The sequence below is a fragment of the Typopeltis vanoorti genome, chromosome 12 (genome assembly GCF_054136105.1).
Source record: "Typopeltis vanoorti isolate ZY-2024b chromosome 12, IOZ_Tvanoo_1.0, whole genome shotgun sequence".
NCBI classification, from domain to species: Eukaryota; Metazoa; Arthropoda; class Arachnida; order Uropygi; family Thelyphonidae; genus Typopeltis; species Typopeltis vanoorti.
Window position 1 is genome coordinate 44,580,099 of NC_143560.1, and position 72,089 is coordinate 44,652,187.

A 72,089-nucleotide genomic window follows, 5' to 3' on the forward strand; every position below is an offset into this window, starting at 1 on the left:
ATGATAATTTTGTTCTTATCTACAGTTGTGTTGATCAAGTCTGCACATTCCTCAAGAACAAAGTTTCTCCGTTATTCTTATGTAAACCTTATTATTATTATTATTATTATTATTATTATTATTATTATTATTATTATTATTATTATTATTATTATTATTATTGGGATGATACAATTTTTTTTTGTTGAGAAATACTCTGTAGGTGATAAATTATTTTTTTTGCATTTATTTGTTTGGGTTAATTTATGATATCTCAAAGATATCATATGATATCTTTTGATAAACTTATGATAACGTAGCTATAGAAATAAGTTACGCTTAAAAAAAAAATAATAATAATAAAAAAAATATATATATATATATATTATAATTATGTGGTGCTAATCAAATGTTCTGGAGATTTGGGCTCTCCCTTAAAATTGTTTACCCTAACTTCTAGTTTCTACTGACGTCTTCGAAGTAATCCCCTTGAACATGCATATTGCATTCCTAGCGGTTTTTCCATGATTCCACGTATCTCTGGAGGTCTTCAAATGTGACTCTGTTGAGTACCTCCTGTGATTCCGCCTGAATCTCCTCAGTCATGTGAAAACGACGCCCTTTCAGCGGAAATGTCATCTTGGGGAAACAGAATAAAGTAACAGGGAACGTAGGTCAGCATATAGAGGGATGGGAAATGACTGTCGTGTTTTTGGAAGCCAGGAACTTTCGAACGAGTCATGATGGAGAACGCAGTCGTAGCTCTTCCATTTGTCTGTAACTTTGCTTCGACTGCTATCCCTTAGCATTCTGCTTTAGCTTGCCGGCTGCTGGCATACAGATTCACAATGCCTCTTATAGTGGCGGAAGGCTGTACTACGACTGATTCTCACGCGCTATTCAAATATCCGAACTTTAGGGCAGTATCTGGTATTTGATAATATGCTTTGCACATATGAACTTCACAGTCTGAAGATTGCTCATCCACAGAAACAACAAATGTATTGAGTTGAGAGCATCAGCCACAGTGCATTGCAGTTATTCAGTCATGTTGAAATTCATAGAAGCAGGCATGGAGAACGAGCTTCTTGTTCTTCCAATAAAGTGCTGATCCACAGCTATTATTCAGGATTAAAAAGGGGCCTACTATCTTAAAATGCGAATGTCGTATTACTGGAATAGCGTACAATACTGTAATGTGTGTTTACGATTATGAGATAACAGTGATGAAGAAATATAATTTTTTTGTATTTTCTTCAAATAGATATAAAACGACTTCCGTAACTTATTTCTTACTTTGAAAAGAAAAAAAAACTTAATTGAAAGACTGCATTACTTCCTGGCTACACAATGACATGGATGAAATATTAATATCCTTTTCCCCCCTTGTTTTCTAACTTCAAAACTAAAATAGAAAACTTTTAATCACTTGCCTGTGGTGTGCTTGTACATCGAGCGCTCCCTCTGCCGGCCACATATTCCTGATATTGAGATATAACACATAATAAACAGTAAACCTACAGGAATAAAAATAAATCATAAAATATTTCAATCATATGATCAAAAGTACTTATAACTGTTACTTGTTTATTCCGCTTGTACTAAAATAAATTAATTATGCGTACTCGAATATAAGAAGCGTGACAAACAAATGAGAAATATTCGCTACCGGAAACACTAATTACATTTTATAAGTTGAGTGTTCGATCCGAAGTTCGAGTCTTACAGATATAGCAGAATTTAGTTGTCTGTTTTTAAATTTAATCGGTTTGCGCATGCGTGATAACAATGACTACAAAAAAAATGAAGAGATTTTCAGTTGACTATTCTAGCATTACGACCCATACCAATCAATATTAAATATCTCCGTTACACAGGAATGAAACACAATAAAATCTCTCGTTATACTAATCACGTGATGAACCATAAAGAGCTTTAATTGCAAGATCGTTTTTTTTCTTCCTCATTTCCTCACATCGTTGATAAAAGAGCATGAACAAACATAGCGTTGGATTTTCTTCTCATCAATACTTCAAAAGCAGATTTTTTTAAATAAATATTAATGGGTAAATCGTGTGCATTTTCTCCTTAAAATAGTAATTTAAGCAGACTCTTCTTAATAGAAAAAAGCTACTTGACGATTTATAATTTACTATCCAAATGTTTGTTTTAATTAAAAAAAAAAAAAAAGAAAGAAAGAAAGAAAGAAAGCGTACGTATTCAGTTGCGACTTACTTTTTCTCGTAAAGGCATTAATGACTCTAAAGAAAGGAACAATGAATATAAAGAAAGAACCATTCCAAGAAACAATGGAAAGATTCCTTCATTATTATTTCTTGTCTTTGATTCAAACGAACTTTGTACGTTCAAATAAAAAAAAAAAAAAAGAATTTGTTCGTTATGAAATTAAAGATTTATACGTTCACAAAAGAATGTAAGATGCTTCGTTTGTCGTATAGGATATCAAATATCCATTTTTATTGCATCCAAATACCAGCATACCATCACACCACCGCCACCTTCGAATTTCATACTTAGGGTTATGCACTCTGCATTGAAACTACGAAATTTCGAATAAGTCTAGAAGGCTTATGGAATGTCTAATTTTCGGCAAGGGAGTATTGCATGCTACTCATAAGACAGGAAACTGTGTTCAGAAATGCGCATATTCATCTTTTGTTATTCGTTTCATAAAGATTTCACTGTCCTCTATCTTGCGTCTGATGAGAAACCAAATGATTTGAAACAGCTATTAGTCAGTGAAATTTTCATCAAAGGAACAAAAGACGATTATATACCGGCTTCTGGGCAAGGCAGATGTCTTTTAAGTGGTGTGTAAATAACTACGCAACTCCAATGCCGAAGTTTATCCTCTGATAAACTCCCTGCCATTTTTCAAACTTTATAGTTTCAATATATTTGTCGAAAAAGAATGGATAAAAAGAAAATAATGGATAAATCTTTTCTTTAAATAAAGATTTATAATTTTACTTACATATTAATGTATTTGTCAAATTCTTTTATTGTTATTTCCACCCGAAAATGTTTGTGTGTTTCTATTATTTTCCGAAAGGACTAATTTTCTTCGCGGAATCATTTCCTATGTACATAATACTGTACTTATAATAACTTCCAGCATTGGTACGGCAGATGTCGTATTGATTCGATTCTATTTACCCATGAAATGTGATGTTTTTTTCCAGCTGATTGCGTGTTTTTGTCTAGTTTTTGTCTAACTTTGACGCAGATTTAAAAAAAAAAAAAAAACATGAAGCGACTCAGATTTCTTTCGGAATACGAATTCAGTAAAATCGACCGTGTTGTTAGTAGGAGTTAGTTGAGTCCCAAAACCCTAATACTGGGATTTTTATTATACTAGTAGTCCCAAATCGTCCCGATTAAATCCATGAAAGTTTTCACAGCAAATGAAAAAAAAAAGTAAAACAACAATCTTAGCTCAAGTTTACTTTATCAAAATAAAGCGGTCAGTAATGTAAATAAATAATATAAAGAGGTCAAAAGATTTTGTGTTCTATGTGTTTCAAAAATGTAGTCTAAAATTTTTGCGCAGCTTTCCCTTTGGGTTGTATCAATTATATCAAAGCAAAAATATTCCTTTTTGAGGACCCAGTTACAGAAGGACAAAAAAGTCTTAAAAAGATTCCAACTTCACTATATTTTATTTTGATAAATGGTTGGATAAAGCAAGTTGTTGAATCTTCTGTCACTAGCTTTGCTCTAATGATATCCGCTTACAAAAATAGAAAGTCAGGCTGTATTTACATCAAATGGAAGGTAATCTCGAAATATGCGTACGCGGTTTACTGTGATAACTGATATCTTTATGTACCATTTGTTTAATTGACAAATGGTACATAGAGAAATGCATTTGTGTACGCCTTTGGTTTCTTGTTTGGTAATAAAAGACTAATACGGTATCATTTTTCATGTGGGGCGAATGGTAAAAACATACGTGAACAGCTTATGGCAACTGCAGAAAGTACCGTAGTCAAAAATAGTTCTAAAAAGAACTACTGGTAGAGAAGGGATAATTCTAGACCTAGCAACCTAATTTTTTTTCTTACAAAATTAATTTTATGTGAAATAAGCATTGAACGGTTTGACATATACCTCATCCATGGGTTTTCTTTTTTTTTTTTAATTTCTTTCGCCTTTTTCTGTCGAATCAAAGAACGCCTTTGCATTTTTCATAGTTGTTGTCCAAGGAACTATTGATCACTTTATCAATGTTATCCAGTTTTTTTTTTTAATTGCTACTATTCGACATTATTGTTCAGCAGTTTGTGAAACCTCAACAAATGCTTACTTAAACCATAATATTCGGACTCAAGTGTCCTATTTACATTTCACGTTCCTCAAATGCATTTACTTCCACATTGGACTTAATTCGCATATTTCTTAGGCCTCAACTGTTTTATTTAGATAATTTTTCCAAGCAGGTATAACAGAACTCAACTGTACTCCCTCCAAGTTAACTAATACGGTATCCCTTAATTAATAATACTAACAAAAGGTTAAGAACACGATGTGGCATTAACTGTTTATTGTGTTCTTAGGTCATTTTAGTCTATTGACGCTAATTCTAGAGATGACCTAGGTGAAGATGGTTGACCAGCGATTTCCGAAGACCTAAGGTTAATGAATACCTCGCACTCACTATGGAGAACAAATGAATGTAAAAGACTAATTAATATACTTATTAGTTACAATCGTACCCTTTTTAGTCAACGCCTTAATCACTTATTCGATATATTTTATCTATTCATCTTTCTGCACTCATTTATAGATTAGCTCTGAACATACTGCATTTCGAAGGAATTTCTTTTTTAGATCTTTAATCAGATTTGTTGAGTCGATGTTTTCTAACCGATTTAAATCGATTATTTTCTTGTGAGTTTGAAAAAAATATTCAAGATTATATATTTCAATAAACTATAGAACAAAATTCAAATACGACTCTTCGTTGTGTTACTGTGATACTAAATGTCATCAGCATACCAAGTTGCTATTGCGAAATAACTTTTTATTAATCATTGCTTCCATCTGTAATAATGATGGTAGGAAGTAAATGCTGAAATGAGCTAAAATTTAGTTGAGTGTTCATTTATTTCTTGGAACAACGAATTCTCGTAATTGCTTTCTGGCACTGGCGATCTTTTCCTCATCGGTAATCCTTCTACTGTAGACGCTGTTTGTCCTTGAGGTAATCGGAATCACAATATAGCGTTGATTTCTTCTGTGGGGGTACCAATAAACAGAGCGAGTTCGTGTGATAAATGAAGATAAATGTCTTGCTCTTCGTAACTTTTCTTCTTTCTCATAAAGAATTTACCAGTTCTGTCATTTATAAGAGACCCTCTGTCTCTTAAACTAATCTTATTAGCTCAGGTGGAATCTTTTTTATGATTAGGAGAATCTTAATAAGGTGAAATCTTCCGAGGTACTTCTTCGGTTGCTCCCCAAACACTTTTCCATGTTGTCTTCCGATATATCATAAAAAACAATGAAAAATTTTGCTTTCCGCTTAGTACCTTGTTGTGGTATGTATTTTAGATTGTATGGTATTCCTTTGTATGTATCGTTATTCCTTTTTTTAATGTGACCATTCCGTGTAGTTCTTTTTTATCTTCATTGGTCTGTTTCAGATAGTAGTCGCTTTCCTTTCATACTCCTTATAGACTATGATGAATTTTTCCCCAACTAACTCTAACGTCTCGATTAATGAAGAAACAGGGAAGTTTTAGACATTTATTTTCTCCTTGTATGAATGATTGAACTTTCAACAGCTATAAATCATGTCTATTTTTTCAACGATTCAAGCACTTTATTTCTTCTATCTAACAAACGTTTCCCAACACAAAAAAGTAAGACAAACTTTTAACTATCTACGTATATTCAGCTAATTAAATCGCAAATGAGGGAAAATAGAGTAATTAATTTAATGACAATAACATTTAATCCTTTTTCCCTTGAAAAGTCCGTTTATCTTCATTAACCCACAGATCCCTGGAGAATATCCTCACAATACCGTTAATCTCCAACTTTTCCTGGCTTAGCTACATCAAACGTGTATGCATCTGAAAAGCTAATAGCACTTCTCTTGGCATTATTTTCCTTCTGAGCAATTAAATCTTATTTATTTTTATCCTAGAACACTATTCCTCCGTCTCGAATAGCAGCTTTAAAAATTCAAATAGGCTCATTCGAAGAACGTACTGGCAATTAACTCCATCAACTATTCTTAATCGCATGTCTTAGTGAATTATGTTGCTACTTTATTATTTTTATTAAGCACTAGTTTGTTTTGACGATTGGAGCATATCTATAGCTTTAAATGATTCGTAAATACTGTGGTATTTACGAATTTGTAAATACTGTGGTATTTGTGGTATTTACGAATATAAGAATCAGCTGAAAAATGTTTTAACCACATTTTTCAGCTGATTCTTTGAATAAATTTAATGATATTTTTCGTGGTTCAGAAATTAGTGTTGAATGGAGTTTGTCTAGGATGTTTTTTTTCTTTTTCAGCCTATATCCATCCACTTGTTGATATAGGCCTCCCCTTAATTTTCCATTTCGTTTTATCTTTATTCAATGTCCAGTCAAACCTTTATAAATCATTCCTCCATGTTATTCTTTGATATCTACTTGGTATCTACTCAGTGCTTAAAGTTTCGTATTTTAAATCGGTTACTTTTTATCCTATGAGATTAGTGGATGGGCTATATATTACAACATCTACAAAGGGATAGCCAGTTTCAGGATATTGAACATAATATTTGCTTTAAGAAATATGAATATAATGTGGCACATGTACCAAACAAAAAAGAAGTGAAATGTTAACCAATCATCAATCTTTAATGATGAAAGAATTTTTAATATCTTCTTTGTAACGAATTCATAATTTTCGAAATTTTCTACGAATCTTGCAGTATATCTTAAGAGCGTTTGATAAAAAAGATTTATTTTTTAGCCAAGTAAAAAGATAAGGATATTTTTTCTCCACTGTAGAAGGAGGTTTTCTGTGTATCACTCGCTTCTTGGTATTGTTTGCGAAGTTTCAAATGGGAGAATCGTCTAACAGACCAGATTCATCGGTGCAAAATTATGTTGGTCCTTTTTCTCTGACTGAAAATAAAAATATATTTTACACAACGTACCTAAAATATGTCCGGTATAATATTAAGCTTTCAACGTGAAGCCTTGAAATGGTTTCATTTTTCACATTTCTTATATTATCTCTAAATCCATCACATGCTTCTTCCAAGACGTGCGCATTTCTTCTGTGTGGTTGTATTTTTCTTCTTAGGAAAGCATTTCTGTATCAAATAATTTTTCCATTTAGTATAATAAGGTTTCTGTTTCATATGACAATTCTTACCTAAGACTCTATTTAGCATATAACCTAAATTCGTTTTAGAATATTTCGGTTTACATTAGTAAAACATTTAAATCGAAATTTTACTGACTTTTAAAATATTTCAATTTTCCCAACGAATATTTCTTTTTGAAGCTTATTGGTATTCTAGGGTTGTTTATTTTTCCATTTCTATTTACATTTTAATGCCCATAAACCATATTTTTTAACCTCAGTTTGTTGTTTTTATTAATTTCTTGTTTTCTGATTTTAAAAGAAAATAGAAAAATCAATTTTAATTACTGTGTAAATAAGTATGTGAATATCGGAGATTGCTTTTTGTTAATTTACAAGAAACACTAAAGGTATTAAGCAGAAAAAGTTAACCTTGTAGGTTGATTCTGCAAAATCAATCAAAGAGCTGAATGTTTATAATTTATATTTGCAGCTGGTTTCGTTTCCTTAAAGAAAAAACAATTAAATAAGTGGACTGCACAGATCCGCGTTTCGAAAAATTCCATTTGGGTCTTTGTTTGCTATTGGTAGAATGAATGGGTTTAATCTACTTTAATTTGAGGTTCATAAAATGCATTTTGAAATTTGCATCCAATTTACTACTTTGTATTTATTACAGTTTTGTTGCTTTTTAACTTTTTTTTTTTTTGAAACAATCAAGTGAAGTGACGTCAGTTTTTATAAATGCTATTCCCAAAATTTATAAAGCGTCAACAGAAATCTCGGCATATTTAAGTGGTGATTTTAGTTTTATGAAATAACCTTTTTCATTTTATTTGCATTGTTGGTCGAACCAACTCTTCAAGTAATTTATTCATTACTTCTTTAGTGATTCAACTGTTCTTCTATTTGGTGATTTTCGTTATTACTACCTTCTCCGATAATTCCACGAGTTAAATAATAACAAGTAAGCTTCCGGTTGAAAAGAGATGGATTTAAATCTGGTTATGATTACGAGAAACCGAATGCGAGTTAATCTATAAAAAAATAAAAAATAAAATAAAATAATTAGTTGACGCTTTTTGTTCCCGGATAGAGCTAAACGGCCTCGCCGTTTAGCCCTATCTAACTTTTCGAGACTGAGTGAGCAGTTCAATCTTTACTGGTAGCCAATCAGAGACAGCTGACCCAAGGCTATCACTAATTAAACGGCACGCAGTGAAAAGGTGGTTCAACAATGCAGCCATCTCGTGGTCCTTAACCCTAACCCAATATTTTTTAATGTCTGAAAATAGTGTGGGTTCTACGGTCGATTTTCTTGAGTTTACGGAACGAAAAACCCCAGTTTACGGAACGAAAAACCCCAGTTTCCGGAACGAAAAACCCCAGTTTCCGGTAGAAAAAACCTGCTGGCCCGTGCCAGAGATCGACTAACTCGGGAACCGGTCGAAAAAACGCTTAGAAAAATTTCCTCTAGTTGCCGACTACGTTCGAAAGCAAGTCTTCCTTCGTGCGGTCAAGCGCCGTGGATTGCGAACGTCACATCCACTGAGCTACACAGGCTCTATTCCAAAGAGAGTGATGTGTTTTCCTTCTGGCTAACCTGGAAATTTGGTGTGAAAACGCACCAGTCACACGACATTATCAAAGAAATCCGCAACCCAACCCATTAATTGGTATTTCAAATTATGCCAGTTCTTTTGAAAATATGCATTACTGCCTTTTCTCATTCTTTAAGCATCATATCCTAGATCATAATGTATATACATTTATTTTGCCTCTCTATAGATATGTTTTCTTTATTTATTTTTCGAATAAGCTACTGATTTGCAAACTATTACTTAAAAACATAAAGTAAATAACGTTTTACGATTTCTATTTATGTTCAATCTACAAGTAGCAATATTTTAAATAAACATTTATTTTTCAATTGAACTTAAACCTTTTTCCATCACGAGGAAGTCGTTTTGCATCCATGTTCCTACTTATAGAGAAAAATTTAAATAGATTTAAGATAATTGAAATACACCCTACTTACGTTTAATGCACATACTAAGAGATCTAAAATGAACGACACAATTCTTATACCATCTATCTCCTGTAAGGAAATAAGAAAAAAAATATTTAGTTTGCATGAACGTCCATATCCTGAGACAATTTATTGTGTACACAATATATTTTTCAACAAATCGTTATTATTGAGGTGATTACCACAAAACATCGCACAGATAATTACTGTAATGGACAGGATAATATGGATTAAGAAATAATGAATGTAGAAAAGGGAAATCGATTTTTAGAACCAAACATTTTATATATAAAAACATAAGTAAAATAAAGTAGATTGTTTACGAACGTTTCGATAGTGGAAGTGTTTGAAATAAATTAAATTTTCAATGCTTTAGTTGGGAAACTGCACTACAGAACCAAAGAAAATATTTTAGTGAAAACAAAATTTAGCTTTCTTCCAGAAATGGCAACGTTTAATTAAAAACTAAATAGTAATGTAATAAATTTAACAGGAGCATATTGTATTAAACAAATTCAATTTAGTTTTTTGTGGTGTTGCATGCAGCAGAAATTATGACTCTTGGTATTTTCGTAAGTAATTTTATTGTGGGAAGTCTGACGCCCTTTAATGGTTTTATTTTATTGGTGTGAAGGCTGCGGGCTTCATCTGTAAAAATTCATTGCCGATTGTGCCTAACTACTGTTAGTTCGCAATCCGACTCATTAATTGAGAAAGAAGTAATATTTATTTGTTAATAAATGCATGCATTTATAAGCATTCCATTTAGGCTTTTATTTTTATAGACAGAAGATGTTTTAAGCTTGGGCGGCAATAATTGCGCTGTGCGTTGTGTATCGAAGGCCGACGCTAGTCAAGCTACCTTGGCTTGCTCGGTTGTGGTAGCATCCAGGGTCTCGCTTCAGCACTGTGATTTAATTGCGCGCGCATAGCCATTTCCGCTCCTTTCCCGTCGTCTTTAAACACAGGCTATACGCAGTCAAAGTAGCTTTAGCCAGTGAGCTTCAGCCAGCCTTTACAAGTGTGCGTGTTGCTTGGGAAAATTAAGTTACAACCAACTTTTTATGACGATGTTATTGACCAGTTCATAAAGAAGAAGCGTAGGGCAGAAGAATTTGTATTCAAGTAGCTAAATTGAAAAAGATAGAATATCATTTGTAAAATAAATGTTGTATCTGTATGATTAAATGTACATAAATTTCTAAACACAAGTAACCCTCGTATAACGCGGTACTTATACAACGCGGTTTCGATATAACAAATTGTAGTTATCCTTTATCTTTTCATATGTTTTTAACCGCGCGACTTAAAAATCAAATTTTATCTTCGTTAAATTTGTGTCTGCCTGTATTCCGCATGTAATTATAAGTAGCGAATTTATATTAGTGGAAATATCCTTTAGCACGCATGTGCCTCAATTGTTTACCGTATAAAACGTTGATTGCTGAAAATTGTCCTCGTTTCTGCCAGGAAAGTGCATTAAAAATCATAAGTGTGTTCATCTCAAGCTGAGCACTTTATTTTCTGGTGAGTTGCATACAATATGTAATGTTTGCTTTTTTGTGTAAAAAATTATTTTTATAGTAATGACAACGAAAGGGAAAAACCAACATTGAAAACAAAATTAATTTCTCTCGAAGAAAAATATTCAAAATTTTGGATCGGTTGAAAAATGGAGAAAAACCAGGAGTTTTCGCAGGGACTTTGAATTTAAATGCTTTGAATGAACAATGCGAACAATCAAACACAATGAACATAAAATCCGAGAAAGTGTTTATTGCTGGGTCAACGATAAGTGCAAAGTGCGTTGCTCGTGTACGCGATGTTCTAATTGAAAAATGGAGAAATCTCTAATGATTTCGATAGAAGATTGCACCTCAAAAGAAAATTCCTATGGATGGAAATCTTATTAAACAAAAAACTCTCAAAGTTTATAAACATTTATAGCGCAGACCAGGTGTTCAATGCGGATGAATCCGGGTTATATTGGAAAAAAGTGCAAAAACGCACCTATATTTCGAAAAATGAAAGATCAGCTCCTGGATTCAAAGTTTCCAAAGATAGAATTACTGTACTGTTTTGTAGTAATGAATCAGGTGATTACATGACAAAACCAGTGTTTATTAACCAATCCTCAAATCCTCGTGCTATGAAGATTAAAATATGCACTATTTTATTTTGCCTAAAACACTTATGCATTATGTGCAATGAAGTTTAAGTACAATTTGTAATTTTTATACTTTTATACTATGTATTTGTTTCATAGTTAATATGTTTTCTTAACTTGCATGAATTACCAGAATTAAATAAAAATATTTTTTTGTTGGATATGTCATTGTTGTTTATTGTATAATTTAAAAAAAAAACGATTTCGGAACATAACCCTACTTTTTCTATGTGGCCTGAGAATCGCATAACGCGATTTATATAACGCGGCATTTCTGCGGAACCTAACATCCGCGTTATACGAGGGTTACCTGTACATAGTTTTAAATGGTCAGTAATTCATTATTCCGCTAATCAGACTTCAATCACACCTCTCATTCCCTGAATGATAACAAGAGCAAGCGCGAATTTCAAGACCAGCATTCGCCCTTGTTGGTTTGAAGTCTTCATCACCCAGGGGCACATTTTCAGAATTAACCTGTTATTTTCAAGTTGGATAGATTCGTTCTAGAGAATTGTGAAACTCTTAGACGGAATCGGCTATTTTCTGTCGTTGTAGATAACTGCATCCGTGCTACATTTCAAAGTGAATATTTATTTGAAATATCATTACTATTCTACGATCAAACTGAAACTTCTCTCCAAGCAAGAATCTATGTATAATTAATAAACTATAATAAACCTTCTTCTTCTACTACTGGAAAGCTATTTTGCGTTCAACATTCTTGTACCAATCCTCCTATCAGGCATCCTTGAAAGATAATGCGAGTTTATTTCTTAGCTTATTTTTGCAATGTTTTGAAAGGTTGGAAAGATTTGTATGCTATTCCGTTTGCTCTTATTCTCAAGCTTTCTTAGCTTCTTTTGTCAAGATTTGTTTCGGGTTCTCCATTCCTCTTTTATACGTTTTTATTTTTTTATTTTTTGTCATCGGTGCATCAAAATCAGTTAAGTTAGCGTTAATTAAAAGATTTCAAATCTAACCAATGGCAAATCAAGAAGAGGAGTCCTGAATATTCCGCGTAACGACTCCTATTCTTGTTACAATGAATTTGTACATTGAAGTTCCACATTTACAACTAGAATTTAAGATTCATATCTTTACAGATGACTGATGTTCCAGTTGATTCCGTTTAGCTGGAATATGGTGAGTATGATAAGTAAAATAATTTCTCTCTAATGAAAATCATATCGCGAAGAGCAATAGATGTCTTACTACCTTTTATGATTTTGTAATATAAATTCCATCAATGAAAGGTGGATGCCTATCACTTTTTCTAGCAAAAGGCTTCACTCCCAAAACCTTATGAGGAACGGGAGTGACCATACGACGTCTACGGATGTCAAATGTGAATAACTAACTAACTCCACCTATAATACTATTGTACAATAAATCATGAACTTTTTTTTTAATGGAATGCACAAACAAAATTAGTTTTTGGGGTTATTTCACACTTGTCCTTGTTCATCGTGTATTTTTAATATGTCATAATTAATCATTACAAATTAATTTTTTCAACTTTACTTACTCAGATTTCTCGAAGTTACTTACTTCATTATTTTCGCTAATAATATAGAAAGATAATGTGAGATCTAAAGGGATGGTAATCGATACAATGGTGATCCATGGCAACAGCATCAGTCTGTTGTCCTGTAAAGAGCATAATAAAGTCTATCAAGAAACACGTAAATGATCGGGAAAATAAAATCTCCCACTTTACTCAGCATATAGTTTCATCAGAAAGCATAATATTTTAAATTAACGTTGGCTAATTTTACAAAGTATGCCACAATTTATAATAATAGACAATAAGTAAAACCCAGTACGTTAACAAGAATCGTTTTTTGATGTAAGTACAGAAATATGAAGCATATACAACCTGCCTTATTGTACTTATCGTACACTAAAGAATGGAATGAGGGTTGGGAAGAAAGAAATCGCAAATTAGATGCCAACACATTAAATTTAAAATTTTATCTGGATAGTTTGAAATTTGAAGGGAAGGATTATAAGCAAGAAATGAACGTAGTCAAAAGAATAAATTCTTAAAATTCAAAATAAATTTATGATTGAATGGAAAAGGGTAATCCGTGGCAATGGATTACCTTTGGATTACTTTTTTGCATCATATTAAGGAACACAAAATATTCTATTCCTTAATATTATTGTATACTAAATAGTGTGTGTGCACAATGATTAAGGGACAGAATATTTTTTTCATAATACTGTTAATTTAGGAAGAAATTACATGATTTTAAACACTTATGGAATAATTATGCTTTAAAGACAGCAATAATTTCCTGGCCTTCTACCTTCACAATTATTCTATTGCATATTAAAGAACTTATTCTGTTGCACACGTAAAAAACCAAACGGACTACTTAAAATGTCAAAATTCAAATTTTGCTTGAATGATATTCAGTTTTTAAGCATTATTTTTGGAAAGAAAATTTGTAAAATTCATTCACCTGAAGAAAATTTTAAAAGTGCCAGATTTCATTATGTTATCTACGTGGAGATTGAAATCACCAAATTGGCATTCAGTTCTGTTTATTTATAGTAAATACGATTTGGCTCGTTGCCTAATGGAATGCATCTCAAAGAACCATGCAATCTTAAAGAGCCATTCATAACAGCGTGTGGTGAATTCGTTCACGGTTTTCACAAAATGTAAAGAGAGTAAAGAGAAGAAATTTGTTTTGCTAATGTTGAGAACATTCGGATAAAAATCGATTCTTGATCTGTCTTCAGCGTTCATTCTGTAGGACGAATCGTAGAGATGAATAAGGAAAAGAAATTCTCCATCCTTTACGACAGTTGTTTTTGCAATCAGAAGGTGAAAAATACTCCTTGAAAGATCGATGAATGTTATTTGAAAGGAGTTTCGATTTTATCCTCGCTAAGGTGAAAGAACGCGAAAACAGAACTTCAATAAAGCGGGGGGGGGGGGGAACAGAATAACATGCATCATTTTTATTCAAGTGAATTTTCTCTCGAATAAATTTTGCCTAAAATAAAAACAGTTTTGGAAATATTAGACTGTGCATTACCACGCTAACTAATACGTTCCGATTGTACACACACACACACACACACATGTATTCTGAATATATTAATTAACTTGGATACACAATTTAATATTTCCAAACCTGTTTTTAGAGAAAATTTTAGTTTTCTCTTGAATACACACCCACAACCAACCATCCCCCCTCACATCTTTAACACTTGCATTGTAATAAAAACAGTTGGTCTATATCGTATATTTTAACCCAGAGATTTATGTCAGCATGATTAATAAATCATAAATACCTAAAAATTCGCCAGTGTCTTTTATCCACATTGGCTGTAAGCAAAGCCATTTAACCCTATTTAACTTTTACAGCCAGAGGGCAGCCAAAAACCCCGTCAGCCAATCATAGATTACTGACCCAAGACAATCACCAATTTTAAACGGCTTCCGGTGCAAAGACGACAGACAAGTGTCACCATCTCGTGGTCCCTAATCCTGACACAATATATCCCTGTATGAAATAGTTTGGGTTCTACAGTCGATTTTCATCCGAGTTTTCCGGGCAGCAAAAACTTACTTGCCAGTTATAGTGATCGACTAAGAAAGGCTTAGTTCTAAGTTCGACAACTAGAATCGAACTTAGAACGTCTTTCTTCACGTGACCTAGCGCTATGGGTGCAAACATCACTTCTACAGCGTTACACATAAATAGTTCAGTATCCTTAATAAAAATCGGACAAATATCTCAAAGTTAAACAAGATATTTTCTTCCTGGGCCTGGTAGTCATAAAATATGGTCTGTGAAACATAAACGAAGAAATAATATATATGAAAATTACTTTTATTTGGCGTCACGGTATAATTTTAATGTGTAATGCTGAAATTTTCCTTTTCATCAAAACGTAAGTGATACAAATGACAGCTATAAATTTCCAATGCCAAAGTTCGCCTTTTTTGCCATAAACTTCTTTCTTTTGTTTGGAAGAAGTTAAGAAGTATATTGGATCACTTCTATCAAGGTCACACACACACACACACACACACACACACACACACACACACACACACACACACACACACACACACACACACACACACACACACACACACACACACGTGCATACATAAGGCATGCAAGAACTCAAACATCGCATTACGATACCATATGACCCTCGCATATGTGCTCTCGCTTCACTGTCTAATAAGATTGCTTCATTCACATGATATAAGCACTCAACCATGAAGAACTCTGCAAACAGATATATGCCATTCTAACGTGCCTAATTTGGCACCATATTTAAAATTTGTTTTTCTCTTTTCCAGCATTGTGCCCTTAAAATGTCTTTATGAAGCATACTTTAGTAGAGTTACTCACTTGTTGCTGCCCAAAGGACGGGCTATCCCATTTTAATCGGAGTTTAAAGTTATTGATGCACCATGCCCTGCACGTATATGAATAGTACGTTATGGGGGGATGGCAAAAACATCACATTGATACGTACGTGATAAGTTGTGCATGGTGATTAAAAGGATGGTTAAAAGGCACTTCATTGATGTCGTTTTCTGCTCTGTTGGCATGGATGGAATCTGAATACCAGGTAAATGAGCACTACTTCTCTTTAACAGACATCTATCGCTTTTCAGCAAACTCGAAATACCCCAATAAAATAAAATACCGAAACTTACAATCAGTGATTGAGACTGATGCCAAATAATAATACATTTCTAAACCATCTAATTAAGGGACTGTGGATGAACATAATTCTGCTGATGGATCGGAAAATGCAGCATCATCATGTTCTCGAGAACCGGATGCAGATTTTTATCCCCCTAGTATTGAGGATACCTTATTTGATAACTGAAGCAGAATTTAATGATCATCTTAAAGAGATCTAAATCTTAGCAAGTCACGAGCTTCATCTAATGAACTAAGCGGTTTTGAACCTCCAAACTCTTGTTCATTGTTATCTACTATTAATAATAAAAATTGAATAAATATCAGAATTTAACTAATGAACATTTAAATCTACCTCCAAAATGCAAGTAGTTTATTAATAAATCTATGTATGAAAGTTATCTTTAGTACAGGTTGTCTATAGGTTTTATATTCTACATACTTTCCCCCTGTGCTATACACATCCTTCTTATGATTTTCAATTTAATGCAAAGATGCAAATACCATAAGTTATTTATAAAGAGCACAGTATTATACTTACCACACAAAGACCAACTAAAAGAAGAATGGACGAAATGATGCAGAGACCGGCAAATATCATCACCAGAAGAATGACACTGAGAAATGCTAAAATTTAGAAACTGACATTGTTAATGCATCATCTGTCACATAAAAAACATGCGTATTTATTATTCATTATTTATTTCAAAGAAAAGTATTATACTGGATAAAATCACAGGCTGGAATTGTTACTAAACTAGCTTTCCATAATCTGCCTTATTTGCATAAACTAGCGAATACATAATTGTTCCGTCTACTACGATATATATATAAGAATGCCAATTATGTGTTTTACGTCTTAAATCAAATCTTACAGGATTTGTTTTATTATTTATGAGTTTTAAAACTAACAGAATTTTAATTCCCAAATGTGAGTAACCGATTTTGTAGTTTTAATTAATTCATCCAAGTGATCCTCGCTGTTGCTCTTGACATAATTATGATTTCAACCAACATGTGCTAACCTGTCTCCATACAAATGAGTTTGAATGTAAAGCAGCGCCATCTACTAGCACATTTAAGAACTACGGGCCAGGAGCGGATTAAGCCGGGTGGGGGATCTCTGTTGGTAAAATTTACTGGGCCCCTAAAACAGTGTTTATATATATGTACAAAGACCACTAAGGCTTCACTATAACAAAATAATAAACACACATAATATGTGACTTAATACTTTTATTTCAAAACATTGCAATAAATTTTTCTTTATAATAAATCATCCATAAAATATATGAAAAACATAAAAATTAAAATTACAACAAAATAATCAAATATTTTACGAAAAAGAAAGAAAGAAATATATTTAATTTTGAGTAAAAAGTTAAATAATTTTTTCCTTGATTTTTCTCTAGCAAATTCTCCAATTATTTTCGAAGGATCGAAAGCTCTGGACCCCTGGCGGTCGCCAGGTCGAATACCCTCTTAATCCACCTCTACTACGGACTACCTATATTGCTGAAGAAACGAGAAAGTCGTAAGGCTGCAAAAAATCACCAGGTTGGCTGCTTAAAATGCGACCTTCACAAACGCTTCATATACTTCAGAATATTCAGTTTCTTTAGCGTAGAGAAACTGAGTATTTACAAAAGTCTCTTGAAGATTAAACAGCAAACTTTAATAAGGCAAACAGTCGCCTATTGATTTAGGGAAATTATCACAGAGGATAGTTGCATTAGAATAGTATGTTCTACTCAAACATCCGCCTAATATTAGCGACAGTAAAGACTCATTGTGGGAATGTCCATATTTGACTTCCTTTAATATGATATTCCTGCCTAGAAGGGAGGATAAGTAATATACGTTACCAAACACCGATCAAATAGGCAATCCTCAATAATCCGAAGGGCTGACAGTTTACTATCAACACTACGTCAAGAGCGACAGCCAGTGATTAATTGGAGAGAATAATGCACATAAAACTCGCGACTTACAGAATCTATTCATGTGTGTTACGACAACAATTCATCATGAAGTGCAAAAATGGGTTATTATTATTATTTTTACATTGAAGCTAATATTATTTTTTTTTCCATTCAAGTGTTGCTGGATAATGATATCCAGCAACACTTGGTATAAAAACATAGTCTGCATTATATCTTTGTATTAAAATACAAATGCAGACTATGTTTTTATATTAAAATATAATGCAGACTATGCTTCACACTTTGCTATTTTTCTCTCTCCTGATTTTATAAACAAAAAAGAAGACATGGAAAAGAGCATATTTACTTCTTGAAGATTTAGTTAATGTCTTAACTCAGAACAAAGTTGCAGCCTGGTTGCTACAGTGGATAGCATCTTCATTTTCCAACGGATAGGCTGTGAATTCGAATCTCATTGGGTCATCGATGTTTGTGAAACTCTTTAGATGCTGTTTATAGCTTAATATGTGATCATCATCCTGCATGATGGAGACCTGAAGTGGCTTAAAACACCATCGTGTCTGTCCCTCTAGGATTTCGGGATTATCCAATTTTTAGTTCAGCAAGAATATACTAATATTATATTGCCAGCCTGGCTGGCCGATTAGTAGTGGTGGTCGGCGGTAGATGGCGTTTATGTAGTTGCGGTCAGTTGGTGGACTTTGAATGGTGGAAGCACAGTTGTAGAGTGGATGCCCTCCCTCGATGAGTCTTTGGACTCCATGGAGGTGACAAATAATAATAATAATAGCTTTAAATCATTTTTATTGTTTTTGGCACATGCAAGAAGTCTGAAGAATATTCTTAATTAATGACCATGGTTTTATGTTTCTAAAAATAAATTTCGAAAATTTTAAATCGATTTAAATTTTTCAAAATTTAAATCGATTGTTGTTTCAACCCGAGAAATACACCGACAAACTTAATTTTTTCAATGCTTTCAAAACTGACCCGTGAAAATTACTTTGTGCTTAATTAAATAAAATATAAAATTTATTACAATCAATAAACGTATCCCACAATCGTGTTTATATTTGGAAGCTTTGAGAAACCTTTGTACGGTTTACTAATGGAATTATCAGTCGATGTTCTTTTTAAAACATCCTGCGCAATGTTAACTTCTGACAATTATCTAAAAGAAATTTCTCGGCATAAGAGAAGGAGCAGATAAGTGCAGGAGTAATAAAGAAATCAGAGGAGATAGGAAAAAAATCAAAAAATGAAAAAAAAAATGGAATAAACGATTTTTGAAGTAAAAACCGTCCTAGGAAGAAAAGAAAGTTAATTAGAACATGGCTTAATTAAAAGAATGGCATAGGTGTACGTGATGGGGGGAGGGAATACTGCGAAAGAAAGGTGATGGCAATGAGTGAAGTTACGAAAGAGAAAAATTGAAGCCTAATTAAGCCCAGTTAACAGTTGGGAAGGGCTGTCATTAGTCCCTAATCTAGCATGTGCTGACTGTTGGAAAAGTCCCGCATCATAAACGATTCCCAAAGTGCTTTCCAATATTTCTCTCTGGAGTTTCTCGTGATAGGAAGTCATTTAGTAGTAGTCAGGCTGTTTAAAAATGAATATTGATGTTTTATTCAGCGGGGTTCGTTGCATCATTAACTTACAGCTGATATAACTGACGAAAATGGAAGGTATCTGGAATGCACAGTATATATAAAATATCAAGATTATGGTCATCTCAGATAACACAGAAATATCACAAATACCGGGTAATTTACAACTGTATCAGAATGCAAATAGGGAAGCCTCGAAATCAATGGGCTGTTCCCGTTGTTTCAATATGTGAGTTTGTATCAATCATATTGCTCGTTTTCATTGCTGATCTTTAAAAGACCTCCTAGTGACACTTGGCGGATTAAATAAATATATAGTTTCCTTTTGTCGTTAACCCATTTTTATTAATTAAGATAATGATATCGTAGGTGTAAAACAAGGTGATTTTCAATAATAACTAAATTAAAAATAATGACATTAAATTAACTCCGTTGTAGGCTCGATAACCCCAGCGGCGCAGACTAGGCGACAAGTCGGTTGGGAGTGGTATTAACAAGAAGTCGCATCTAAGTAAGTAACACGCGGACCCTGCAGGAAGCGAGAATAACGCGTAGTAAAAGAAGTGAAAGAAGAAGATTGGCTCAATAAATTTTATATATTATTATTATTAAGTACGAATATTTCCCGTAAGCATCAAACTGATTTAAAACACCATGAGCCTGCATGGCATATTCAACTAAATATAATTATGCTTGCCTTCTAATTTATGATTTGTCTTTACTGCATCGTTACGTTAATTCTGTCATTTCTATCATTCAATGTTTATATTAGTGCTACCGGAAACACATTTTGGAGCGACTTTAACGTACTTGATTTTTATCTGTATGATTTGATTCTACGACAACGAAATGGGAATTTTAATTGCTTTATAGTCATGTACTGCTTACTGTAACTCGTAGAATGGTCATAACAAAATTAAATTTATTAAATAAGAAGCACGTTTTATTTTTATATATCTATATATTTAAGAAAATGTATTATAATATCCAAACACTTAATTATAATACCCATTTTTCATGATTTGCCATTTAGGGCATTTTTTCAGTAACTTCTTCGATGCTGAGCAAGATACTAATTGTTTTTCTTCCATTTCATCCTCCTCTTTAATGCGATGAAGTATCACACGACCTTACGGAAGTGTCAGGGGTTTTCTACTTGGGAAACAGAATTTGGCTTTGGTTCTAATTCCAATCCAGTCTCAATAGTCATTTTAAAATTTTAATTGAATAATGTACATTATTCCCTATTTTACTGCTTTTATGTCCTTTACATATCTTAATTACATTTATTATGAATTTTGTCATTAATTGAAAATATGAATTTTTTAAATTTTATTTTATTTTTAATTTCAAGTGAAGTGCTTTTAAGTCATTTTTCTATCTGTTATTAGGGAAAAACTTACAAATTAAGAAAATAAACTCTTGCACGTACATTCATTAAGTAATGAAACTACCGTATAACTTATTAAAAGTAAGTAGAATTCCTTTCACAGTATATGAAAGTAGAAGCAGTAAAGATACGATCATCTCTAGTGCCTTTTTGATACGTAAGAAGTTTGTTTGTTATTACGATTGAAGAAAACTGAATAATAAGGCCAATGTATTATTGGCCTAATTACTCAGTTTTCTCAGAAGGAAAATAAGTATAAACAGGCTGCTATTTCAAAATTCAAAAATTTGACTACTTATTTAACATATAGTATTTTGAACATTTCAGCATATGCAAATGAAAAACGAATTTTTAGTGTTATCAATAATTTTTGAGATTTTCATGGTCCCAGAAATACTACACCATGCGATATTTGTGACAATGCTTCGCTACACAACTGCCGATCTGGTGGTTCACTTCGATGTTTAGGGATGATAACTCCATTTCATTTATCATTATGGAACTAAAAGAAACAAAATAAAAAATAAAATTAACAAGGCTTCTTACATATTGTTGTTCCACTGACAAACACGGAGATGAGATTCTATGCTTGGAATGCGTCATAGATCCAGTACAATACTCACGCTCCGTTGAAAATATTATCAGACACTCGTCAAAGATTCATATTGGATTTGTATATTCTTAAATGTTCAAAATACTACTTGATATAAAACAAAAATATGTAGAAGTATTTTTAGAACTATCATCGCATAGGAACATCTGTCAAAGGAGAAAATACACCAAATCAAATACACCAAAATAGTTTGGTATATTAAATGTATTAGATATGTACCCAACTTTTGATAAAAAATGTACACTCTCATTTTCATATACAATCCAAAAGATGAAAAAAACAGTGCAAATCATGAAATTGCTCCGTTTGTTGCAATTACTAATCATAACGTGCATATTATACTTTTCTTGACATCTCTAGGCTCACCCAAAGTATTTCCAATATTCAATTTGGTCCACTTGTCATATAAGTGCTGAAGATCAATACGAAGTCAGCTGTTGACTGGCACACGGATTCTAAGCTTGCTTTTCCGAGGGGGGGGGGGGGAAATAGGGGACACATTACACGGAATGCTCGATAAATTTATCAATAAGTAAAGGGCAAAGAAAATAAGTATATACAGTGTTGCTACCATTTCATATTTATTTGCTTAACGTTCGATGTTTTAATTTATCGAGGACAAAATTTTGATCACCATGCTTTATGTCGTTTATTATAAATTGAAAGGAGGGTATGAATAATGAAATATCTGAAAGCAGAACCTTGGAAATTCATGTCGGCGTGACGTTTCTAAGCAAAAAATAACGCTTGGATGAGCGAATTGTTCAAAGTAATCAATAGTAATTCTCAATATCCAACTCTTCTTCTCTGAAGCGAGAATGGCATCACTAAACAATGTAATCTTCACGTGGAACATATTTTGTGCGTGTCTATCAATAATATCTCATATTTGACAAAAAAAAAAAAAAAAGAAAAAGAAAAATTCAGAGCATGCTAACTTTATTCAGCTAAAGCAACAAATCAATTGGATAAGTTTATTCATTGTTGGAAAGGCTGTCAACCATTCTTCCAGTTTCTAAGGATTTTCTTTTAGGAACTGGGAAAAAAAAGCAGGCGACATCATCTACAAGACAACTTTATCGATTATGTACGATTTTGTTTGTAGTTTGTAATCAATATGGAATTCGATAGTTTGCAATGTGCAATTCAAACAACAAAATTTTTTTTTTTTTTTTTTTTGCTGGTTACAACAACAAAAACAAAAACTACAACAAAGAATGCCTATTAAGGAGATGGGGAAAGGCATACCTGTTGCAGTGGGCATAACTTTCCAAGACGTTTCCTCTGAACGAACGAACGCTGATTTAATATACAGAACATATCTCTTTAAACTCTTTTTGCTTCCGTATTGCATTTTGGATTTTATTTAGGAGGTAATCATCCAATGATATTCAAATTTTTATTTAGAACATGGTTATTTACAAGGTTTAATGATTTGAGAAGTTCACATTTATGCAAAAACGGATAGAAATATAGATTAAAATTACATTAGGATAAAATAAAAAAAAGTTGACGGATGTTTGCAAATCATGTCTAAAACTAAAGTGAAAGAAAACCAAATTGACGAGGTTGCAACTTTTCAAACTCGCTCAATAATGAAAATTCATTGGAGAAGACGTAAGAGCTGGAAATAGATAACCCTCGTTTCTCACAAAAAAAGGAAAGAAAGAAAAAAAAAACGAAACTTAAGGCGATTTTCCATCATGCACCAATGGACATTTCATATATCCTCCGTGATTTCGTTATGTGAATCGCTTGCAAACGGAAAGAATCTTTAAGGAAAAAACCAAATAAGCTGACCAGTGCATTTATTTAGCAAAGTAAGCTATCTTTCAGTTTCTTTAATAATCGTTCAAACTTCAACATGGCTTTTGGAATAGAAAATAATGAAGTCAGAGAATTGTTCTACATCTGCGCGAGTTACAATTTCAAGATTAAGGTGATAAGTTATCGATTGCCACAAACTACGCATCGCCACAACGCAACACGTTATTAGTCGACTGTTTGGGATACTCTTCTTATTCACAATATCTTTGTCTGGCTCCGCAATACTAATGTACTATAGGCTTAAGAGGATTTGTGGTCGAAAGAAAAATATAATCTAATTAATCACGCGGATTTATTATGAATAATGATTCCTATTGGCTTTCCGCATAAGTGATGAGTTCGGTTGCTTCATTAATGTATCTGAATGGAATATTATTCCGCATAATAAAAGAATCAACACGATATATATAAACCACCTCGAGTATTGATTGACATCGTAAAATTTCCCAAGATGTGTCAGAAAGTAACAGCTGCTATTCACAAATAGGTTATCATTAAGAATCAAAATGTTTTAAAAGCCTTGCACGTATTGAAGTTTTCTTTTTTTCAAATTTGTAAATTCAGTTGCTATCAGAACCTTAGAAAATTACACCAGCATTTTTTCAACCATTTCAGCAGAGCAGCTGCCAATTAAAGCGAAGAAATATTCTCAATTCACACTTCCATAAGTTTTAATATCGAACGAAATCCACTCAGGATAACATCAGTTGCTCTCAGCGGATTGCCACACGCTTTTGCGGTAATTTAAAATTAATCTGAAAATACGCTAATCGAGTTTGTTTATCACAAGAGAAATGCAACGAAAGGCTTCTGCAAAAATAAGCAAATAAAAAAAGGCCTCATTTTTTCCAACCCATCAGTACTAATGAGATCATTGGAAAGCCATCCAATCAAATAAGAAACGCCTTGTTCTAAAGAAAGAAAAAAGAAAGAAAAACTTATACGTTCACGTGATCGTATGTTAGAACTGAATGATTAAGCTATTCTTAGAAAAAAAATTTCTTTAAACAGAGACAAAGAATCATTTTTTCTCCAAGTTGAGTACTTTAAATGACAGTCATTGATAGATCTAATCACAGTAATGTCTCCAAAGTGGAATTTTCAGGTGCTTTTCGAGAAAATTACCGAATAAATGTCTAAATTCGCATTTCCTGAGTGCTATGATCAGATGACTCACGTCTATGTAAAGACAGCCTTCATGCCTTATGAATAGGAACGTACTTTTTTGTTTTATTGTTTTTTTTTTTATAGAAGAGAAATTTAAAACTGGATTTTTTGTTTTCTGAATATAATTGCACAGAATAAGGTAGTGCTAACTGGCAGAAGAGTTTCAAATGGTTGAAATATTTGAATGGATATTCAAAACTACCATGACTACAATGACTCTTTCAAAGTATCCTGCAAAGATAGCAGGATTTTTCCCTTTCAAACATAACAGGACTGACTTCATAGCCTTAGTGTTAATTCGGTCGCAAATTCCAAGCAAGGAAACGAATTTAAAGTAGAATAATGTGTATTTGTATGTGTGTTCAATTTCTTTTTTTTATTATATTAAGGAGTAAAAAAACTTGAAATAATAACTTATAAATAAATAATATAAAAAGAAAGAAAGAAACCCAAGGCGCATGCTCACACCGTGTAGAAAAAGAAGCTAGTTTAACAGACCAACAACAAGAATAACAAGATTACAAAAGACTGCTTCATCCGTCTAATATCTATGAACCATTCAATTCTTGTGAAAATGGAACGAACAAAGGAGAGTTCTAAAAAGAGTCAACCTCAAGCTGTATGGGGAATTATGTTAAATTCTACAATATCTCCAACTACATTAGCTTCTTTCAAAATATCTGATATTCGCATTGTTATTAGAAATGGTTCATAAAAAACAAGTTAATCTTTATACGTCATTGTGTATTGTTGGATACCTTATTAATGTAAATAAATATTCAGAATTTTTAGAAGGCGTTGTTTAGTATTAAGTTTAGGATTACAGCTTACCTGGTGAGTCATGAACAGAAGGCACATGGAAAGCTCCTATTGTCACCATGATGGTATAAAACAGCTAACAAATGAAACAAAAATATGTACAGTATATCAGAATATGTTGTTTTGTAACAAATATTACTAAACATATATGAAATAATAGCAAATTCACATTCATAGGAATATTATCCGACTGGATTTTGGGTTTATATTAGCGTTTGATATCATCATAACGGCCTCCTATTTAAGATGAGTGAAACTCTGACCATTTCTGTTACAAAAGTATGACCAGAAAAGCAAAGATCGGCAAAATCTTTTCTTGCACAAGGCAGATTTCTTGAGAACTAAGGAAATTTCTACTTTCTTGCAAAAAAAATTGAAATACTCTTTGCTTAGAAGATTACTTCAATTAGTCACTAAGGTGACGTTGGAATGTGCGTGAAACTTGGATTTCATAACGTTGATTGATAACAGAATTATCATCTTACAAACCATCAAGCATTCCACCATTACTTTCAAAGAAGATTCTTTTTAAAATTTTATAGCAGTTCTATTTAGCACCTCTTCACATTGATACACTGAATACCACCATTGATCTCTGTGATTGGGCCGTCCTTCTCAAGTTGCTTACTCACTTTTGCTACAATTTATTCACCCACGTGGATGGTTGCAATGGATGGAACATAGCCATATAGATGGTGGGATGATTTCAGGAAGTATTCCGATTTATTTCATATAAATCTCAGACATGAAGGGTGTGCAAGCTATAATACATTTAGAACAGTGGGTGCGTAACATAAACCATTGGATCAGATAAATGATCACTAAAATGCTGAATACTAAAAAAAAAAAGAAAAGAAAAAAAAATATGCATTGGCGATCCTTTGCTCAATGATATACGCGGTACAGCAACTCTATTAATTTGGAATTATATTTTTTTCATATTGAGAATATAAATTCCCTTTTAAAATTCGAGTCATAACAGTAGCAAGAATAAATCCCATGACTAAAATAATATCGGCGAATTATCCATTTTAAATGAGCCGACCTCTTGCTTTCTAAGCACTTCAATGACATTCTTTTAACATACTGTCTCATTAAAAAATTAGATGAATGTAGCAATGTAGAAAAAAAAAAAAAAAACTCGAATTTTAAGAGCAGTTTATGATAAAAATTTTGGTGTTGTGAAATGTTGCGTGGGAGCTCCATCTCTCGTCTATTTGAGGAAGCTTTATAACGTGGGTTTAAGTTTAGAACGCAGGTAATGGAAAACAAAAATATCCTTCAAAGTAAAGTGATACCGTCGTTTTTATTCTTTTTCAAAGTCTCTACGGAACTACGAGAGTAGCCACAAAAAAATAAAAAGTAAAAATAAATGGCAGAATAAAGCATTAAATCTGGAAAACCTGAAACATAGATGTCTTCTTAACTGTAGAGCATAAAGATGTCAAGGATTGCAAATGTGAAAAGAGTTTTATTTTTTGGTGACAAAAAATCGCCATAATTTCGGAATTGGTTTAGTTGAAACGGCTGAAGTAATTAAGGCTGAAAGTTAACACTTTATGTGTGTCAACAGTCTGTTCCGTAACTTGCTCGCTCGTCTATTTGCGTGTTTGAGGAATGAAAGCCTTATTAAAACTTTACTATGAGAACTGTGAACCGATCGAAAGTTGAAGAACCTTATAAGGATTCCTGGCATCATCGATAGGATTCGAACGAAGGTTTTTTTTTTTCAAACGATGGAAAGATAAACGTAATGACTCGGTAACGTAAGATGTTTTAGCAGCTGTTAGAAATGACTAAAAAAATAGTTTAGCAGTCTATGAAATAATTTTAATGACATCTTAAAAAGATGAACCTTAAAAGTTGAAAAAAAAAAAACGGAAAAATTTTGTAGATAGAATGATTAAAGCAGCCGAATTGCAATGCATTTCACTTAATGATGAGCTATTTCCGTCACTCAATAATTGATCACTGACATTGTAGTGTGTATACATATAGAAACCATAATGTTAGTGCGCATATAGAGAATATGCCGGATCAAAATTGATGATCTTACACTTAAAATTTTAGCTTTTCATTTCAACAATTATTACACATAACATTTCAGTTATTCTTCACAACTGACTCTTACAGAAATGAAGAAACCCACGCATTATTAATTTCCGAAACAATATTGTTTTTTTAATACAGAAACAATCTCTAATTCTTATTAGAATTCGATCTACTATTAATAGACTTTAGTTAGCTTTCTCTTATAAAGAATTCAATTAAACCAGAGTGAAGGATTAGAATGTTAGTCAAATTTTTTCCAGATAAGACATTATATGTGGGTGAAGCCCTCCTGTCCATGATAAACATACGGAAGAATTTGCTGCAAAGAAACAAAGAAACTCATCGAATTTATTTAAATTTCTTTGAAATTGAATAACTTCAGTTCTTTATTCCACGAATGGTAGAGAACCTTGAGCCGTTACGACTTTAAAGTATTAGTTCTCCATTCATAGCATCAGTACTTAAAAAAAACCCATTATAGCCACTTTTTTACATTCTTACCTTCAAAAGGTCTGCACCTCGAGCTTCCTTTTTCAGTATTCCCCAGAAATGATGCGTTGATGACTTCTTAAGATTGAATAATGATAATGAAAAAGGAGTAGTTGAATATGGAGGGTTCGAAGTAGAGCTCGAAATTAACATGTGAACTGGTGGTATTTAGTATGCTGGTGTAATAATGATTATATTATACATGAATCCTACTGTTAAAGCCAAGCATGAAACGTTCAAGCTCCTTACTCTTCCACAAGGAAGGGTGAAGATCATAACCAATGGATGAAAATGATCTTCATCAAATATTTGGAAGATAATTGACAATTATCGATTTCAACGCTAATGAATGATGGAAAAATCTATAGACGTGGCACCTAGCAGTAATAAATGTATGCGGTAGAGATGGAATTAGACAGCAAAGGGGGGAATAATTGGTCAATATCGGTGGATTTCAGTTCTTTTTCTTCTTCCTTCAAATGTCGAAGCAGCGTATTCCGTAGAATGTAGAATTTTCGAAAGGCTCAAGAAAAAAGTAAGCAATACACGCATGTTTTTTTTTTTTTTTTTGATATCGAGGAAACTATTACTATTACTATTACTATTATTACGGGCAACTCCAGGGAGTCATTAGACTCATCGAGGGAGGCCCCAAATCATATTCATCACAACTATTTGACATTCATACAGTATCTATCATACCTCGCCTTAAACTCATTCACTGTCACAGCATCCACCACAGACTCAGGGAGCGCATTCCACTCATTCACTACTCTAAAAGTAAAGAACCCAGCTCTAACACCTTTACTAACCACACTTTTGCCCAGTTTCCATGGATGTCCCCTAGTCCTCCCACAACCAGCCCTGTTCTCAAAAATATCTTCTAAATTAATTTTATAGAAACCCTTCAGTAATTTGAATGTCTCAATCATATCTCCCCTTCTCCGCCTATCAACCAATTTTTGCAACCCACAAATCCTCAACCTGTTCTCATACGGTTCATTCCACAGACCTGCTATCATCTTGGTCACTCGCCTCTGGATCCTCTCCACCTCCTCCCCATCAAGAAGAAACCTAGGTGACCAAATCTGAGCACAGTAGTCTAGATGGGGTCTTATCAAGGCTCGATACAGAGGAACAATAACCTGCTTGTCTCTGATTGTCAACGTATTCTTCAGCAACCAAGTGATTTGATGAGCTGTTTTGGTCACTTTTGCAATGTGTCCCCTAAATTTCAATTCCTTATCTACCAACACTCCTAAATCTCGTGCCTCATCAATTTCCTGGATCACGGTTCCACCAATGCAGTAAACTGCTGCCAATCTTTTCACCCCAAAATGCATAACCTTACATTTTGCCACATTAAACTGACATCCATTCTTCTTAGCCCAGACCTCCAATCTATCCAAATCATCCTGCAAAATTTTGACGTCATCTGCATTCACTATTGCCCTACCCAACTTCGCATCATCCGCAAACAAATGAACTGTTCCTCTCAGATCATTTCCTATATCATTTATGAACAAATTAAACAGCAGTGGTCCAAGAACAGATCCTTGTGGCACACCACTAGTCACAGGCCGTCTTGTGGACTCTACTCCCGAGTAAACCACTCTCTGATATATCTCCGTCAACCACCCTCCTATCCATCTCACCAACCCTATGTCCATTCCCATATGCTGCAAATTTACTGATTAGAATTCCATGTGGAATCCTGTCAAAGTCCAGTAGAATCACCGTAAACCCATTACCCTTATCCAGTTCAGCCGTCACTGTGTTATAATACGTGAGCAAGTTACCTACCCTTCACAAAACCATGCTGTCCCCGATACAGTATCCCATTTTCTTCTATCCAATCTTGTATTTTCCTCTTGACTATTTTCTCTAAGACCTTGACAATGATTCCTGATATGCTAATCGGTCGGTAATTTACAACAGCAGTCTTGGAACCACCTTTATGCAGTGGAACTATTTTCCCCTCTTTCCACCCGCTCGGGACTAACCCAGACCCGAGACTCAAATTAAATAAAATGGTCAAGGGTACTGACAATTCTTTAGCTGCTTCTCGTACAACACGAGCTGGTATACCATCCAATCCCACAGATGTATTGACATTGAGGTTATGCAATAGACTACTCACCTCCACTTCATTAACCACAATTCCCGTATAATCTACTGGTTTATTCGTTTCTGCAATGTCACCACCTGGATGATATACTTTTGCAAAGTGCTCACTCAGTAACTCAACTATCTCAACTGATTCAGTTACCTCCCTACCATCGGCATTCTTTAAAATCAATCTGCCATGTACATTTTTCCTTTTACTTGCTACATATCTAAAAAACTGTTTAGGATTCTATTTAGCCTGCATGGCCAATGTTCTTTCGTAATCCTTTTTTGCTTTTCTTACCACACTCGTCACCCTTCTGTCCTGCGCTTTATACCGTTCATGTGCCTGCCGGTCACCCTTCTCCTTAAATTCCCTCCATAGTTGTTTCTTTTTTTGCAACTCAAGCTTAATGGTGTTATTCATCCATTTAACCCCTACTTGATTTATTATTCGGACTCTAGGTATACAGTCAGCCATTGCTTCATGCAAGCACTTCTTAACTACCTCCCATGCACTATCAACTTCTAGTCCTTGCAGCTGTACATGCCATGGCACTGAACCAATCAAACGCCTAAGCTTGTCATACTTTCCGAACCGATAATTCCACATGTACCCTGTCTTAATTGAAAATTCTGCACCTTTAGCCACCTCCCAAGTTAAGACCCTATGATCACTCTCACCGATTGGTGGCAATGTGGTCAAATTTGTTACAGCCAAATCCTCAGATGTAATTACTAGGTCAAGCACTCGCTGACCCCTAGTATTTTCCGTTACATGCTGTCGCAGATAGTTATCCCTTAATAACCGCATAAAATCCAGTTCCTTCCTCCCGTGTGTCCTCTCCTCACTCCAATCAATGCGACCATAGTTGAAATCTCCCATAATAATCACCCTCCTTCCACCCATTTCTTCTATTTGCTTGTGCATACTGTCACCACCATCTTTTCCATCACCTGGTCTATAGTATCACCCAATTGTATATTTTGTTCTGCTAGCCACAATCTCACACCAAATGGCCTCAAATGTGCTCTTTTCTCTATCCTGCAATTCAACTTCTATTCTCCTTGGCTGTAGCTCATCAGCTATCATCAACAATACTCCTCCCCCCATTTTATTCTCTCTGTCATTCCTGAACACACTATACCCATCACATTCAATCCCACTAGTTATATCATCTACAGTCAGCCATGTTTCACTAATACCTATAACCTGTGGTCTGGAAGTGCCAACCATGGCCAAAAACTCTTCCTTCTTGTTCCTAATACTCCTAGTTAGTGTACATGAATTTAAGACCCCCATTAGCCCCAACTCTACCTTGATGCCTTATATTAACTATCCCACTCAGATTTGTTGTCCTTATTTGCTCTGGCATATTATATTCATTCTTACATTCAACTGCCTCCATAAGGACTGTATCTCTACTCCCCCCCCCCCTAACAAATCTAGTTTCCCTGAATTTGCACATCCACTACATTCAACAACACTTTCTCAAGTCTTCTTACACCGTAACCATTCAAGTGCAAGCCATCCATTTTATATAGATCCTTTCGCCCATCAAACTCACTCCACACATCCACAAATTCCACACCACTCGTCATACATAACTATATATTCATGGTGGGAGTGTTCTCAAATTGACCGAAATATAGAAAATCCTGTGAAATGTGTGATAACATTGGCATTCTCCTCTTGTACATAACCTTCAGTGTAAACCATGCTGCTAAGTTTTAACAACTCATTTCCATTAACAAAATAAATAGAAGAAAACGGATACGAGATTTCAACATGCTTATTGATCTTTTCAGCACTTAAAAGCACCTTCGTAATCAGAGATACAAAATCGGTTGGGATCTATGAACATAATTTCGGTATCATTGCAAAATGATGCCGAAAAAATAGTTAGCAACTGTTCTTTTGTTTGAATTCACCGTAAAATGGGTGATCTTTCTCAGTGATTGTATCGTGCAGCGTACATATTCATCTGGTGCGTGTGTACACCACTTTAAATATAAATGTTATGCTTCTATGAATCGGTTATTTGTTACAGTTAATTACAGTTATTTCTTAGATTCTGCCACTATCAGTGCCAATAAAACTCGCAAACATGTGTTTATATTTTCCAGTTTCGGAAATGCCAAATGAATATTTTACATTCGTTTGTCGTTTCCGCATTTTCTAGAGATTTCTAATTAATCATTTCATTCCTCGCATTCTCCAAGGCTGAATAAATAACCCGCAGACATTTTTGTATAAAAATATTTCAAGATCTTCTTTCATCGGAGGTTTATCTTGGCTGAGTGAACAAGAAAGAGCAAGACACACTATACGCTTTATACTACTCGTTTTTTTTCTGCTTTTCTCTTTTCATTTAAGTATTAATTAGTATTAATAGAATTTATTGAAATCAAGTAATTATAAAGTACACAAGCTTTTTTAATACCGGATGTGATCAAAAAGTTTCTGTATTATATGTATACTAGGGGGGCTACTCCCCCCCTGGCGCCTACGGCGCTCAACCCCCCATTGTTCCGGACTGGTAGGCCTGTTCTCCTTGAATTCTGATGACTCGAATTTTGATGACTCGACACTCAGGGTAGCCCCTGAGTTTCGAAAAACGTGATATACAAATATGACATAAAAAGGCTTATCATTTTATATATATATTAGGGAAGGTGCTCCCTCCCCCTTGCGCCTACGGCGCCAAATCCCCGATTTCCAGGCAGGTGCGTCATGACTGATTATATGCGGTTGCCCTTGTGTTGCACTACCTTTAGGAGAGAGCTACTTACCTAATGGTAGTGCAACACAAGGGCGACTCTCAGCAAAGGAGGAGTTAGCATCACGCAAGACGTCACATCCGTGACATAAAAACGTTTCAAATTTCAGCTTATCTTAAATTCCTGGAAACCTCTAATTAAAAGAACTTTAATGGAAGAAAGATAAATAAAGTAAGAAAAAATAAAGAAATTAAAAAAATTTATGAATATGTGAAGTAGATATTTATAATCCTGCATAATCATAAATAAACTAAATAAATCTTCTAACACCTTTTTATTTTATATAGAGTAGATAATAAATAAAGTGACATATAAAAAGTTTGAAATTTCGGTTGTGAAGAATTCTCCACGGGATGCGAAGGTAAGATGGCGGCTCGCGTGTTAGTGTTTCGTGTCGTGTATTTTGATGGTGAATTGTGAATTTGACTGATAAGTTTTTAGAGATTTATGCTTATTCTTTAGTAATATCAGTTATTTGCTGCTGCCATAAACAGGCATTTTATTTTCCATACTGGTTTATCCAGGTAAGTGAACTGACTTCACAAAGGCGATACACTAGGCCTACTACCATTAGTATCGCCATTGTTGTTGTACTTAAACATCTTATTGCTGGTTGGCACGCCTATGCTTGATATTGCAGGCAGTCCTTTGCGGCTGCGGGATATTTTACAAAAATTTCTGCTGGCAGGTCTTCAAACCTGCGGGATATTTTATTAACGCACATACGCAGTTAAATCGATATGAGCGTACCTGACCTAGACGTATTCACTGATTTGCTCGATAAAGAGCCAGCTCTTGAACTCATTGATAAACTCCAAAAGAAGTTCAAGCTGACATGGCCTACTAGTATGATTGACCCCGACACTATTATCGAGTCACTCGATAAAAAGCTAGCACTCAGTTTCATTAAAAAGCTAATCAAAAAGTTTGAACGGGATTGGCCCGGCTACTTAAATTTGTATTCCTCACCTGAAGTCGATGCTAAGGAAAATGAAGACTCCCCTCAAATGGAGGAAAAACTCAATCTAGTTGTCTCTAAGAAGAAACCCACGCACGTAAGAAGAGAAAAATTCTTGCTGCTGAGTCAACAAATGTTGTTGGTATGGACGAGGATGTTCCCATTTCAGATCCCTCTGTTTCCCCCAATGAAAAGGTGCCACCGATTATCCTAAGAGAAAAGCAGAGATGGTCATCACTCAGAACCATCATGGCTAATTCATAGATTCGTTACACGCCTGCTAAAAATTCAGACGAGGGAATACGTATCCAGCCCACCACGGTGGCTGACTATAGAAATCTTACAAAGGAACTGGACACTAGAGGAACCCAATATCACACATTTTCACTTGCCTCCGAAAAAAATCTGAAAGTAGTCTTACGTGGAGTCTCCGAGGATATTGACACAGATGAAATAGTTGCTGACCTTAACCTACAGGAACTACCCCCCATAAAGGTTACTAGAATGTTTAGATCAAATAAGACACCTATGCCTTTAGTTTTAGTAGAAATTCATAACATTTACAAAGACATTTATAATTTAAAATCAATCTGTGGACTCAAAATCACCCCAGAACCATTGAGAAAGAAATCATCTTCTGGGCAGTGCCACCGATGCCAAAAATTTGGCCATGCCCAGAAGCTATGCAAAGCTCAGTTCAAATGCCTAAAATGTGGCGAGAATCACCCCACAAACACCTGCGCCAAGCCAAAATCCACCCCGGCTAAGTGCGCTAATTGTGGGGGTCCTCACCCTGCTAATTATAGAGGGTGTATACATCACCCTAAAAACAGATGGAATGATACAAGTCATCAATCTACCTCGTCATCTAGTGCGAGAGTTCCTGAAGCTCAGGCTACTCAGTTCTCCAAGAGTGAATACATGACAACAGGTGCTCGCCCATCATTAACTGAGCCCCTTAAGAAAACGAATCTTCAACATCAAGTAAGAACATATGCTGATGTGGCCCGCTCCAATCAGATAGTACAAACCCAGAGCCGGAATAATCCACACTCAAATCTAGCAGCTGTTATCACCTCTTCTCTTGCAAACATGCTGCAGGATTTCAGCAACTCAAATCCATCCTTAAGTGTCACAAAAAGATTCCTACAGCAAACCCAATCCATATTATCGGCACTCTCTGATGCATAGGAAAAAAATCGTCCCAAACTCTCTTAGGATTATTTATTGGAATGCCAACGGTATAAAAAACAAACTGTTAGAAATCCAGGAATTTAATAATAAATACAACCCAGATATACTGCTAATTAATGAAACTCACCTGAGGCCTGCTGACACCCTGAAAATCAGAGGGTATCAGATTTACAGAAACGACAGGCTTGGGTATAGAGGTGGAGGTACAGCCACCCTCATCAAAAACTATATCAATCATCACTCAATAACCAACCCTACTACCACCAACCTCGAAATCACAGGAATCAATGTTCTCACAAACTCAATTGGAAACCTCAAGATTTTTTCTGCATACAACCCTCCATTAAAGACATTATTGACCTCAGATCTGGATGCCATCCTTGGAGTAAATAGACCGGTCATCATTGCTGGAGACCTCAATGCAAAGCATCCTGCTTGGAACAGTAAATCTACCAACAAAAATGGTCGCATCCTTTCTAGCTACACAGGATTAAACCATGCTGTTGTGGCTGGACCTACCGAACCAACTCATCTCAGTACATCTGGCACTGCTGATATCCTGGATATAGCCATCATGCAAGACATTAAACTACAGTACAGCCTTACATCACTAAACGAGCTGTCGTCGGATCACAACCCAATTCTACTGCAATTGGGAGAACAAGAATGCCAGTCTCCTCCTTCTCATTCAGGCATATCGTGGGAGAGATTGTCTAAAGCACTTCGGGATTAAATAGGACCCGTCCCTCACTGCAGATTCCACATCAGAAGATGTGGAATCTGCAGTGACTAGCCTCACCCAACAGATTAAGTCCGCTATAATGGTTGCATCCTACCAGAAACCTGTTCCCAAGCCTGATCGTTTGCCTGAGGACATTATGGACCTGATCAGAGAGAAGAGCAGAGCTAGGAAAAGATTTCATAACACTCGCGCACCTCAGAATAAGACAGTGCTTAACAGATTGAATGGAGCAGTAAGAGATGCACTTAAAACACATAGAAACGAAGTTTGGGATAAAAAGTTAGCCTCTATCTCACCTATTGATCACTCTATCTGGGGCCTACTGAGAAATAACAAAAATAAAACTAGATCCCTCCCCCCTATAATCTCAAACTAGGGCCTAGTCCACACAGATGCAGATAAGGCAGAAGCCATACTTAAAAATCTTGAGGATCAGTGCAAACCTTCTTATAACAACACTGATTTCAATCATCTGTACAAAATCCACAGACAGGTTAGGCATGCACTAAACCTCCCGGACACCAGTGCCGAACATATTGCACCCGCATCACCTGTTGAATTATATGATATTATTAAAAAACTTAAGAACAATAAAGCTCCTGGACCAGACAGCATCTCAAACAGGGTGATCAAGCTGCTGCCTCGAAAAGCTATAGTGCATCTGACCAGTATAATAAATGCAATATTAAGACTTCACTATTTTCCTTCCACCTGGAAAATGGCTGATGTGATTCCTATACATAAGCCAGGCAAAGACCCACACTTGCCGCAGAATTATCGTCCAATCAGTCTCATCTCCAATCTGGGTAAGGTTGCAGAGAAGGTCATCCTTTCACGACTCCAAACCTCAGTAAATGACCTAAACATCCTCCCTAAAGAACAGTTTGGATTTCGATAACACCATAGTACTACCCAGCAAATCCACAGAATTGTGGAATATATCACCACCAGCTACAACTGGCGAGAGTGCACAGGAGCGGTATTCCTAGACCTATCTAAAGCATTTGACAAAATCTGGCATTTTGGACTCCTGCACAAACTTATCTCAGCCGGTATCTCACTAAAAATGGTTCATCTAATCCGTTCATATCTTCAGAATAGATCAGTGCAAGTTAAAATTAACGGTACTACATCGTCCCAGCGCCATATCTTTGCTGGAGTGCCGCAGGGATCTCTACTGGCTCCATTGCTGTTTTCTGTATACATGTCAGACATCCCACACAATCCGATGACTTCCATTTTAGCACTGTATGCGGACGATACGGCAATACTAACCAGATCTCTCAAACCCCACTTCGTTACCAGAAAGCTTCAAGAAAATCTTTTAAAGCTGGAGGGTTGGTTCTCCAAGTGGAGATTGGAAGTCAACCCCCTGAAAAGCTCAGCGGTTCTCTTCTCAAAAAGGCCAATGTCTCCTGCAGGAGATTTGTTACTATTCAATACTAAAATTCCCTGGCAGAAAGAAACAAATTACCTGGGTGTGATTCTCGACAAAAAGCTATCTTTCAACCAGCATATCAAGTCTGCATGTGCAAAAACATCTAAAGCCATAGCTCAGATCTACCCGCTAATTAATAGAAATAGCAAACTCAGCAACAGAATCAAATTGCAGCTATACCAGATGACGATTCGTCCTATAATCACCTATGCCTCTCCAGCCTGGAGCCACACCTCTAATACTAACATTATTAAGATACAGCGAGTGCAGAACAAGTGCTTGAGAATGATTTTGAACGCCCCGTGGTATGTTAGAAACAGCCAACTCCACAGAGACACAAATATTCCCTATATTCTCTCTTATCTACAATCCTTAGCTTCCAAATTTTTTCTAAAGACGTCCACACATCTCAACGATTTGGTTCAACAAGCTGCAGCATACGATCCAACGGACATATTTAAATATAGAAGACCAAAAACTATATTAGCCTCCTATAGCGATACATAATCTCCATGCCCATTCAGGGCGAGCAAACTGCTCGTAAATTTTACCCTCACTGTAACCACGACAGATAGCGGGGAATATGAAAAGCATTGTGCTTCACCCTTAAAGAATAAATGTCAATTGTCAATTGTCAGTTTGAAATTTCGATATAAGAATCAATCAACCGTGAGATGCCCATATAGGGTAACGGATGGGTTACAGTGAGGGATTTTACCCTCACTGTAACCACGACAGATAGCGGGGAATATGAAAAGCATTGTGCTTCACCCTTAAAGAATAAATGTCAATTGTCAATTGTCAGTTTGAAATTTCGATATAAGAATCAATCAACCGTGAGATGCCCATATAGGGTAACGGATGGCAATGCTGAACCAATGAAGTTTAACTGAGGTTCGGCTGTTGCTGTTATCCTGGGTTAATGAGTTCGCTCTCTTAGGTTTTGCCCTAAGGGAGCAATTGAGTCACCGGGAAAAGTGTTCTCCGGCACGGCCCGCTGAGGGGTACTTGCCGGTGAATTATTTTCTTCGGAATGAGCGGTTCTGCTCGGTGGTCGAGTTTCACTGAGTAGAACCAACGCGGAGATTTGGACGGTCTTTCGCCCACGAATGAGTGGCCTAGAGATCGTCCGATATTTTTGAGATATCACCTTTACTTAAACATACGGTGATTGATTCATTCAATCCAACACCCTTGGAGGGTAATGGATGGCAATGCTGCAACCAATGAAGTTCTAACTGAGGCTCGGCTATTGCTGTTACCCTCCTGCCATGATCAGAGCTTTAATTGCTCAGTAACACCTTATCCCTACACTGTCCTCTACAGATAACGGGGAAGATGAAAAGCATTCTTGCTTCGCCCCTTTAAGCCAGTCCTTATAAGGATAAGGAAGTTTGAAATTTCGATTTTCGAAGTTGGAATTAATTGATTTGAGTTCACCTTTACTTAAACAGTCGGTGATTAATACCCTTGGAAGGTAATGGATGGCAATGCTGTAGCCAATGAAGTTCTAACTGAGGCTCGGCTATTGCTGTTACCCCCCCTGCCATGATCTTAGCTTTAATATAATAACTCAGTAACACTTTATCCCTACATTGTCTTCCACAGATAATGAGGAAGATGAAAAGCATTCTTGCTTCGCCCCTTTAAGCCAGTCCTTATAAGGACTATAAGTTTGAATTTTCGTCTTATCTTTTTGTAGATAGATACAGAATATTATTCGTCTTGTCAGCTAAGAGCAAAACGTAGTATCTGTTCTGGGGGGGACCGAGATTCATGCAACCTTGCAGGAATCTCAGTCCCCCCAAGAACAGATACTACGGTTCCCCCCAGAAACCGCAGCTCCCGAGATTCCTGCAACCTTGCAGGAATCTCGGGAGCTGCGGAAATCATAAAAATACGCAGAAAACAAACATCGCAGACTACTGGATAGCAAAAAAGGGAAACCTTTTCTCTGCCACCTGGCGTAACACCCAACAAAATATACACACAAGAATTGACAGAATTTACACAACAACGACAAACTTAGCAACAGGAGAAGGACACATTCAACATCTCAACACGGAACACGTCTCAGACCACAAGTTTGTCGAAGCTAGAATACCTTTACTGGGAGGCATGGAAACAGGTCCAGGTTACTGGAAAATGAATGCCAGCCTCCTACAAGACTCAGAGGTTAAAAAATATTTCGAGAAACTATACCAAGAGAGATACTCAGAACAGGAAGAAATACAAAAGTGGTGGACTAACATGAAATCATTCACTGCAGAATACTTCCAAAACACAAAGCAGAAGAGAGAAGAGAATCCAACTATATCGAGAACTAACACAGTTCTCGCGCTACACTCCACCAGGCTCACTGAATCACCACACCATAAGAAAAATAAAAGAAGATATAAGAGCAGGAGAAATAAGAGAAACCAGAAAATACAAATGGAAGATCAGGGCGAAATGGCTATCGCAAGAATCAGACAACGCAGCCTTCTAAAAGGCCAAACAATAAACACTCCACTAAAATCATAAGGAAGATAAAACACGGAAACAAAAGGACAGTAGAAACCACACAGGAAATAGTAGAAACATTTCATAAACTCTACACAGACCTATTTACACACCCAGTCAGTGATGAAACAGCAACATGGGACTATGGTGAGCTACCATAGTCCCATGTTGTCAGCTACCATAGTCCCAAACTTATCAATCAAAACGTGTCACGCTACATGAGTGTGCTGAAGCCATAAAAACCTTCAGCAATAAAAAACGCCAGGAATAGATGGGATATCCATCGAATTTTATAAAACTTTTATCCACATATTGGGGCCAAAACTAACAGAATTATTTAACAGATTCATAGACACTCAGAAAATATATGCAGAATTCAAAAACTGTATAACCCTCTTTATACCAAAACCAGGCAACGACACAAATGAAATCACAAACTGGAGACCAATCACTCTAATTAACACCGACTACAAGATCTTCATGAAAATTCTCGATAACAGACTATCAGGCGTCCCTAATAGAAGTAATCACCTAAATGTAAGTCTTATCCGTGATATAATCAGCTATGCACAGAAAAAGAAAACCAACCTCTACCTAGTGAACCTTGACCTAGCTAACGCATTCGACACAGTAAAACACGAATATATGTTCAACACTTTACAAAAATTCAGAATACACCCACAGCCCATCAAATGTATGCAAATAGTTTATAAAGACAGTACTACACATCTACAAATAAACGGACTAATAACAAACCCAATCAAAATTGAAAGGGGGGTGTAAGATAGGGCTGCCCTCTCAGTCCAACACTCTTCACCCTTTGCATGGAACCCCTGCTTCAAGCCATACAAACAAACAGGAGAATTACTGGGATGAGTCTGCCTGACAGATTCCAAGAAGAATGTAAAACTATTTGCTATGCAGACGACATCACTGCAACCGTAACCAAAAAATCATTACACTCATCAATCTTACAAACAAATTCAGTAAAATATCTGGTCTACATTTAAACAAACAAAAGACGGCCCTGAAACAGATAAACAACACAAGCGAGAATGCCCCCCTGGGATGGAACATCTTGACAGGACCCATTAAAGTACTAGGAGTCCCGTTTGCGGAAGATGAAAGAAAATCTTCGGCGAAGGACATAACACAAAGTATGCAAAGAGCGATGAAGAACTGGAGAGAAAGCCTTTTCTCAATCCAGGCCGTGTAATCAACACGATATTCCTGCCTAAAATACTTTATACAGCACAGATCTATCCAGTTAGGACAAAAACAATAAGAAAGTGGCAGTCAATGGCGTACCGCTTCTTCTGGCATTACAGGAAAGGAGGTCGCCAGATACGAGATGTATGGTCCTAAAGCACTGGGAGGTTTCGACTTCCCACATTTCAAGTCAAAAGTTATAGCAGCTTCTATGAAAATAATATAAAAAGTAGTACAGAATGAACAACACCAAGCTAGGTGGTTCGCTAGGTATTGGCTTGGAATTAAAATTCCATTATTTGGCGATATTAGAAAACCAGGCCCGATAACACTGACAACAACACAATACTATGCAGAAGTAATAACACAGCTCCAACACCTAAAAAATAAGGGGGGAGGTTTCAATCTAGCATCTGACACCCTTCTCCAGCTAACAAAGAAAATAATACCATATAGCATACAAAAACATCCACGGAAAACCGATGGAAAAACATTGGAAAACATTCACAAACAAAACATCACTTACCCCTCCAGAAGTGCGCTCGCGTGGAGGATGGCCCATGCTTTTTTTCCGACGAGGCATGAATTACATAGAACACGAAGATGCCCACATGAAACATGCTTCTCTTGCCCTGGATAAGAGACAATTGACCACATATTGTACGATTGCCCAGTGGCACAGGGAGTGTGGATTCATGTAGCCAACAAATTTAATGTCCCTCGAAAGACACAATAGTGTACCTAAACTTACACGCCACACGAGCAAAAAACTTCCTACTTCTTTACCTAATAATAGAATTCCGTTTCCATATTTGGAAAATCAGGAACGCGAGAGCACATTCAATTCATCAACTAGGACTGCCTGATGTGATAGCATCAGCCAAATGCTCTATCAGGAACCTGGTCCTGATGGCAGAAGAGAAATTCAAAAAGAAATGGTGCACACCGCCAATAATAGCACACATCTACCAAGGTCAGCTACAAACCAACTTATGATGCAGAAAACGCGAAGCACTATACACAAACTCGTATAAAACACGGAACATTAAATACACTTCAACCTAATATAATTTTTTCAGGTAAGTTAGAGTATGGGAAACTTAGAACAGGACCCTACATCACAGCAGGAAAGATCAATTTCAGGTGGCCACCAAAAATGGCCTCTGGGATGCAAGAACTGTGAAACGTTGCCAAGTGCTCTAAACAAGGAAATATCTAACATACTTACATGACTAACCTTTATATTAAAAATAAATAAAAAATAAAAAATAAAAAAATAAAATACAAAATAAAAATAAAAAATAAATAAATAAGGATAAAAAAGAATGGATATATTTTCTTCCGTTTAGAAATATACTAACCTTATGCAGAAGTAACTGCCAAATAAAACACTAACCAACTAAAAATACTAACTCCTTTTGCATCATGCATTATCAAATCTAACCCCTATAAGTGATGGAATAATGGATGGCGTACAGTAACTAGGAAAGGGATTGGCACCTTTCACTAGGGAGAGCCTGTATCCCCAGTAATAATGAATGAAAAATAAGATAACTACCCCTACCACCCTCTTCAAGTCAAGTTCTCTTCATGCTTTCCTATCTGTCTTCTACCTTCAGACCATAGCCTCAAGAGGATCCGCAGGCCTGCAGAAATCTAGAAATCTTCCCCCCCCCCTCAAGCTGGATAAACAACCAAAGAGTGGGAACTACCGAACAATGATGGAACAGACCAATGGGAGATTCAAGGAAGCAAAATGGTACGCAAGGAAAGAATATAAAGTATAGTTATAGAAGCGGAAGAAAAAGCTAAAACTTTGATAATTATAGTTTATAAATGAGTATGTCTTTCATCGGCCTTAGCCCTGGTCATGGAGGATGTCTAACCAAGTTAGAATAAACAGTAACGGTACTCAAACAAGATCTGTTCTTTTCGGTTATTATCGATACCGATTTCATCGAGGCTTTGGATAATCAACTAATCAGCCTCCTTGAATCTCCCATTGGTCTGTTCCATCATTGTTCGGTAGTTCTCACTACCGAATAAACACTCGGTGGTGGTAGGGATATCTAAGGAAACCCCCAGTCAATCTTCCAACTATGACATCTGTTCTACCTCGCGTCTGGACCCTCGGCATCAAGGTGGATTATACCATACTGGCAAGGACGTTAGCTTGAGCTCATATGGACTGCGTAGACGCAGAAAATATATTTGGATTTACCCCATATGGGGGAGGTAGATTTCAAGTGGTGGCAAAAAATATGGAAAGCAGAAAGCAGAAACAAGTTGCTTGAAGGCTTTGAATGTGGAGATAAAAAAGTATTTCCCATTACGGTAGGGAGCATTCTCAGAACACTCAAAATTGAGCGATTCCCACTTGAGTATGTAGAACACAACGACGAAGTCGTTCATAATGTTTTCGCAAAATGGGGCGTCGTACGCGACGTCGACAACCCTGAATGGAAATCGGGCCAAATTATTATCTCTTTAGAAATGAAAACTTCTGTCCCGAACTTCGTCCTTATGAGATCGGCCAGGGTAATGATAAATTACCCTGGTGTAATGAAGTAGTGTTTTGGGTGTGGCGCCTTCACCCATCTTGGGGCCGACTGCCCTAAAGTCAAATGTAAAAATTGCCTGACTACAGGCCATGCAATAAACCAATGTCAAGCAGCTTGCTTGAAATGTGGAAACAACGACCACACAGTAGACACCTGCCCATCTGGAACACATGCAGAAAGGATGGGAAGTGCTATTATACCAGCCACAGTAACACCAGTGGAAAAAGCAAACGACGTAGAACAGGAAGAATTTCCTACCCTGAAGGCCGCACTTGACATATTAGCAACAGAAAGCCAGGCCACCACCTCTGAACCATTCAGTTCAGAGGTGGTGGCCTGAACTTTTTACCCCACCCTACGAGGTGTGTAATTTTAAATTTTTGCAATGGAGGTGCAATATTAAGAAACTTTAGAGGACCTGTAAAAACTGCAGAAAAACTATTTACAATAATGAGCAAAATAGGACAACCAAACTTTCTCAAGATGGCTGTGAGTGGCCGTACATGTATGCACTGGCATAACATAGTCGTCCTCGACATTAGCACTGTCGTGCCTGATGAAATAAAGGGACACTGACCTAAATGAGGACGCGAAAGCACAGCTATGCAACACCTTAAATGTGCTGACAGACGCAGATCTAAAAGAAGACTGTTCATGGATTATGCGAGACTTTACCAAAAGGCTTGCTAAGCCTGGAAAAAATAACCCTTTTTCTCTCCTTTCTGATATTAATTGATTGTCCACACAGGAGGGGGGGGGGTTGGCCTGGAATAGATATAGGGTAGATTTTGTGTAAGATAACTTCGATTTGTGTTATTGTGGAAGGAATTACTTCCTTCCACAAGTCATGTTTTTGTTTTTTTTAGAAAACAAGTTTTAAAATCGTGAAGATTTCATTATCTGTTTTTACCTGTCTGATGCAGAACGTGCCTTGTTCTTAAAGCCACCCAGTTTTGATATTAGAAATCAAAAAGGATATTACTTCTCAACTATAAATGAAACGAAGCATGATACAGCAGGTTTTATTCAACCTACACCTAGTGGAGGAGTTTTGTACTAGACCTTTTGCTGTAGCCTCATATCGATATTAGTTCGGAAAAATCTTTCATCGCCCCAACTTTGAAAACTTTGAACTTCAGAGATTACTACGTTTTGTTCCTTCCTGACCTTTTGGGTATTTTTAGCACCTTTAGCTCTTTATTGAAAACTAAATTTAGTTTTCACTGACACTGAAAAACCAGGTCGCTAAATTTTGTATACTTTTGATCTCTGATTCTGAAGTATTTGAATATGTGTTCCTTAAAGAATAGTTCAAACACTCAATTTAGTACAAAAAAAACTGATTCTTGAAGTGATGCATGGCACCAATCGGAGACAAATAAAGTGAATCTGTGCGCTCTTTTAGAAAAAATGCTCCAAAAAAACAATTCTTGTAAATATGATGTCTCGTTTTGAACTTTATGGGTTGGATATGAATAAGATAATTATTTGGTAGGAAGATACGAAGTGTCCATGCAGGAAGAGAGGAAACAGAAGAAATGAATATAAGAATACGAATTACTGAGAGCGTAGACAGACGTAAAACTTTCTGCACAGAGTTTTGACAACAAACACTTCAATTTTTTCCCATCCAATAAGAAAAACAGTAAGCTCGCGTTGTAGATGCGTAGCCGAGGAAACAAAAGTCCGTTAGTGTATTTCGACGCTCAGAATCTAGTGAGATTCGCGAGAAGTATTGCCGCTCAAGGCATTCCTCAGAGTGACAAATTCTCAAACTGCGGGCCTAAAAGAAACAGAATGGAATTATAGGGGAATCGATTGAATTGCCGTGAGTTATTTTTTAAGTTTTTTTTTTTTTCTAGGATGGAGAATGGCTTATTGCCGAGTTGAGACGAAAAGCAAGCATGCAGCCACAAGGGACACAGTTTGCAGAGGGAATACGTAACACTTACAGATTATAGACCGTGCGATATACAGTGTTATAGTTAAGGAAATATTTTTATTTAAATTGAGGAGGATTTTATAAACAAAGCTGTAATTTTGATTTAACGTTGTATTATCGTCATCATTAAGTATTCAATCATAAAGAAAGTTTTAGCTGAACTATTGAGTTTTTAGTTCTTCTTTACATCTTCAGAAACAAAACTGTGCGCACTTTATATTTTGATTAGCGGCATAGAACTTTACAACTTGAAATGGAATGTGTATCTTATCTGTAACCCTATTCTTACCATAGAGTTATAGATAAGACACTCTTGAAATGACTTCTTCATGAAAAATTCATCGCTACATTCATATAGTGATCTATATGAATGATTCACACCAGATCTACTGATCTGTATGAATATAAATAGCATGAACATATCCAATGAGGCACTTCTGCTTTAATAAATTCGTATTAAAAGAAAAAATACAGTAGTCCTCCCCTCTTATCCGCGTGGGATACGTTAAAACCCCCCGTGGATAGTACCGAACCTATATACTATGTTATTTTCCTATACATACATCCCTATGATAAAGTTTAATTTATAAATTAGACACAGTAAGAGATTAACAACAATAACTAATAATAAAATTATAAAAACATATCGTAATAAAAGATATCTGGTGAATGAATCTTAGCCACCTCAGCATACGTATTTTTATTATTATTTATTTTTTTTTATTTATTATTTTACGAAAGAATTTTCACCTTTTCACTTAAAAAGAAGCACTTTATGGTTTCTCTTTGCCATATCCGAATTGTCAGCATCACTACTCTAATGCTTTGGATTAAGTAAAATAAGGGTTGCTTGAACACAAGTACTTCGATATCACGGCAATCTGATAACCCACAACTACTCAGAACGACACGCAATTTAAAACTTATAAATTGTTTATTACTAAAAGAAAGAGCTTACATTTCAGCGATGTAAAATTACATACGCACAGTGGATATTAGATCCAACATTATCTCAAAGCCGAATGTTTTGTAGAAACTATGAAAGTTTCGTAAGATGACCTCAGAGCTTACGAGAATGCAATCCTCGGCATGTCCTAGTTGCCTTAGCTTGCACTAAATATTTTCGGACCTGGGTTGACCGCGGAAAGCGAACTCGTGGATAAGGGGGGTGGGGGGAATACGGTAATTTATATTCATGTTTTATTTTATTTTAAGACAGGTACCATAACAATTATGCGATTTAGAATGGACTTCCTACAATCCCTTCTGAGATTTCATTGAGGAAACCAAATAATAAATCACGGAATAAGCAAGCAACTAATCTGGAAAGTGGTGTTTCCATTCCCTTTTAACTAATTATAACGGATGTTGTTAGCGACAGTCAATGTTCATTGATCAAACTAATGAAAGTTTGGCGTTGTTCCGATGAAGACAATGAGACCATTAAGCACGTGTTGCCTTGCTAATTCTCTTTGTGTTTTGATATACGATCTTGAATTTGATTTAATATTTATGTTCAAAATAACGAAACTGAATAATCTCAAATGATTATGCAAATTGTCAAGTGAAAACACAATTGAAGTAGAAATTATATACTGGAAACTAAACTTGCTATTTTTGTTGCTACGTGTGGTTTTCGACAAAATTAAAACACACATATTATAGGTAAAACCAGTTTTTTTTTACGAACTTTATTGCTAGAATCCTTATATCCCACTTGATTCAATGAGTTAGGCCGCCCTCCATGTTTCTTTTGTTGAAAGTAAAGATTTATGAAACGTAGTCTTTAGATGGAGTCTGGAAACAAAATATAGAATGATTTCGGAATGTCGACTATCTCCTAAGTCTAATTTTTCTCTTGAAAAAATGTGGAGAGAAATAAAAGAAACGGCTCGTGGCTTGAAATCGTGGGGGTGCTGCAACTTTCGAAATATACATACACACTGTAAGTACTGTGTATACGCGTTTGGGATAAAATATCAAAATTATGGTAAAAATTAAAAAAAATCAAACATGAAAAAAGATTGTTTATTATCGATAAAATTATACAGTTTAGTGTAATTCAAAATTACTTAAAAATAAAATCCATTATCATAACCCCAATAATGTACTAAAATAAAAACTATAACAAATGTTATGTCTTTAATTGTAATGTCCAAATATTTAAAGAGACCGAGCAAACACGATAAGCACTACGAACACTCTACTGGCACAAGCTGCATATAAAGAACAGTGGAACTGCGCCACGGACAGTGCCGCATTACGATAATAGCTCGCATCTCACTATGACGTGCATATCCTTGCGCGCGTAGCAATATGACACTGTGGTAAACATAGTGCTGCTAGTGTCCTTCGCCCTCCTAAGTGCTACAAGATGGATTTTTATTATTTTAGTACAAAATAAGAGAATTGTATAGGATTGTTGATGATGAAATTAAATATCACAAGCAAATATAAATAAATTAATAAATATATTTATATATCGAGAAAAATTAGAGGTGCTGCAGTTACGCAGTACCTATGCACGAGTCGCCCCTGCAAATAACATTAAATAAACGATATGCAATATATTAACCAAAAAAGCTTTAATATGAATTGCTGTGATGAATAATGGCAATCATTGCACAATAATGCTATTGCAAAAAATCTTTCCTGATTGACAGTACATGATTATTTACTGGTTTCGTTTATTTTCGTGTTTGTTATAATAATGAAAAAAGAAGAGATTTTTCCTTCTTGCACATTTGAACTTAATATTTTAAATATAATTATTATAAGTAATCTTTATAGATATTCTTCGACTTTCCAAACTTGCTAAATATCATCGCAAATCCGGTATGAACAACTAATCATCAGAAAACCAAAAACAACAACAACTAATCAGAAAACCAATTCATTGGAAATCCAGTTTGAAAATCAATCACACATGAAAAACTAATCCGAAAATCAATAACACGAAAAACTAATCAGAAAACAAATAACATGAAAATGTAGTGAGAAAATCAATAAAATGGAAACCCAATCGGGAAAGCAATAACGTGAAATAACTAATCAGAAAACAAACAACATGAAATTTTAATTAGAAAACCAATAACATAAAAATGTAATGAAAACACAATAAAAACCGAATATAAATATATAAACCCAATCAGAAAACCAATATATGAAGATCTAATGAGAAAAACAATGAAATGGAAGCCCAATCAGAAAGGAAATAGCGTGAAAAACTAAACAGAAAACCAGTAAAGTGAGAAAGATAGCCTGAATGGAACCTCTCTCTCTCTCTCTCTCTCTCTCTCTCTCTCCTTATGCTTGATATTACGATCATGTACGTGAAGATCATACAAGTACATAAAAGTTTTAGGATATATATTAAGAAGGCGATTGAGCACTAAGGCTGGAGAGTTTTAAAAATAATTAGGAGGATTTTGAACATTCTTATGTGGCTGACACCCACCAAATGTTTCTAACATGCACTAAGCACCCTGAGTGAGCGACGAGATTCTTTTTTTGGAATTTTTATTTTATTATTTTTGCGTTTAGTTTGTTTAACTTAATCCAAAAACCCTAATCTAAAGACCAACCATAAAATTCCAATAAGAGGGAGCACTGGTCTTCCCACTGGTCGCTTAAATCACCCAATATATCATTATTATATATAATCACCCAATATATCATTATTGTAAACACCTTTTGACATAAAATGTCAAAATGTGTTTACAATTTAATGTGCATTATAATTCAAAAATCATTTAGTTCGGTTTAATTATTGTTATTTAATTGAAAATTCAAAATATTCATTTTTGGTTTCACATCAGAGTGAATTAAAACGATCTTCATAAAGAAAATAAAAAATCTTAGAATGGACACTTGATAAACGTTTCACCTTTTTCACACGTATAATTAATCTCTCAATAGGATTGATTTCCCTATCAACTCAACCAAGAAAAGGAAGTATCTGATAAAAGACTTCAATTATGGAAAATATTCTTGTTTCCTGAAAATTAAAATGAACAGATTCAAAAGAACCAGCAAGTCACATATTAAACAGAATGAGAATCCATTTTACAACAGCATCTAAAAAATAATTTTGAAGTTTTTCTCAAAATATTAGATCCAGGTACTGTCTTATTGTTTGAATATCCAATTCCTTCTTCAGAAGCATTATGGGACTCAGTGAATGGTTGATAAGCTCAACAAAACCATTCATATATCTCTAGACACTTCTTTAAAAGAGAATATTTTTTTAATTCAGAAGGGTTCAACTTTCGCCTGGTGAGTACATGTTTCCTTTGAGTACTTCTCTCGATCTCGAAGATGTGTATAAAAGGATAAAAACGTCGTCCTCATTTGTTTTGATTCTAATGTATGGCAGCATAAGTTAGCATCTTAGTACAAATTTCATAAATAACATGTTAAGAAAAGTAAAATCTATGGTTGCCATGGAAATATTAAATTGCATTCGTCTTCATACACAAAAGAACCCTACGAAATATACATATATTGCACATATATAAATAACTATAGAAAGTTATATACACTTTAAAAACCACGACACTCAATTCAACCCTCACTTAACTGAGGTGAAGATTTATGGATGGTTTTGATTACAGTTGCTGATAAAGGAAGTTATCTATTACTGATGATTCTGTGGATCCTTCGACCCTTAATGATGAATTCTTTCTGTACTGGTTTTGTGTCATGATTAATGTCGCCAAAGTCAACGGAAACAATGCCGCCACTATTTACTTCTATACGTCTACTGGCTGCACGATAAGTAAAAAAAAAGATTTCATATCTCTTAACCACAACACAGATAGACTCATAGAGAGAGAGAGAGAGAGAGAGAGAGTGTGTGTGTGTGTGTGTGTGTGTGTGTGTGTGTGTGTGTGTGTGTGTGTGTGTGTGTGTGTGTGTGTGTGTGTGTGTGTGTGTGTGTGTGTGTGTGTGTGTGTGTGTGTGTGTGCACGCATGCGTTTCCAATAGTACTCCTCTAAAATCTGTTAAAGTTGAAACAAAAAAATCCAAGCGCAGTACTCATCAGCAGATTGAGTGATTGAATTTAAATGAAAGTTCGCGTTTCAGCAGTGTTAAGTCTTCCCTCCAACCAACTACATAACATTTTTATTGCAGAGATTTTTTTACTAATAAAATTCACGAGATCTAATAAACGGCTGTACTTTTAAGCAATTTCTGTTCTTTTATGGCTTAAGGGAAAAAAAAATTAAGACATCATAAATTTTGTCTTGAAATGTTTGAAAAAGTAAAAAGGTTGACTTTTATTTTACGTTTGTAAGCTACCTTCGGGAATTGTTAATTGCTAAGATTAACTCGCTCTTAATTTTTGCCGGATCAATTAACTACTGGAATGTCGTAAAGAAATAACCACTCTGTTTTGCATATACCTGGTAGAATCTTTCTCTCTCTCTCTCTCTCTCTCTCTCTCTCTGAGTTTTTAACCATTAACAGAACTCTCTCTCTCTCTCTTTCTTTTTCTTCTTGTTAAACATAACTGTTCATCAGTTTATTTTTTTGGTTGTTCAAATTTTAATATTACTTTGGAATGATACTTTATTTTCAATGCATGAAGTGTTTTTCCTCAACAACGAGCTTTTTTTCAGCACTGATAGCTAATGAGTTTTTTTTTTCGTTTGATGTTCCAGTTTTAGCGTCACAAATACACTGTAAAACCCTTCTTGAAAGCTTATATTAGTAATATTTACATGTATACCATTGAGCTATAAATATGAATTTTAGTAATTTGTGGAGACCATACGATTGACATCCAAGATGCATTTTACTTTCCTGATGAAAGACAAATAATAATAATAACAACAACAACAACAACACAATACTTTCATTTGCAGTCAAAATTAAAATACTTTGATATTCAAGTGAAACATGTTTGAAGCTTTCAAGCTAAAGGGGAAAGTTGAGTCTGATTTTGATTCAATCTGGTACAATTCTTGCCCACGAAAAGTTGTAAATATAGAGTACATCAGCACTGTCGATAGGCAATAGATGGTATTTCTTTATATTTTTACTAATTATATATATATATATATATATATCTTATTTACATTTACATAGTCCGGAACTCCTACTCTAAAAACCAAAAATTCAAACAATGAATTTTTTTAAATGACAGTGTCACACCGGGCGATGAAATTCATCTTCCACCAGACAACATTCACAAGTGTTCATGCCCACGCTATTCGAACTTGCAGACTGTTGGCTAGAGAATGAATGCGCTAACTAATTGGCAAACCAGTCAGACCAAAAATTTGACAACCTTAAAGACATAAAGCTCTTTCGATTTTTTTCATTACATGTTTCTTTACCAAGATTTGCAAGTAACTCATAAATTAAAGATGATACACAAGAGTAACAAGACGAGCTTTAACAAATACCCATGTCTTACAAGGGATTTAAACACCGCATACTTTCAGATAAAAAAAAAAGTTACTTTTATGACTAAGCTGTATATCTGTTAATTGTACACACATACACAGAAGACAACCTGCAAAACCTATGGCTAATTACAGGCATCTTTGGGCTATTGGACTAAAGGTCGAGAAAAGAAAGAATTTCTTGAAATGTAACGTATAGAGCTGAACATTCCTCCGCGTGTTAGGAATAGATGTAAATGTTAGATGCATAAGACAAAGCTATGTTGTCTGAGCATTTAGATACTATGGACGGTAAAGAATAAATGAGTCCTTTTTTCTCGAGAAAAGACATGGCCGCATATGAATTGCAGTTCAAAGTTGTCTCCTTACCAAATTTCAGTTAAAAATCAATTAGCCAGTATCATAATTCAGTTATCAATGAGTTTCCAGATTGCATATATTTCTCCAATATGTATGTGGTTTCCAGAGTCCATTCTCTTGAACAATGATTATCTGGTGAAGAATAAGACTTTTCAGTTTATTTGGTGAGATGACCCGAGCAAATGCAATGGAATAATACCTCGACATTATTTTTTATTTACATATTTAGGGGTAGATGGAGAATGTACTAAATCTCATAATAAAGTAGAGCCAGCTTTCAGAATATGAGAGTGAACAAAGACTTCATAACATGGCAGTTAATTCTGTAGAGTTATGAGCCCATTTAACGTAATGTCATCACAATAAAAATATGTCTTGTTATTCAGACTTGTCATAATTTTTATTATAACTATTTTTGGATTACACAAAATAAATGGAAGAATGCGGTTTCATTTGTTTTTACCATAATAGAATATAAATGATCTAAATCATAATTGCGAGAATAGGAGGAGAAGAATGATCGAAGCCAGGAGATTTATTCTATTTTTAGGTAATGCGAAATAGAAGTCGAAATATTATTATTCTTATTATTATTAAGAGAGACATCCAGGGAGTCGAAACTCATCGAGGGAGGCCACATACTACACATGCCAGCGAATCATACTTATTCTTGAATTCATTCACACTGCTTGCACTCACAACATCCAAAGGCAATCCATTCCAATCACACACACCATCCTCTGAGAGAAAGATAAACATTACTTAGCTTAATGAGACTTTTGAGTCTGTTTTGATTTCGCCAAGCTTTTAATGTTTGGAGTTAAATTAGTTACCGAGTGCATCAATCAGAGAATTCTTCAAATTTCAATCAGTCAATCGCGACCTCATTTTGGTTATGCCTATGAACAAGCATTTTCATGGCTGAAAATGCTTGTTCATATTCACATATGTACGACGTTCCGAAACGACAGATATAACTCTGGGTAAAATTTCTTAATTCTGGAAATGATCGCCAGAAATCAATCATGTCGGAAGCATTTGGGACTGAGGGAAGCTCATCACATTTCATGTTCTATAAACAGTTTGTTTTCAAGTCACTCCATTTGCATGTTGCTGGGCATCATCGCCATAATTTTTTTTCACTTAAGTGAAGATGGGTTTATAAATGTAAGTACACAGTCCTCTTCTTTAGCTGAATCGCGAAAAATACTTTAAAGTGACTCGTACAATAATCTGAATTTTGCAATATATTTTGTAAAATTACCATCATCTTCAGCACATTCACTCTGCTGTTTTTGCGAAAACTGGCTCAAATCCTCATTTTCTAAATGAGAGGTAAACAGTTTTAACTTCATCTTGAACGCATTAATATCGTTTGCTAAGCTAGGAAACGATTTCTTTTTACTCTACAGTTTCAAATTTAGATCATTGAGATGGCTGGTAACATCAACCAAAAAATGCTAAATCAATCAATTGTTATCACATATAAGGGCTCTTTCCTCAGACAGCTCATTTTTCTCTTCTAGAAAATTATGAACAGTATTTTTCAGTATCCAAGATCGTTACATTCCAAATCTAATATTTCATAACATTATCTGAATTCTCTTCTGTTTAATCCGCTTGCTCTAATTTTATTCACGTATTTCACAACCGGTAACATAACATGCTGAAACTTCAACGTTTTCCCACACAGTTACGCTTGGTGTATAATGCAGTGATATTTTAGTCAAGGACGACAGAAAACATTTTAAAGCAAAGTTATAGTCCCAGCGACTTTACCTATCATTGACGGCGCTCCGTCAGTACAAGCACTGATGAGTTTACTAGAATCTACTTGTAGATTTTCTTCGCATGTTTTTGCTTTAGCAAATATGTCTGATCCTCTGGTTTTTCCATGAAGCGATTCGAGACCGATAAGTTCTTCAAAAATGTTACAATTATCATTAGCTCCTCTTATAAAAATGCTTAACGGGGCTATATCGCATACGGGAATGTCAGCAGATTCGTCCAAAGCTAAAGAAAAGAAAGTAGAAGCACGGACAAGGTCTTTCAGTTGCCAAATACATCATGAGAGCGTCCTTTGGTGGGTCTGGTACTTGTTTGCTTTGACAGAGCAATTCCGTCTACTTCCCTTTCGATGTTTTTATTATCAAGACATCTTGCAAATATGTCGAGAAAAGACTTAGCAATTTCTTCTCCATTAGAGAAAGACTTGTGGTTTTTTTGAACATAAAGTACTTTCATAACTTCTTTTAACAAACATAATTCGCCTTTTGATTTCATTCTTTTTCTTGATCACATATTCTCTCCGTAACTCAGATCCAAGCACTAGCTTCAATTTTCCTTCTATTTCAGTCTGATGTTGTGTTGTACAGTGTCTATTAAGATCATGTCTTATATTATATGTGAGAAAGCGCTTTCACAAACCATGCACAACGGTTTTCCTGATGGATTCGCTATAAATAAGAACTCATTTTCCCACTGTTCATTGAATTCACGCTTACTGTCTCCTTCTGTTTTTCTTTTGCTCATTTTCTTTTGCACTGTAATGGGCAACTGAATGTAAAAACAAGGCAAAATTTTCGAAAAAGTACAAAACTACAAATGTTCACAAAGGACGAAAAAAGCACAACTCCTTAGCGCACGAGTATCAAATATAAACTGACTGACAAAAACCTGCGACGCATCGCTGTTGCTTAGCGCCTCAGGATCAAACAAGTGAATGTGCAAAAGATGTGCACGAAACAGTAAAATCGCTAAACATAATTACTAAGTTTTAGCTTTTTTTTTCTACAAATCGATTTTTGGTTAATACTTTTTGCATAAATAGGCTTACTTTTTTATTATTATTATTACTCGGGGTCCAATGCGCCACTTTTGGAACATGGCCCATAGGTTGGCCATCCATGATCTAGTGGATTAATTATTGACAAAAAAATATTAAAAGTTAATCCAATAGTCATAATGAAATAGGCAGCCAACAAACAGCGAGATAAGTGAAAAAACTCGCAGTAATTTATAATTATATAATTATATAATTATTCATGAAGCAAATCTTTCTTCTTATTATGAAGGATTTATGTCAGTAACTGATCGAGTTGTGAATGAGAAAAGACATATGTTCGCAATCTAATTAAAACATCAATTGTAGACAGAACTTTTTTCTTATTTAAGTTAAGGGGATATTACATCCCATATTGTTTCTTAGCCGAATAAGAAACTAAAATAGTTTCATGCCGAATATAGAAACTATATAAAGTTCGGCGATTCCAAGCGTAAGCAAATACCTGGATACTGCAGCAACTGACCCTTTAGGTAGTGCAAGCTGAGGCAACTCATATCAAAGGTGGAGCAAGATCCGATCACTATTCTTGATATTTACCCATAATGTGAACTTAGCTCCTAGGAGCTGTATTATTGTTCTACATTATGAGAGAAGGTCACTACCCAGACCGATTTCAACCTTTATTGAAGTCTCATCAGTGAGTAGGTGGACCTAGTTAATAATACCAAGTTTGTAGCGAACAGAACTTACATCCCTTCTATGAGAATTTTTTCTGATCTTTTCTTTCAAAACATTGAAATTGAAATATTATTAACACTGAGTAAGCAGTTAGTACGAATGAAAATATAATATGATAGATGCACAAGTATTTAGAAATACAAATGATACTCGTAATAGTGGAGAGTTAAAACATAATACTACATGTTTATAAATAAATATCCTACAATTGTTTTTCAAGCGGTAATATAGCGATTAATACTTAAAGAAAACACTTAGGAATAAAGAAGAGAAATGTAAATAGATTAGAAAGAACTGTACAATGTGTGCAACCAAGGGTCGTAGGCATATTGCTTATGCATACCAAATGACTGTATCTATGAGGGTATACGTATACATAAAAGAACATAAGAGAGACAATATAGTATATAACATTTAAAGTAATTTTCTATAATATCCGTTTAAATTAAAAGTCAACATTATTTAGTACCATGAGGTAGTGTTTCAATATTTTTCTAAACGTGCGTGCATTTCTACTTACCTTGGGAACTACCAGCAAGTTCCGGCCACAACGTAGACTATAGTCTACATTATATACAGAAAAATTTCAATGTTATTTCTTACATATAATTATATAGATAAAGTTTCTGTAATTGCAAAATGTTAAAATAGTAGTTTCTATTCTTTTTTCGACCTTCAACTCTCTCTATCTCTCTCTCTCTGTCTATCTCTCTAAATGAATTACTTTAGTGCGCAGATACAAAAACGTTTCATTTTTTTCATGCAGATAGAAAAACGTGTTTCTTTCAATTCACTTTTAAAGATCCATAAAGTGCCAACCGGTCATTAATGCCAGTAACAGTAGCTGCAGGCAAGTTTACTCCAACTTAGAAAACAACAATTGGACGTATCAGAATTTTTTTACTTCTTTCAGAATATCTAAGAACCGCATACCATTCATAATAAACGACTGAGAACAAGAGCGAGTTTTGTTGTAGTTATTTATTAGTTATTTATATGGATTGCAAAGTTATATATTGAAATATTAAGTAATAAAAAAATGATTTTTTTTGGCTCAGTTATCAAAAACTCTCTGTAATTTATTTTCGCTTCTTTTTTTATTTTTATTCATTCATTTAAAACGGAAATTTGTAAAATTCGTGCTGTTTTCTCGAAGTTGGTTTATAACCATTGCCTCCGTGTTTCATACATTATTTATCGTGATTTTGTCAGGTTATAGAGGGTTCAGCTTAGGAAGCTACCAATACGCATTCCAAGAACCTACGATACAGATTTATCTATTTCTCAGTGGAAACCTACAGTCCCTTTTCTCTCATACAAGACAACACAGGTAAACAAAAAACATCAAAAGTTTAATTCACCGAAACATATGATGGAACAGTTCCCTAGGTTTGGTAAATGTTTTCCCGTCTCGGTGTAATGTCCAAAATAAGTATTGCTGGTGCTGGGCGGCGGATTTTGCTCTGAATTGATTTATCGCCCAGTTTCATTTATTTTTATTTGTTATTCAGATAACAAATTCAATTTGTTTTCTAACATATTCTTATTTAGCAAAGAAATCGAAGAATCTGTAGAATTGTTTGTTCTTTTCAATCACCCTATCTATTTTCAGGACAAGAGGTTTTCATGTGTTTTTAAATTCTTTCTCTTCAAATCTTCAATTTTTATGCGAGTCCCATTCACTACAAACAGTAAAAATCTATAGTGCATTAGTACCGGAAGTAGGTTGAGTCAGATAATCTGGAAATCCTGATCAAATATGGAGCTTTTTTTTATGAATCAGTTCCCTTATATAATCAATAACCGTAGTGGTGATAGACTCCTTAATAATATTTCTGTTCTTCTTAGATTCTTGCTTTGCACAGTCCACAAATATGTATCATCCTACTGAAAGGTATAATATGTTTTTGGTAAAATAACACTAAAATATGTTGATAGATCAATATTTACGATAATATACAGATATGACTGCACATTTAACACTGTAATCAATATTAATTCTAAGTGATGGAATAGATTTTTTATTGGATTCATTCATCAATGTTATCACGTGTTATGTAATAAATTTCATTATTAAGTAACAGCATTTCATAAAAAATATTAAAAAATCATATAATGCCTCTTTTATTGTCCGAAGGAGGTAAGCCAGTTATTTTAACCTTAGCTAACTTTTGAACGTTCGATGGAAAGTAGGTTTCCACTGTTAGCTATCACTGATATTTGAGTTCAAGGTTATCCATGATTCAAAAGGCATCGGGGAGGAAAGTACAGCAAACATCCGCTGCCACCTCGTGGTCTAAATCCTAAGGGACATATATTATTATGTAAATTAGTCTGGATGTTTCCTGGAAAGGAGAGAATCCTAATTACCTGTGCCAAAGATCGACTAACTTAAGACTCGGATGAAAAAAAGTGGGTGAGTAGAACCGAACCTACAAAGGTCCATTCATCTTCTTACTGGAGTTTCAGCTCTATGGGAGCAAAAGCAATAAACTGAAAAAGCAGAAAGGTTAGACTGTTGTAGGTTCTATTCTAATCATCTACGTCCTAGTCGGGATTCGAACCCAGATATTTTCCAGCCAAAGGGCCTGGGCGATACTGGCTGACTGCACAGGACCCAGCATTTTATGGTTCTTAATTAAATGCATATAAATATTCTTTATTCATCTCTGTTTCTTTATATCCTTCGTCTCAATAGCCATAGTTGTGCTCATTATTGGCTTTTGTTGAGATTTTTTTAAATGAAAATAAAAGAAGAGAAATCTAAAAAAAATATCATTTGACTTATTCGTTTCTGATAACGATGGCTTTGATTGAATATTTTAAAAGAACCAACAAAATTATATCAAACCTTCTTTCGTCATTGAGTTGTATACTGAATTGCACTCGTGTTTGGGTATTAGTACTGCGTAACTTATTACTTATCTTTATAAAATTGACACAAAGAGTACATCAGATCTTGATAAACAAAACACAAATACAATAAATCATAATCTGAAAGTGTAATGTTTATGGTCTTAAACAACTTTATCCTTAAAATTAAGAAACACATAATTTTGTGAGGTATCAGATAATTGAACGAAGAGCTAAAACATTGCTTTTAATTTATCCATTTTCCATCTAAGTAATCCTGTAAGGACGATATATTTAAATCCCATCACGTTCTTACTCTTCGCTCCCACTTATTTATTTGCACGATCAATCTAGGAAAGCGTTTAAAAACTTAGCTAATCCCATTTGTTATTACAAAAGAAGTGTTTAGCGAGATTTCTTGGAAATTATGTTTTAAGCTAAAGATGGCGCATTAATCTTCCCATCTGCTGATATGCAAAGGTTATAAATTTCATTTGAGATTTTAAAAAATACAGAAAGGTTTTGATTAAAAGTTTGTTAATCCTGTTTTGTTATTACAAAAGAAGTGTTCGAGGATTTTCGTTACAAATTACGTTTGAAGCTAATTGTGTTGCATTAGTCTTCGCGACCGATGATCTACAAAGTTACATATTGTAAATAAGTTCGAAAAACAAAATATTGGAAGGACTTTCGGTTTAATTTCTAAACGTAAAATTGGATTAATATAATACAATTTTAAGATAAATTGCAATTTCAAAATTATCGTAACAAAGGAAATGAAAAACATGATATTGATTTATACTGAAATTTACTTAGATGAAAGTGAAATAGATTTCAATGTCGTTAACACAGTATAAAATTGCTGGGCAAAATGTCCAGGATAGAAACTTTTAAGAGTGGAGGCAACAAAGTTTTACTGAAGTGATAAAAATGGTCTTTAATTTAGTTCGCTAATACGTTATTCATTTTGGCAAAGAGAATGCGTAATAGGTCACATGATCGTTGCTTCAAAAGTAACCTAACATAAAGTTTAGCATTTGGAAAGCTCCTGTTACCTAGCAGACAGACACCAACTGTGAAAGAACAACCGTTTTTCGTCTGCGACACGACATCAAAGGAACAGGAAGAGACTCAATTCGATAATGTCATGCTTCAAAGTAAGAGTCAATAAATATCCTTTCAAGACTGTAAACTTGTTTCTGTATTGCCAAGCGGAAAAATCCTGCGTCCCGTTATAAATTCGCACTAGTACTAAACTGTTTTGAAGAGACCCAAAAGAAAAAAAAAATCCTTAAATGTCAAATTTCAATAATTTGACATTTCAAGTCAACAGAAAGATTAGTTTCAGAACTTGTCCTAAGTATGAGATCGGCTGCTAAGTAACATTTGTACTGACAGGCAAATCAATGAAACTTGTGACCTAAAGATAATAAGAATGGAACTTCATAACAGTAGAATACAAAACTATGTCTATATCATGTTAATGAAGTTATTAATGTCCGTTAATTCTATTTAAAGCTTAATATTTTACTGAACTGCCCCTGCCATTCCTGCACTTCCAACATTGTAATAACACGAACAGCTGCTGGTCAACAACCACTTACTGTTCACTTTCAAACTTACTGAACTAACTTCTCTTCCTCCTGTTTCATTCTATCTATTTCTGTTTTTTTTTTGGATTAGTCACCCTCATTTTCTCTCTTCTCCAAAGATTACAACCTTCTGATGGTCAAGCAGCACAACAGTAGGTTATTTCTTTCTTTCTTTCTCTTTTAACCTTTTGATCACATACTAATGTGCTATATGTTTTTCAACCTTTCTCTCGCGTGCATCGAGGATCTTAAAAAAATTCGTATTATTATAATACTAAATTATAGATCCTAAAAGGCTCAAATTTGTCAAAGTTAATAATATGCAATGATAATATTAGATATCTGTCATCATTATACAGCTAAATACAAGAAATATAAAAGTTACGATTTTTACCAGAGAGTTTAAGAGAATAAATCTTCGGCCTACAATTTGCCTTGCCTTGCACTACTTAAGAAATTGACTCTGGCCAGGAGCCCATACTGAAGCCTTTTAGGCCCTATAAGTTAGTATTATACTTATACACCTACCGAGAATTCATTTATAAAGAATTTCTTATATGATAATGCTGTGGTATTGAACAGAGGATTTTCTCGCTCTTAGGTTTCTTCCTGGTCTCTGATGAGAACCAACAGTTCGAAACGGCTGTCAGACCAGTTAAACCTAATCAATGCACTAATAAAAGGTGACATATGGACTCCTGGACAGAGTCGATATCTTTTAAGTAGTGCAAGCCAAGGCAACTCTTATGCCGAAGGTTCATTTTCATAAACACTCTGGTAAAGTTCGAAATATTTATGTTTCTTTCATTTGGCTATAGAATGATGACGGATGCTTAATATCCTCATTGTGTATTATTATGTTATTATCACTTTATATGCTACGTGTAAGGGACCCCACTGGATCACCGGATAATTACAAGATACGTGAAATATTTTTTTGTTGTTCTAATTGTGATTATTTCCTCAATTTGAGGCAATAATCATAATAATCTCAGTTTGAGCATATCTATACAGAAAACGATGCATTTTAGCTGAGATAATGAACTTGCGTATGATAGTTGTTGTTATAAAGCGTTTTCATGCTTTATTCTATCATTCAGTTTAAGACAACGCGACTTGCTCTTCAGATGATAGTGTGAACCTGAACTGTGTAAAGGTTTTTTTTTTTTGGGGGGGGGTAACCTATATATATGTTACTAAAAATCTCTTTTTGCTTTTCATTAAAGTTTGTCGCTCGAAGTGTAAGAGATGTAAGTGGTTTTTCTGTCGGTAAATTTTCCTTGGCAGATATGTATTGTGGTTTGAACGTATTTTGCAACTGTGTGTGTGTGTGTGTGTGTGTGTGTGTGTGTGTGTGTGAGAGAGAGAGAGAGAGAGAGAGAGAACTGAATTTCTATTTCTTTCTGTTTGTTGTTTGTTGGTGATTCTCTCTCTCTCTCTCTCTCTCCCCAAGAAAAGGAAATGTGTTTTTCTGGAGAAAAATCTTGATCTTGATCTCGTTGTTTGATACATTACATCACTTTCTCCGTATATTTTGATCTGAATTTTATTCTTAGTCATTTATCTTCTAGTGACATTTACTGCTCTGATTACGAAAGCGTTTCCCAACATTAAAAGCACCCATCCCCAAAAGAGTAAACTATTCACCTCCTTCACATAACTTCATCAAATCTCATTCATCAGAACAATTACGGCAGCGAAATCAAAGCCAAATGAACTTGAGAAGCGTTTCGAGTAAATATATTTATTCGAGTAAATATATTTCACGCATCACGATCCCCCCGTTGTTCCCATCGGGGCGGGGGGTTCGTGATGCGTGAAAAGCATGCTGGCGTAACCCAATGAGCGACTGACCCGAAAAGAAGTTGTGAAGCGTGACACAAATCTAGAATCGATTCTTCCTTCAAATCTAATGAAATGATTGTTATGAGGTAACCGCACAACCAACTCTGAGACGAGAATACCCTCATTTCCATAAAAGAATAAGTTTCGAATATGCATTGATAATAACTAAAGCAGCTTAGTCTATATATATCGTGCCCATATCGGTCTTATATCCAAAACAGTAAATATCTTTTTGAATATCTTCCTTGAGTAGCACAGTCGCGAGGATGACGCGACATTGGCGCTTTATTTAGAAAAATAGTAGGTTTTAAGGCAGTCTAGGACTCAATAAGTATTTATAAAAGCATTTAAACTGATGTAAATTTCATTCGATGAGGATTTTTTTTCTCTCTCTGAAACTCGGTTTTTTATTTTGCAAACAGGAAAACTAGCCATTGAACACACGCAATTAGCACACTTAATATTCTTATAATGACTACATTACAGTTATTATATAGTTATTTGAATGCAGGCGTGTTCACAGTAATGGTATATTTTATATGCGTAAGAGATTCATTTGAGTAGATAGATAATAGCACAGAGGCACCAGTTGGTTTCGATATAATCCGTTTACTGGATAGACCAGGATTCGAATCTCATCTATGACCCCTGAAGAATCTTTATCACGGCTTTTCATTTAAAGATGCGTTAGTCCGTCTGATGGGGGGGGGGGGATTTTGAAAACCAAAGGGATGCAACAGAGGAATGGTAAATCAAACTGGCTACATTAAATTGCCTAAAAACTCCTAATTAAGGAACTCAACACATCTAAGGAAGGATGAGAATTGGATGGACGGATGCAATAGCACTAACGTTCATATGTAAAATAAAATGAATGACACAGACATTTTACGTCACATACTGTGTATAAATAACAAAACTCAGTGCATAGCAAGATAAAGAGACAAGAAATTATAATATCCTATTGTCGCTAAGTGACATTATGATATTATGGTTTTAAAATGCTTCTAGTCTACAGTCTCCTTTTTCTATCCTTTTTAAGGAGAGAAAAAAGAAACTGTAACCTTCTAGCTAGAAGACTAGAAGACTGTAGCCTAATCAACAACGAACATTATACTGATATTCTGGATGCTTCTGTTTTTCCTTATGTTGCGACTAGTTTATAGAAACGGAGCAGTTGATTATTAACATGACAGCACGTATCATGCTGAAAGGTCTATGAGAAATGGGTTCAAAGAAGGAAAAAAGAAGATGCAAAAGTGAATCTGGTCAGAACAGAGTTCTAAATCCTTTATAGTATCTGAGAAACCTTCGAAAATGTCAATTCATGAAGCGATCAACATCCTACATGATAGAAAACGACTGTCATTTTGGAGGGATAAGTGTAATCGTCGCAGTCAAAGATGTTGAGGTTTGAGAAACATTCAGTTGTTCTCTATTCGCAATGCAGTGAATGAAAATGTCTTCTGCGATCTCCACTGCAGCATAAGATTTCGATTTACTTTTACGAATTCAGGATTTATTGGTTCGAGATTGGTTTGAACCGACTACTGTAGGATTTGAATTAACCGATTGCAATGACTAGTATTATAAATTAAATGAAAAATAAATAAATAAAACCACAATTTACTTATTTTTTATAATCCATTTAATATATTCAATCATATTCTTCGGTGGTTTCATTATATATAAAAATTAACGAGTATGATTACTACAAACGCATAGGAAACTTGTCGATTAGGACCATTTCTCGCAATTGGGTAATACGAATAATCCCATAATAACCTACATATTTCTCAAAATTAAAATACATCATAATATATCACAATAAGGTGTATACAATGATCCAAGAATTAGACAAACCAGAACTTTCTTTCGTGCAACACTAAGTAAAATACGCATCTCTGTGAATGAAAACAAGGAGGTAGTAAGTGCTCTTTTTTTGACGAAAATATTTGAATTTTTTCATTTTAGTGAGACAATATACGATGTATAGTTGCAGTAACATCAGGTCGTTACCAGTACTGTAGTGAACTCATTTCCTCCAAATAGTTAGCATACCTTCTTCATACTTCGAAATGTTCACGTCATTCAGAGAACCATCTTGACAGTTTTTTTACACGAACAGTTTCATCAAAAACTATTCGTGTAAAAGAAATTTTGGGAAATGCAATGATGCATTACATTTCCCAAACTCTCCATGTTACAAAGTATGTTGAATATAATCATTACTATGCCGCAAGTGGATATTCTCAAAATTTAGCTCTCAAAGTCAAAAGAACCTGACGCATAGAATTTGATCGAATCTCCTTAAAGGCGCTATGACATTGCCGAGCAAGTTAGTGGCACACTTCTTACTCCACGATATTCCACTTATTCTTGCTGTGAACAACAAAGCAGACGATGTTTAAAACCTAGATTCCAGTGCTGTCCGTAACGTCAATGGCGTTCGACAAGTCGATCGCGTAAAGATTTTCAGTCGATCACTAAGAATCATGTATTCCTCTTCAGACAGCAGTTATGAAGAACGCACTTTATTAAAACTTTTGTGTGGAAGAATTCAAAACAAGACGCCCCTCGCCTACTAATAACATTACCAAAAGTACATCCATTATTAGAAATAATTTTTCTTGAACAGCTACCCTAGACAGATTCAGACTTCACGTACCCATATAATAAGATACGTGTTGCATGCAACCTTATTCCACTTCCACTATTCAATGTTTATGAAAAAAGACAAGGTACACATGCGCCAATTACTAGTGTATGTTAGATAAACTAATAAATAATTTCTTAAGTAAACAAAGTCGATTGTAGATGGATATTTATTGGAGAAATAGATCTCGTGTAAACATTAGTGGATCCTACTACTACTACTACATGCAGTTTACACGTAATATATTGACTTTCCAGAGCAGAACCTCCGTAGCTCAAATGACATCGACGATGTCTCTGTGGTAGGTAAGACCTGAGTTATAATGACATCTTGGACTAGAATGAAAACGTTTTATGTTTTTCTTCTCGTTACGCTAACAAACTTCTACAAAGATGAGCTATCTGGTGTGACAGCTCATTGAAATTAACATGTAAAGAGATGACAAAACTTTAGATTTTCTGATGCTAGTTATGAACAACCAAATCCAAACAGCATTCGCGAAATCTTTAGCAAGGCGAAAATTAAATTAGTCTAAAGACAACAGATGGTTCATATTTCTGTGGTTTTAATTTAGAAAAGTACGATGCGAATCCCTACAGTTTTCCAATAGTTTCGTTTATCATTTTCAAGATAATATATCGAATATCTGATTGTTTGTTCGTGTCACTCACGAACTTAAATTACGGTGATTAAAGAATAATATAAAAGGATGCCAGCTTAGTAAGACAGTACGAATAATGGGATCCGTAAATTATTTTAAGAAAGTGAATTAGTAAATCATTAATTATTCTTCTTGTCACTCCATTACACAAAGAACTTGCACTCACACGTTAATTAACAATACGGAAGAACTAAAAATATCATTTCAAATTAAGGCTTCTAGTTCATTTGCTACGAATGGCGTCAACATTGTTATTATTGCATTTGCTTCCTGTTTACTGCTGTGAATCTATTCACGACTTTATCAACTTTTAATAAATGAATTACAACTACACTGGCTATTTTACGATAGCCACTGTAGCTGCCATTCACCTATTAAAAAGAGAATAAAAGAAGAATTTTAATAGTAATAAATAAAATAAAGGAAGAAGGTAATAATGTGCAACGTGTATAGATTGCAACTGTTTTTAATTATTATTTAAACCATTAGTAATGAGAAGTATACTATTTTTCAACATTTATATTCGTCAATATACAATATATTTTGAGAACCAGAGAAATTGTCTTGCAATTTAAACAAGGATTTGATAAAGTCGCATCATTGCTTATATGATTTTTTTCCCTAGATGGCACTGGAGGTTTGGCTAATAGAAGATACACAGTTTTGTGCAAGAGGAATTATGCTCCCGATAACTGCATCATAATAGGGTATTCGCTGACGCTTCGTTGATAATTATTGCAATTTATATAAACAGAGACTTTAAAAATGTTAAACCAGTGACGTAAATTACATGTTGCAATCGTCTTGAAGCATGCACATAGACCAGACCAGAAAAAAGTTCCAGGATGTAGATGATCAGCAAGCTACTAAAGACGCCATATAAAAAATTAACCTATCCTTTTCATAAAATATAACAATATCTATAAGTTGAGTTCATGATAAATCGACTGTTTATCATTCCATTACCATGAGCATCGATAAGCCATTTTCACGAGAAGTGGGCCTTAAGTTCGAATTACTATATACATGAGTGATGTGACTGGTCTTATTATGGCGAATCAGGTAGATTACGTACGTTGCTTCAATTCTGACTCGGTAGCGGGGTTAATGTCAGAATCCATTCATCAAATTATATGGATGACGTAATCTTTCTCTAGGACACAACAAATAGCTGTGATTCCGGTGACCAGAGGATAGATAGGCGAGCTATCACAGTAAATGATGAAATTGGAAGGGATGTGGGCAGATGCATTTCCATGAGAAATGGAGTTATTATCGTACATCAAGCATCAGGAAAAAGGAAATTATATTTAGAAGGGATTAATTATAATATGTTGCAAAACCATTGTATTATCATCTTGAATTTTAAAGCCGATAAAGTTATAATAATAATAATAATAATAATAATAAAATGGACAATAACATAGTAATAACAAAAATACTAAGGACAGTTCTTAAAAACTGAACTTGTTTTTCGTTGATATACGATGACGAAATCTATTGAAGTTCATTACTATCTTTGATCTTCAAAACTACATTGAATATTTTTGATTGTGTCCATCTCATAGTTACTCCATCAAATAAAACCTCGCGGTTTTCATCATACTACGATTTGTTACGCTTTCGAGATTTGGCCATGTTGGTCAATCTTTATGCTTACTATAACTGAAATAAGAGCCAACAGGCTTCACTTCGGCGAAGTAAAATTATTCAAAATTAAGTGGATATTGAATACCACATTATTTCTTCGCCGAATAAGAAACTCAAAGATAGGAAATCTAATCTAAGAGTTTCATGCCGAATATAGAAAACTATAAAGTTCGGCGAGTCCAAGCGTAATCCAACACCTGGTAGTGCAATGGCCTAGCATTGCACTACCAGGTATTGCACTATAGTTTTCATTCTTTCCATACTTTATTCCATACTACATAATCGAATTGTTATAACAGTAAAACTCTTCATAAGATTTAAAACACTACTTTTTACTTTTTTTTTCGCCGGTTAGTTAAATCCCCTCAGGCTAAATTTATAGAATTTAAGAACATAAAAATACCCGGAAGCTAGTAAGAATTAATTTTACGAGACAATAGAATTATTCCTTGCATTAACACTTGCTTGTGACAAACTTAATTTGGAAGACAATTAAATTGCTGAAAGAAAAGCAGAAAAACAGAATATTAAAAAAAATAGACCGCTAAGAAATAAAAGGGAAATATATGGAACGAATTTTCAAAGAGAAGACAATTAAAATGCGAAATTTAAAAATAGCCCACATATCATTTGTATTTGCATTTAATCTCTAAATCCTCTTCTTAGAGATGAATGTAATAAACGCTGTTGAACTGGAGCACTTGTATTTGGGTAAACACGGAAAGGATGTTGTCTTGGAAAAAAATTAAAACACGAAGAAAGAAATGAAAAAAATTCAACCTTTTCGTATGCGCCTTAGAAATACACATATGGTGTCACTTCTAATGAGAATGATGTCTGTTTTTCATCTTTAATCTGCGAAATGACCCTACCCTTCTCAACGTTCGCCGACATTTGTGTATGCATTCACTCGGGCCACACGAGAGAATACAGAACACAGATTCTCCTCAAATGGATTATATTTCCTCGTTCTTCGAATAAAACTCTCTCTCTCTCTCTCTCTCTCTCTCTCTCTCTCTCTCTCTCTCTCTCTCTGTTTTCATCGCACTCTAACAGAGCGACACCCGCATCTACGTGTTGTCGTACATTGCAAGATGTCAAATGAGAAGATCTTTGATTGCCTTGAATCATCTCCTTTGCTGGATTATTGATTTCAGTCTTCTATGTATCATGTTCACCGAACGCAACTCTGAGACAATTCTTATAGGTATGTAAACATTTATTTTCCATTCCAGTTTGAATTATTAACCTTCATAAGCTTTGATTCTTAAAGAAAATCTCACAAGCCTGCTCAGCATAAGAAGCAAGCAATCACCACTGGCTTTAATCCAAATCTCAGTTTTCTATTTACACTTAATTATTAACGCATCCAAACCTTATCTGAAAATTAACAAAAGAAGAAATCATGTATTTTAAGACTACCCTTGGTTTCTGGTCACTTAAAAAAAAAAACAAACGAGGAATCTTTACCACCTGATCATCAGTCTCACTTCAGTGCTTTCCATAACAGTGAAGAAATTGACGAACAGTTAATTTCTACACTCTTACAATCTTTCATCTAATAAGTAAGCACTAGTACTGTTCACCCACTATCATTCAAGTCGGTCTTGTTGTTCAAGTTCTCTTGCTGTGTGAAAATAACACAAAAAGCTTAGGAGAAATTAAAGTGCTTACTCTGAGTATTTCTAAAATATTTGAAAACAGTTTTATTAAAGTGACTTCATATTTATTTCATCGTTTATCTTCTGTCATTTTGAAATTACCCATTCCAACGCTTAATCTCTTGACATATTAGGCTCATGTGTTGATAAATGATCTTTATCCTGAAGATTTCTACTGCTTCTGAGATATTCTTTCACCGCCTTCTCCTGCTACTGCGTATTTAATTTGAAGTTGTACTAATCTACAGCACTCTTTGTTCTCAGACAAGCACTGCGCAACACAAATCAACGAATGAAAGAATGAACAAAACCACTAGAACGTTTACATTTACAATTTTTAATCTTTATCTACAAACCATTCTTTACTGGAAATCTGATAACCTTGTTAACTTCGATACTTTCTAGAAAAATTGAAGTGCTTCTTTGCACCTGAACATCTTTCAACTCTATAAATATCACAAATACAACCAATCACGTAAATTTTCACTCTTACTTTTGTAGTGGCGGGCCTAAGAATGCGTGAAATATCCTTGACTCTGTTCAGAAAGAAGCAAGTTAGTTTGGTCAGTCAGTGGCTTTAACACCTATACGAGAGATCATTCAGCTATCGATATTTTTATGTGATTCTTACCATGAAACTTTGCAAACCTATAATACACTTTCCGTGGATGGGCTAATTTTTTTTAAGTTATTTTTACATAATCTGAAATCCCTGCTCTAGAGATTAAACATGGAACTTTTAAGCTACTTCAGATCTCTAATACTAAAAACATGTAGAAAAATCTCAGCGCACTACAGGATAAGAACCTAAAGTCTGAGATATCTCAATGAGATATATCAGTGGCCTATCTCATTGTTACACTGATGAAAGATTAGATTGCACATCCCCGATAATCAAATAATCAACTGTAAGCAACATTATCGGTTAATAGAAATCAGAGCCAAGAAACGCACAAACAATACTTAAGACAACTAAAGCTAATGGAACCAACGCTTCGCAAGAAGCATAGCACTAATTTTAAGGCACCGATCCGATGCGGAAATGGAAATGATCAACCAGGAGTTCGAAGAGTTTTAGAAATCCAAGTTTATACTAGAATACTACGTAAACATCTACGCAGTCTTTGTTTCCACGGAAGGGCAGCCGCATATAAGCAAAGAGTCAACCACAGCAATTAATGGTGAAGACCACAGATATCATCAAGATGTCGAGACAGTTATCCTTTGGAGAGAGAGTTTGAATCTTCCCCTTCGCCAATATACGAGGAATTTTATGAGGCTTTTCATCTAAAGTTGAAAGAATCTCAGATATTTTGTTGGATTTGGCATTGAATGTGCGCATGGTATGGCGTAGGTCGGTGCATAAAAGTAAACTGTGATGATATTATTATTACCGTACACTACTACTATTATTACTACTACTAATAATAATAATAGCTTTTGACTCTTTTCTTATTTCTGTTTTCTCATTTAAATGCTTTTTTTTGCATTTGTGATCTTTTCTCTTTACATTGTACAAGGCATCGTAAGTGAGCAGTCTGGAGCAATGTCAACGCTCTAAAAAAATGCCTCTAGCTCTAGAAAAAAAAAAACAGCTTCCAACAACATTGATTTTAATGATGATATCGAGTAGGCTTTTAACTGATCATGCGCTTTTATTTCACAAAGAATTCCTTGTACTGAAAATTAAAAAAAAATGACTACCTTCAATTTCTTTTTTTTTTCTTGGAAATTATTTGTTGGAACCAAACATTTGAAGAAATGATGCAGTCAGAAGTTAGAATTTAGAATGATTAAAGTCATCTTGTTAGTTTTTTTTTCTTTAGAGTTATCATCATGAAAGCCTTTCAACCGATGCTTCCTACAAGGATGTATTTTTAAGGAAATGTTGAAAGATAATTCTGTAATTGATAATGAAACGAAGGGTGCAACAGCAGACCACTACTCAAAGAGATGTCATTCATTTTTCTTGCATAAAAGTTACTCAAGAACTCCAACAATCAAATTTTATTAGAAGATGAGCCTCTCACGATGAGCCTTGTAACTCCATAGAGGTCCTGAATAACAATAATAATAATAATAATAATAAATTTTCAAAGCTTCTTCGGAAGCTGAACATTCAAAATCATCTTGTAAACAAGGAAAAATTTTCATCTGCGCATTGTTACGACCATTTTAATTCTTATACAGTTATGATTCTCTTCTTATTTCTTTCCTGTCCTATGCATCAAGTTAGACGGTTGGTACAGAAGTATTCTTTCGCTGCCAGCTTTATTTCGCATCTCCTCTTATCAGAATAATCATTCATGAGATCCTCAATTTAAAATAGCCAGGGAAACAGAATACGTTGTTTAGTTCGTGATGACGTGTTTCTTTAATTTAGTGTTTCTTTAATATAGTGTAGATTGTTCTCCTCGGTAGTCAACTTTAGTAAAACGTTTGATTTTAAGCAGGAAAAAAAATCGTCCCCGTGCGTATTCCAATGCCGTCTTTAAATTTTCATAGACATCTCCCGAACTGTTTCCTTTGAATGAGATGTTGCCATGGAAATACAAGAGAACTGTAATTAGGAATGTTTTTTATTCAGCATTGCTTCGGGTCAGTGACGTTACGTGTACTCTATTGCAAAACGAAAAATAAAGAACATTTCTCCCTTCTATACAAGCTCAATGATAAACTAAGCAACTTCTCTTATTAAAATGTATACAAATTCGCAACGATATTGACATCAGCATATCTTTTCTTTAAGAAAAAAAACTCGGCTTCATTTAGGAATAGTCCTTTGAAATAAATAACAAGATAAGGTTTAGTTCACTTCATACATTACATGATAGAATAGAGAAATGGCACAATTTACTTTATTTACTTTACGCAATATAACTTACTTACTAGAATCATATTTATGGGACATTAAATTGTTATATTGCTGGATTACATAAATTCGTTCAATAAACTTATAAGAAAAAGCGGTGTCAAGAATGAATAGTGTAAAATTCTGAACTAAAGGAAACACTGGAAAATATTTGACGAGCATCGCATGTCAAAACTGGTTTACAAAATTGATTTGCACTGAAGTTTAGAGCATCCCCAAACGCTAAATAAGTTTCGACTTTCACTGATTTGATTTGTTTTGCACAAAGTAGATTTACATAAATGATAGGAGCTCTCGGTAGGTTAAATTGTGTTGACTGTCTGATGATTTATAAATCCACTCAGAGTATAACTTAGTTGACTCGGTGGTATCAGAAGTGCATACACGTTTATAAAATCAGAATCACTGAGGTTTTCCTCTTTCATCCTTTCTTACGCATATTAGCTTCGTTGATGGTAGCAACAAATCGT

General features: G+C 34.8%; 1 protein-coding gene across 1 annotated transcript; it reads right to left on the reverse strand.

Moving 5' to 3' along the window:
- Positions 1-1,400: 1,400 nt before the first annotated feature.
- LOC150100742 (uncharacterized) lies at positions 1,401-53,661 on the reverse strand. The gene is made up of 7 exons (XM_090401878.1): positions 53,571-53,661; positions 41,133-41,242; positions 25,575-25,638; positions 16,738-16,823; positions 13,063-13,161; positions 9,354-9,413; positions 1,401-1,496 (listed from the first exon to the last, which is right to left on the reverse strand). The coding sequence occupies exons 1-7, from the start codon at positions 53,659-53,661 to the stop codon at positions 1,401-1,403; spliced, it is 606 nt and encodes a 201-aa protein (XP_090258004.1).
- Between the last annotated feature and the right edge of the window lie 18,428 nt (positions 53,662-72,089).

What these genes read in the sequence shown, in the direction of transcription:
- LOC150100742 (XM_090401878.1), bottom strand. Translation starts at nt 53,661, where the DNA reads ATGAAGTTAAAACTGTTTACCTCTCATTTAGAAAATGAGGATTTGAGC. An exon ending in TGAATGTGCTGAAGATGATG is followed by an intron (nt 41,243 to 53,570) that starts GTAATTTTACAA and finishes TTATTTTCATAG; the next exon opens with AAGCTGCTATAACTTTTGAC. An exon ending in TTTTAGTTGGTCTTTGTGTG is followed by an intron (nt 13,162 to 16,737) that starts GTAAGTATAATA and finishes TGCTCTTTACAG; the next exon opens with GACAACAGACTGATGCTGTT.